At 43.1% G+C, this 71,816-nt stretch overlaps 3 protein-coding genes across 3 annotated transcripts in view; all 3 read right to left on the bottom strand.

Moving 5' to 3' along the window:
* VGLL1 (vestigial like family member 1) overlaps positions 1 to 19,313 on the bottom strand; it is an 83,305-nt gene extending 63,992 nt beyond the window's left edge. Inside the window, exons 1-3 of the mRNA XM_065900272.1 lie at positions 19,112 to 19,313; positions 7,103 to 7,578; positions 5,601 to 5,660 (exon numbers count right to left, since the gene is read on the bottom strand). Coding sequence (XP_065756344.1) covers positions 5,601 to 5,660; positions 7,103 to 7,578; positions 19,112 to 19,313 — 738 coding nt within the window. The remainder of the gene's footprint in view (positions 1 to 5,600; positions 5,661 to 7,102; positions 7,579 to 19,111) is intronic.
* Positions 19,314 to 44,869: 25,556 nt separating this feature from the next.
* HTATSF1 (HIV-1 Tat specific factor 1) lies at positions 44,870 to 60,140 on the bottom strand. The gene is made up of 9 exons (XM_065900271.1): positions 59,900 to 60,140; positions 58,033 to 58,213; positions 57,317 to 57,364; positions 56,697 to 56,851; positions 54,516 to 54,679; positions 53,061 to 53,160; positions 47,736 to 47,825; positions 46,648 to 46,785; positions 44,870 to 46,111 (listed from the first exon to the last, which is right to left on the bottom strand). The coding sequence occupies exons 1-9, from the start codon at positions 60,083 to 60,085 to the stop codon at positions 44,870 to 44,872; spliced, it is 2,304 nt and encodes a 767-aa protein (XP_065756343.1). The 5' UTR covers positions 60,086 to 60,140.
* A 5,257-nt stretch (positions 60,141 to 65,397) lies between these two features.
* Positions 65,398 to 69,929, bottom strand: BRS3 (bombesin receptor subtype 3). The gene is made up of 3 exons (XM_065901060.1): positions 69,355 to 69,929; positions 67,425 to 67,776; positions 65,398 to 65,964 (listed from the first exon to the last, which is right to left on the bottom strand). The coding sequence occupies exons 1-3, from the start codon at positions 69,786 to 69,788 to the stop codon at positions 65,551 to 65,553; spliced, it is 1,200 nt and encodes a 399-aa protein (XP_065757132.1). The 5' UTR covers positions 69,789 to 69,929; the 3' UTR covers positions 65,398 to 65,550.
* Between the last annotated feature and the right edge of the window lie 1,887 nt (positions 69,930 to 71,816).

Genomic DNA, 71,816 nt, shown 5'->3' with positions numbered 1-71,816 from the left:
CAAGCCTGCAAATCTACTTGCATCTGTGTCCTTATTCTGCTTCTTTTGTCTGCTTTCAGTGGCAGAAGGTCCCCTCCTCTTAGCAAATGTCAGTACTTCCACACGTCCCTTTCAAAACTTCTCATTGTGGGGAGGGGGAAGGGTAAGCTGTGACAAAGCGAGAGAGTGGCATGGACACATATACACTACCAAACGTAAAATAGATAGCTAGTGGGAAGCAGCCGCATAGCAGGGAGATCAGCTCAGAGCTTTGTGACCACCTAGAGGGGTGGGATAGGGAGGGTGGGTGGGAGGGAGGGAGACGCAAGAGGGAGGAGATATGGGAACATATGTATATGTGTGACTGATTCACTTTGTTGTGGAGCAGAAACTAACACACCATTGTAGAGCAATTATACTCCAATAAAGATGTAAAAAAATTTTTTAAAAACTTTTCAGTGACTTCAACCACGAATTTATCCTCATCCTCCTGTCATCCATCTCTTCATCTTTGTATAGGCTGTAATATTTGCCTTCTTTAAAAAAAAAAAGACCCACTCCACTCCACTAGTCTCCGTAGCTACCACCTTATTTCTGTTCACCCCCCTCAATGCTAAGCTCTCCGAGAAGCTACTGGCATTTACTGTCTCCACTTTCTCATCTCCCATTCCCTCTTCAACCCACCCAACCTCGCTTCCATCCACACGCTATAACGAAAACTGCCCTTAACTAGGTTATCAAAATCTTTGATGCCGCATCCAATAGAAATTTCCCTGGTCTTCTCTTATTTGATCTCTGGGAAACCTTTGCCACAGTTGATCATGCTCTCTGGAACTTTCTCCTCTCTAAGTTTCTGTAACACCTCACGCTCCTGGCTCTCCTCCCACCCAGGGACTGCTTCTTCTCAGTATCATCTTCTGGGTCCTTACATCCTCAACTTGTAAATATTGGCACACTCCAAGACTCTGCTCTCTGCCCTTCTCTCTTCTCTGCCTGGGTGATCATTCAATGGCTTTCAATGTCATTTTATACTGAACAATCTCAGAAGTTTATCCAGACTCCCCTCTTGAACTCCACACTTACATACACAACTGTTGAAGAGGGATATCCGCTTGCATGTCTTGTAGGCATCCAGACTGAACGTGGTCAGAGTTTTGTTCTCCTACAATCTTCCTTATTTCCATACATGTATCCACCCAGTTGCTCAAGCAGGAAACCGAAGAGCTAAACCCCCTCAAATAGATCTCAAATGCATTAACTTCATTTGGCCTCCACTGCTGCCATCTGTTCCAGGCTACCATCCTATGATTCTGGCCTCCTAACTGGTCTCTTTGTTCCCATCCCTTTCTCCAGTCAATCCTCTCCACAGCAGGCTTCTGCGCCCTTATTAAGTGCAAACTGGGGGCTTCCCTGGTGGCGCAGTGGTTAAAAATCCGCCTGCCAATGCAGGGGACACGGGTTCGAGCCCTGGTCCGGGAAGATCCCACATGCCTCGGACCAACTAGCCCGTGAGCCACAACTACTGAGCCTGTGCTCTAGAGCCCGTGAGCCACAACTACCGAGTCTGCGTGCCACAACTACTGAAGCCCGCGCGCCTAGAGCCCATGCTCCACAGCAAGAGAAGCCACCGCAATGAGAAACCCGCGCACCGCAAGGAAGAGTAGCACCCCCCCCCCCCGCCGCAACTAGAGAAAGCCAGAGCGCAGCAATGAAGACCCAGTGCAGCCAAAAATAAATAAATAAAATTTGTAAAAATACTTTAAATAAATGCAAATTGGCTCACACTTCAAACCTTTCCATGGCTCACTGAGTCACTTGGAAGAGAAAATCCAACCTCCCACCATGACCCAGAAGGCCCTGTGTCACCCGGCCCCAGTCGACCTCACTCACTTCCGGGCCTGGGCAGGGCAGCTGCCTCCATCTCCACTCCAGCTCTTCCTAAAGCTCACTCCATCCCTCACTCCATTCGGGTCCCTGCTTGCACATCACTTCCACACAGAAGCCTCCCTTGACCACTTTATCCAAAGCTGGCCTCCATCTTTCTCTATTTCAACACTTGGTATGCTTCCTTCATACTTACCATAACTTGCAAATATTTTGTTTTGTCTTCTTTATTGTTTTTTTGGTGGAGTCTACCTTCCCCACTAGACTATTAACTCTCTGGGGAGCAGGGGCAAAGACAGTTTTATACACTATTGGATTTATATATGTAAATAAAAGGGCACCGTGTCTGACAAATAGCAATGTCAATATTATTATTACCTGTAAAAACTGAAGAAATGTACAAGGAATCAGTGTCTATTTGTACAGATTAAAAAAATCAAATTCACTAAAAATTTCGGCACTGCAGTTTTGGGGAGTCCCCTCCAGAAAGGTCTCTCCAACTAACTACCCTTCCAGCAGATCGCTCTTCTCTCCACAAGGTCTCTGCCTCATGGGTGTGGGACACCTGCATGAGGGGACTAGGCCATATTGGAGGGTAAGGAGGGGACTCGGCCTTCCTTCCTTCCTTTGACAAATATTTATCTGGAGTCTCACAGAGGAAATCTTTCAGAACTACCAAAATCCTTCCTGAAAGGTCCATCCGGCTCACTTCAAAATCAGGTTAATATATGGGAATTCCCTGGTGGTCCAGTGGTTAGGACTCAGTGCTTTCACTGCCAGGGCCTGGGTTTAATCCCTGGTCGGGGAACTAAGATCCCACAAGCCGCGTGGGCAAAAACAAAAAACACCCCAAAAAACCAAGCCCCCCCCAAATCAGGTTAATATAAAATATATCAAGAATCAAACATATAAAGAGGCGACCAAGTCCCACGCCAAAGCTACCAACCAGGAAGTGATGGCACAGAATCTGGGCATTTCACGAGCTCCCCTTTGGTTCTCAGCATCAGGCAAGATGGGGAAACTGGCAGTGTGCTCTCTTAAGAGCATGGGCTTTGAAGGGGTTTCCTGGTCCTTTTATCCACCTAGGGAGTCACCCCACTTCCCCGTCCCCACGCCCTGCTGCCTCCTCTGCCCAAAGCCACAGCTGCAGCTTAGCCAATGGGGATGGGGGCTATTGGCATAGCCAGGTACCCATTCCCCACCTCCTGTCAACTACTCTCCGCATGGAAGGCTCATCCCCTTGGCCCTTTCTCAAGGTAATACTGCTCCTTTGCATGCTTTCCAAGTCTCCTGCGTCCACTTCGCTTATTCCAGGATGGTGTCCTGGCCACAGATGGACAGTGAACCCATATACAGTGAAACAACCGTACCAGTTGCTAATCTTCACTGTTGTACGCTTGATTTAAGTTGGAATTGTTTTGATGATTTATGTTTCGTGTAATTTTCGACGCTGATCATTGTAGGACACGGCAAGAGCAGAGAGAGAATACCTCTGCTGCCTGCTGCTGTGTGATCTTAAGGCGAGTAAGGCCTTTCACCTGTTTGAGACTCAGTCCCCTCATCTATAAAATGGGCACATTCATTCCTTCCTTCAGTCAGTCAATCCCTATTTACCGGCTACCTCTCGTATAAGGCACCTAGGATGTCCTCATACACGTATCACAAGGTCGTTGTGGGGACTGAGCGGGATGCAGTGTGTGGGATCTGGCTCACAGCCATCACCCACAGGTGGTGTTGCTGTTAATTTGGGCCTGTGAACAATGGAAATCATCAAGTTTTTAGTAATTCTAAGGCTTATAATTTTTAAATGTATAAACTCTTAACAAGTACTTAGGAGACTTGATAACCCTGATATCATTCATTAGGAGGCCAGCAGAGCTCATCCCCTCAGGCAGAGACTTCCAGGAAGGCTGACAAAGCCGTGCTACCTTAAATCTACCTCCTCACCTGGGCACCGCCAATTCCTCCCTGAGGGTGATTTGCGGCTTGCTTGTTTCTGTTTTACAAAATGGTGTCAAACAAAATTAATTTGTACTCTGTCGGCAGATAGATTTTTACCATTTCCTTTTTCGATGTTCTTTTACTGTTTCCAGCATCTGTGCACTCATTCATCTGACACATATGTACCGCCCTCTGTGCCAGGCACTGCCGCAGGTGCTAAGGATGGGGCGGTTCACCCCTCAAAGCTTCGGCCCTCAAAGCCCGGACATCCTAGGGAGGCCTATATATCGTGCTCACCCCCACTCCACACCAAACTGTAAAGTGCCTGAGATCTGGGGCCGTGGTGGCAGCTCTTCCCTTGATGCCTCTCAAACACACAGCACGAGAACAGCTGAAGGCACACAGGATGTCCTCCCAAAAGGCACTTATGTTGTGCCGGGCTCACTGGAGCTAATTTCCATTAGAATGTAAATTCTAAGCATTTACATATATTATTTCAATTAATCCTCACAGAAGCCTGATGAGGTGGGCATTATTTTAATCATCATTTTATAAATGAAGCCACTGAGGTATGGACAGGTGAAGAAACGTGGCTAAGTTCCTAAAGCTAGTAAGTAATGAAGCTGGATTCGACACCAGGTCATGAAAATCCTCATGTCAACCCCTGAGACTGTCCTCATTTGGCATCACTTTCAAATTGAGCGTGGGCCCAGACAGACTCCTAGCCTTTGGTATCAGGCGGCATTTTCTCTGACTGCAGAGTCCCGGGGTGGCCCTATGTTCTAGGCTGAAAACTGAGCATCCGGGAAAGAGCAGGGTAACCCTCATGAATTTGTTCATTTTCCCGCATCACCTTGGTTATCTCACTTAAATCCAGCTCAAAGAACTCAATAGAGCTGCTTTTATAGCCAAATTAGAAAATGGGCAAAACATTTTACAAGATACCAAGTGCACGGGCTCCTTGAGACCAAAATGAAACCTATTCTAGGGATGAAAATACTAAGTAGAAATGGGGGTCATTTCACTTGCTGGAGATCCTGGGTTTGTTTTTTTTTTTTTTTTTTTTTTTTTGAGTTACTGAAAAAACTTTATTCACAGAGCAAGTGTGAAAATGTCTTTTTATTGGTATTAAAAGGGAATTTTAAGGCTGTAATACCAGCTCTTTATTCCTTAAAGGGAAGCAGTTACTATAATGATGTACTTGGAGCCACACGGCTAGTTAGCACCTTCCCTCTTCACTGGGGAACCGTGAAGTCTATTATGTTCCCTCAGGAGGGCAGTTTTCCATGAGAAATTGCTACATTTGTAAAGAACATATTGACCATGATGAAAAGATTTTATCCACATCTACACGATGATGACAAAATTGGACATGACTAAAAGGTTTGGGCAGCCCAATTCTCAGGAACAAAAACTAGAAACAAATGTCATACCCATAAAAATGCCTTGATGTTGTCTGTCGAGCGTGGGAGATCCTGGTTTGTTTGTTTGTTTTTTTTTTTTGCGGTATGCGGGCCTCTCACTGCTGTGGCCTCTCCCGCTTCGGAGCACAGGCTCCAGACGCGTTGGAGCACAGGCTCCGGACGCGCAGGCTCAGCGGCCATGGCTCACCGGCCCAGCCGCTCCACGGCATGTGGGATCTTCCCGGACCGGGACACGAACCTGCGTCCCCTGCATCTGCAGGTGGACTCTCAACCACTGCGCCACCAGGGAAGCCCCGAGATCCTGGTTTTTATGCTACAAGCTTGTTCTCAGGATACAGAGACATGCTATCAAAGGCAGAAGCAGATACTTACTTTCAACTGCAAGGCTGGAACTGGCAGGTCCACCATCAGGGGGGAAATAGATTTTCTTACCTAGGAAAATAGAAAACATGATTGGGAATGAAATCGGGGACTGGGTTAGAAAGTGCCCAGAAGCCCCCCAGGGAACCCCAAATTGCCTCGTCCTCAATTTATAGACACCTGACATTTTATCAGTTGCTACAAAAACAGAGAAGCTTCTGTTTTGAAGGCCCTGTGGGTTTTGTTCCCATGTTACAGGCAATGTTTCTGATCAAGGGTCACTGACTTCCTTAACAGATCCTGGACCATTGGTCACCAATTAATCCGACAGATATCTGCATTAGTAGGAGAGTCTGAAGAGTCGGTAGCAGTCGAGACTTTAGCGCTCAACATTTGAGAATGTGTCTAGAACTTTCAGGAACTGGATAATGCCTGCATGGTGGCTTTGCTATGATTTGCCTGGCATATAGTAGATGCTCACTAAATCTTTGCTGAATTGGATTTGAACTGCACGGGCTTGTTATGTTTGGGAGGTGATGATTTGAGCCATCTGTGTTCTAACCATCTGTTGAGACAGGGCTCTGCTGTGTGTGTACACAAGCATATATACACAGTTGGCCTCATCTGTCCCTCTGAATCCAGCAGGAGCAGATTTTTGAAAAAGAGGACTAGGGTGGGAATTCTCATAGGTTTCCCAAGCATGACATTTTTATGATTTACTCTTTAGGTACATTCCTAATCAAACTGTGGGAATGATGGAGTGGCATTTTAATGGGAAATTGGTTTTCGACATTAGGATGGAGCACAGCACCTGACCTGGGTAGGGCTAGACTGAACAGGCCCTTTGTGTAATATACATACTTGGTTCGGAAGTAAAAGCAGCTTCTAGCAATTTCTTTCAGGCATGGAACACTAGAACCAGATACGTATGGACCAGGGAGCTGGAAAGAAAATTCATCTAGGGTACAGAAAGCCAGAGGATTAAATATCTGTCGGGTGAGTGAGTGAATGAAATGGTGAATGAGCCTTAAGGATGCTTTCGTTTGTGGAGGGGTGTGGGTCTGGGAGCAGAAGCCCCAGACAGTCAGGCACCGTGACGCTCTCTAGGCAGCAAGGGGGCTGCCTCCACAGTCACTTTGAATTTTAATGCGTGGAGCAGATGGATGGTATAGATGGCCCTTGTTCTTGCCTAGGGGTCTGGCATTATTGCAAGTTGCCAACCTGTTTGGAGGATAGAGTTTCGAGCCTGTGGGTATATCCCTGTGAATGCAGGACCCTAAGATTTTAGGCAGCAGCCCATTTTTCTAGGGTAAGTCCAAGTCAGCAGAGCAGGGTGAATACTGGGCCAAGTGCATCTGTCTGGCTATCTATGCAACCCTTTCGTCGTTGAACAGTGACTATCGACGCAGCCTAGTGAAGACAGATGGAACTGAAGCAAAACATTCTATCCCTCAGAAGCCCCGTAGCTGGAGTGGCAGCAAGTAGTCTTCACATCCCATCTCACGCCAACTCACTCTCAACCACAACCAATCAGAGGCAATCCTCCAAGTATCTGGAGGCGTTTCCTTACAGTGGGCTGAGCCGGAAGGCAGGTTGAAGAGCAATCCCATGCTTCCGGCCGTCTGGGCAGAGTTGCCATCCTCCCACGAGGCAGATTCCTGAGGATGGGTTAGGCATCTCTCTGGCTGGAGGAGACTTAGGAGGGGCTCATACTTCCCATCAGGCTGGGTCTCTGGAACCGAGTGCCCAGTGGAAAAGGCATGAGGGTAGCCAAGCTCTGGGAAGCTGGAGCTGGCGAGGGAGGAGAAATGCCTCAGCTCGCCAGGCTGAATGGAAGGGCTCCCGGTCAGGGACACTGGATACTGATCCATAGCCATGGGACCAGATCCACTCAAGCTGCAGCTGGCGGCACCATTTGCAAAAGATACTTCCGGCTGTGGCTTTGTCCACTGAGAAGAGAAACGCCACTGATTTGGAGGCATGCCACTATCTGGGAAGGAAAGATTTAGAAGACAGGTTTATGTATTGTTTTCAAAATGGAATTAGCTTAATTTATTTCTGGTTAATATATACTATTTTTTAATTGTAAAAAAAATCACTCTAAGCATAGTATCCAGAGACTGCCATTGTCTACCTTTAGGTGTACTTCTTTCTAAGATTTGTTTCTATTCATGTATGCACTGTTTTCACATCACATATTGTTTTCAAGGTTGCTTTTGCATTATTAAAATATCGCAAACATCCTCCCATAGCAAAGAATAGAGCCAACGCCAGCTTTTTAAATGGCTGCAGGTATCCCATCATACGGCAGTACATCCCTTGTCCAACTAGCCCCTCAAGGAAACTTTTCTAGAAGTAGAATTACTTGGTTAAAGGTGATTGGTGTTTGTTTGTTGCCGTTGTTTGGCTTTATTTTACAGCTGGTGCTTGGAACACACCGAATAGGAGGACTCCACAGAACTTTACAAAGGGTTTAATACTTGCTTGCATCACACAACTCTAGGGATTGAAACCCCACTTTCAAGAGAGGTCTGGGGCATGGGGATGTTAACAGACTGGACCAAGTTAGCCAGGCAGTTTAGCCAAGTAGGGATCTGAGCTGGAGGGATCAGTGATGGGTAGGGAAGTGGTGGCTTGAACCTCTTCCTGCGAAAGCGAAAGCTCAAGGTCAAGCAGCAACTCAAGTTTCTTCTTGCAAAGTTCTTGTGGACAAGCTAGTGGGGATGGAGTCTCCTTTGGTCTCAGAGACACTGTTCAAACTGCGCCTCTAACAGCTGCTGAATCAGAGTTCTCGAAGAGTCTCGGGCAGCCCGTGACGTGGACGGGTGTTTTCCCCATTCTCAACACCCACTCAGGAGGAGGGGCGGAGGGAGAGAGCGAACTCTGGCAGATGGCGCTTAAAGCCTGGAGGTTCTTATCTGTCCAAGATAATGCAGGGGGCGCGTGGGTGTGGCTGTCAGGCCCCCTCCCCCTCCTCCTGCACCTGTCCCAGTGCCCCTGAATGTTCGATTTGCCTGGATTTTGTCTGAGAGGTCAGCCCAGTGAGACTGGAGTGTCCCACCCACCACCGCAGCAAAACAAGCCCTAACCTACACGGCACAGATACTCTGCCCAACTTTTCCCATCGTTCACGAGAGATGGGCGATGGGTGGCTACTTTTAATGAAGCCAAGGGCAAGGAAACATATGAAGATTTGTTCCTGGGGATGGATGTTACTTTTGAAAACTGTTATCTGCGGGCTAGTAGCAATTCAGGGCACTGTGTCGCACAGACAGAGTGATTAAGCTGACTTAGGCTAATCACTGTGCTTCATATTGAATGAGGGTACAGAACGTGTCCTAAGTACAAATGAGAAAACAATGTGTAGCCTCTGATAACTGGGCAGTTTCCAACTGAACTGGCTTTACAGATCTCATACATAGGACCTAGGTTTTGAACGCTTGAAAAGTGGAAGGCAAGGCCCCAGCGTGTTTTGAGTATTTTAAAAGACTGCTTCCCTTCCAGAATTCTCTGAGTGAAACGTTAAGGGGAGTGGGTGGCGTGCCTTTGGCCAAGGTCACACTTGGTCACTGAGTGCACCAGAGCAGTTTGGCTGGGAGTGTGTGGCCCAATCCCGAATTCACAGCAACCCAACGGTGGGCGCCTTGGGAAAGCCCCTGGCCAGAGCAGGTTTGGGTGCGGTGTCCCGTGGAGCAGAGACCCTAGATTTTGGTGGGCCTCTTTCCCAGGCTGCTTGGGCCAACAGCTTCCAACAACCACGGCCATCTATCCTGGGGACCGCTGGAGTGGCTCCCGGTTGCCACCGCTAGAAGTGGCCCTGGTGACACTTCCTTACCCAAGATCCCCCTCTTAGTTACTTGGGAGATGAGAGGGAGCCCTAGGGAAGAGACTGCTGCCTTCTCAAACCCCAACCTACACTAATGAATGGAGAGCGGGCAAGGAGCTCTTTGGGGACACTTAGGGAAGGCTGGATTTTTCTCATTCTTTTTTTTTCCTTCAAGGTGATGCTAGGCAGTGTTTGTGAAATGTTAACCACCTCCTATCTTGTGATGTCTTGAAGTGGATGCGGCTTTAGTCTTTTTTTAAAAATTAAAGTAAAATTGGCTTACAATATTATTTTAGTTTCAGGTGTATTTTTAGAGATTATACTTCATACAAAGTTACTATAAAATATCGCCTATAGTCCCTGAGCTGTACATTACATCCTTGTAACTTATTTATTTTGTACCTAGTAGCTTGTACCTCTTAATCCCTTTCTCCTATTTTGCCCCTCCCCCTCCCTCCCAGGCTGGATTTTTCTTTCAGTAGGAATACAAAAGGCTTCCATCCCCTCTACTCCAACTCTGAACATGTAGCCCTAGCCTCTTAGTCCCATCCATGCCTCTAGCATTCCTGAGGCCTCTGGTCCTAAGACCAGGTCCTGTTCAGAGAGCGCAAGTCTCCATTTCCCACCCTGCCCTTTTAGGGTGAAAATAGCTAGCTATTCTCTGGCGTCCTAAGCAAACCCAGAGGCACCACCCATGCCACCCATAGACACTGCTGAGAACCCCAGAACCTTCTAGAAAGCACCTTCAGGCATCAGAGTTTGCTTCCACCCCAGAGGACCCTCCCTCCACTCTATCCTTGCATGGTGGTCCCGTCTCCCTGTTCCAGACTAGTTTCTGGACACACCAACTTCAATGTCACCCCCTCAGAGAGGCTCTCCCTCAGCTGCCAATGTCCAGGGTGTTAGCCTGCTACTCTCTGTGACTATGCCCTGCTTATTACCCTCCGTGGCATAAGCCTAACGTGATTCCATTCCCTCCTGCCCTCCTTCCCTATTGGTCCTCCCCACCAGCCGGTAAGCTCTAAGAGGACTGAGATCCCTTCTCTTCTGTTCACCATCACATACTCAGGAACTTGCACAGTGCCTGGCACAGAATGGGCCCTGACTAAACGTTACTGTAATGAGGGCACGCCCACGTGTGCCCTCACACGTGCACAGGCATGCTGGCACACACACACACACACACACACACACTCACAGTCCCCACTAAATCCTTCTCTGTGGACGAGAGCAGCACGCAGAGGGTCTAAGAGCACAGACTTTGAGGCCATACAGGCTGGGAGTCCAATCCCAGCTCTGCCACCTCCTACGTGTGTGACACCGAGCTTGTCCCCTCCCGTCTCGGAGCCTCTTGGGGCTGTTGTGAGATGGAAGGGGACAATCCATGTAAGGCGTTTGGCACGGTGCCCGGGACCTAGTAGGCACTCAAGAAGTGAGAGCTGTTGCTGTGGTTACTATTAGTATTATTTTGGTTTAGAAACGCAGTGTAGGCTCACATTCACGGGTTTCTCCCCTGGTCTGCAACACTCCACAGAATCAACCAGGAAAAAGCAAATTGGTAATGCATGAGGCCTGAGGAGCCTCCTTGCCCTCAGTCAGCACAGAAGGGAGGGCAGGAAAGGACAGAGCCAAGGCGTCTGGGAAGCAGTGGCAGCCGCAGCGCTTCAGGGCTGACGTGGAGGATGGAGTAGGTATTGGCTATGAGAGAGATTTCAGAAGCCTTGGCTTGGTGTGTACATTCCCAGAAATAATCCATCAGAGGTGGGCAGGAACAACTGTACCTCTAGAAGAGCTTTTGTTTACTGCGCACTTACTGTGGGCCAGGCTCTTTGTCTAGCATTCTGGATGCATCTCCCGTGAGCTTCACAGGAACCCAGATGAGAAAATAGTGGTTAAACGAACTCGCCTAAGGTCACACATAGCTAGCAGGTACTCAGCCAGCCACTAATCATGCTTATAATGACTAATATTTATTGAGCACTTCCTGTGTGCCAGACCCTTTGCTAGGGGCTGTCACGTGAATTATCTTACTGAATCTTCAGACCAACCTATTGGTTAATGCTCACCATGCCCATTTTCCTGTTAAGAAAACTGAGGCTCAGAGAGGCAAATGACTTGTCCAAGATTCCACAGCTAGTAAGGGGCAGCTGTTCACAACCAGATCATTTGATTCTAGATACTGAGCTCTTAGCCACTTTCAAATACTAGTATACTCTCTATGTTTAATCTCCTATTTTCAGTTGGGAAAGGGAACCTGGATAATCAGCAAAAGACTAGGTAACCCAGGCAGGAGGCCATGAAGGAGGGGGTGGGACTGAATAGCTGGCTGAATCTCAGCCTCAGACTTCATTCACTGGTTCTGTCTCCCATAATTGCAAGAATGCAGCGAGCCTGCGCTCTCACACACTCCCGTGGCTGGACGGGGGGCAGATGGGCGTAACACTTCTGGGAGCAATTTGTCAGTAGCTATCGAAACCCCAAAATTTGAGTGGACTCTGATGCAGTCATTCTACTTACAGCAATTTATTTTAAGAATATAAGCAATGATGCCTGCAAAAATTGAGCTACAAGGATATTCGATGTGATATTTACATATAGCCAAAGACTGGCAACAATCTAAATGTCTGAAAATTTTAATAGATTTGGTACATCTATAAAAAGGATAGTCTTGAGCCATAAAATGATGTTGTAGTAGAACATGTAATGGCAATAAAGATACATACGGCTTATCGTCGGTTAAAAAACCAAGTTACAAGCCATGATGTGCAAAATGATGTTAGGTTGTAAAACTTAGTATGTGCACATAGATGCACATGTGGTTTTGTGTCCTGAATGCTTCTGTGTTTTCTAAAGTTTCAAAACTTGACACATTATTTTTGTGATTAGAAAAATTTAGTTAAGTAAAAATTTATGAACGCACTTGACTCAGTGAACCTGTCACAGCTGTGAAATAATTGCCCGATTACCTTCCGCCCATCTTTTCCTCCTTCTTTGTCCCCTGTCTCCACCTTTAATATAAATGCTGTTTTATGATGAAGTTGAAGCCGAGATCCCTCTGAACACACACACATATCTTGCCCCACGAAGGTCCCAACTTTGACCTGCCCGATGTGCACACACTGACTCTCCCCTCTCTACCATCTTGGCTGGTGGCACTTGTCTCTGATTCATTCATCCCAGAAACAAAGAAGATATTCTTTGTATTAGCCGATGGCTGAAATAACACCAGAGGCAGAGACAGCTTATGGAGGACAGTCCTGTTCCAGGGCACCCAGTCCTATTCAGTCCCACCCCCTCCTTCATGGCCTCCTGCCTGGGTTACCTAGTCTTTTGCTGATTATCCAGGTTCCCTTTCCCAACTGAAAATAGGAGATTAAACATAGAGAGTGTACTAGTATTTGAAAGTAGCTAAGAGCTCAGTATCTAGAATCAAATGATCTGGTTGTGAACAGCTGCCCCTTACTAGCTGTGGAATCTTGGACAAGTCATTTGCCTCTCTGAGCCTCAGTTTTCTTAACAGGAAAATGGGCATGGTGAGCATTAACCAATAGGTTGGTCTGAAGATTCAGTAAGATAATTCACGTGACAGCCCCTAGCAAAGGGTCTGGCACACAGGAAGTGCTCAATAAATATTAGTCATTATGAACATGATTAGTGAGAGTCCTAATAGGCATTAACTCTCTGGCTGGGGTGTCGTCAGGGTCTACAAAGGCAACATAATGGAATAGTCAAGAGACTGATTCTGGAGTCTGACTGACCTGGGCTTCAATCTCTATCACTCACTGGGCTGTGTGACCCGTCCCATCACTTACCCTCTCTGGGCTGCAGTTTCCTCCTCTGTAAAGTGAGGCTATTAACACCCACTGTAAAGTGGTTTTCTGAAGTACAGCACGCATGTAGGAAAATGCACAAGTATGAATGTGCAGCCGGGGGAAAAATTTTTCACGAACTGGGTGATGAGTACCCAGATCAAGGAACAGAGTATGACGGTCACTCCAGAAGCCTTCCTCAGCCCCCTTTCCCATCACTAAACCCCTCCAAATGTAACCCCTCTCCTGTCTCCTAACACCACAGATTCTGTTTACACAGCTTTGACCCTTATCAATTGTAGTGGATTTAAAGGACTGAAGTGAATGCAGTTACAGCACAGCACCTGGCACCCAGTGTGGCTCCCTGTAAGTTAGTTCAGAGTCCTCTCCCTCATTGGGAAGGAAGACACGAAGTCATCAGGGTTCACAGGGGCCATAAACAACTAGCATGACTATACCTCATGTAGAAATTCACAGTAAAACAGAAACCCAAGACACGGAAGCAACCTAAATGTGCATCGACAGAGAAATGGATAAAGAAGATGAGATACACACACACACACACACAAATGGAATATAACTCAGCCATAAAAAAGAACGAAATAATGCCATTTGCAGCAACATGGATGGACCTAGAGATTATAATACTAAGTGAAGTAAGTCAGAGAAAGACAACTATCATATGCTATCACTTATATGTAGAATCTAAAAAATGATACAAATGAACTTGTTTACAAAACAGAAACAGACTCACAGACTTAGAAAACAAACTTATGGTTACCAGAGGGGAAAAGGGGGGAGGGATAAATTAGGAGTTTGGGATTAACAGATACACACTTCCATATATAAAACAGATAAAAAACAAGGTCCCACTGTATAGCACAGGGAACTCTATGAACTATATTCAATATCTTGTAAGAATCTATAAGGGAAAAGAATCTGAAAAAGAATAGATCCATATATATGTATAACTGAATCACTTTGCTATACACCTCAAACTGATACAACATTGTAAATCAACTATACTTCAATTTAAAAAAATTTTTTTAAATAAAAAAGAAAGGGAAGGAAGGAAGGAAGAAACCCAGCGTTTCTTCCCCACCCCGACTGGATTCTGGAGGGGGAAAGAGAAGGAGACTGGCTATAAAAGACCTCTGAGGGCTCAGGCTGTACGTATACCTTCTTCTCAGCAGCCCTTGAGCATGTTGCCAGGCCTAGGGCTGGGCTCGAGGCTGGGATAGGAAGAATACAGGGTGGTAGTGTACCAGAACTGTGACCCCAGAAATAGTAACTTCTGAAGCTTCTCGAGTTACCTACTCTAAAAGCCCCAACATCCTTCTAAAAGGGAGATAATTCAAAGATACTTTCAGCTTGTGTTTTCTTTTCTACAAGTAGGGCCAGTATAAATTATACCTAAGTAAATAAAAAAGTAACTTTGATTTGAGAAAAGCAGCCAGGAAGTTCAACGGCATTTCCTAGCCATACGGGCCTCAGTGTTTGGGCTTTGCGTATTTGGCCTGACAGAGCACCCTTAGAATGTGGGTGAGGCCGCCATGGGAGCCCATGAATGGAAGCCTGTTCTCCGTGTGGCTTAGCTGAGGCCTCAGTAGGGCCAGGCAACCTGGGACTGGCCTGAAGAGGCTGAGAGGATGCTAAGGGTCAGTAATGAATTTCCCACTATTTTCGAAGCTACGTGCATCTCATGTAACACTTCCAGTGAGAACAACTGCGGACCCGCCTTCTTTCAGGGGACCCTCCCCGGAGGCAGCAGAGCTTATGAGAAACTTGACTCCTAACTGCGATAAGAGAGGCCTTGAGGAAGACGGACTTTCTCCTTCATTTGTTCAACAGCTAGACGAACGAACATTGGCCTAGCCCCTACCACGCGCTGCGAGGGAGACACATTCTTCACAGTCCCGGGATCTGTGAGACTCTCACACGGAAAATGCAACAACCCAGAAGGTAGGTGGAGAAGAAAGCCGCCTCTCTGTTTGGCCTGGGAAGGCTGGCTTGGGCAAGATATAAGGCCATGTCCAAGTTCCCTTGGCGGGCAGGGGCTTCACAGAATACACAGCAAAGTCAGAAGGCATAAGAAACAGGGCAGCAGCCACCCAACAGAAGCACCTGGACAACTTGGGGGCTGACGGGAGGGGCCTGCTGCTTTGATCCTGATGTTTTGAAGGTGGGCCCTCGTACCCACTGTAGCCATTCAGAAACACGCGTCAAGCCTTCACACCACCACCGCAAAAGTAACTACCACCTACATGGCATTTACTATGTGCCCCTTGACATGCGTTATCTCATCGATTCCTTCTCTAGTTCAATAATACTCAGTTTTACAGATGAGGCAACGGAGGCCCAGAAAGATGAAGTGCTGTGCCCTGAGATCACATGGCTGATCAATGGTGAAGCAGGCCCCGCCTCAGGCTGCCTGGTTCTAAAGCCATACACCAAATGAATCTCTCTACAGTGACTCCATAATTGACAGAATCAACACCTTGTGATCCAAGTCACAACTTCAGGGGGCTTCCCTGGTGGCGCAGTGGTTAAGAATCCGCCTGCCAATACACGGGACACAGGTTCGAGCCCTGGTCCGGGAAGATCCCACATGCTGCGGAGCAACTAAGCCCGTGTGCTACAACTACTGAGCCTGTGCTCTGGAGCCTGCGAGCCACAACTACTGAGCCTGCGCTAAGAGTCCGTGAGCCACAACTACTGAGCCCATGTGCCACAACTACTGAAGCCCACGTACCTACAGCCCGTGCTCCACAACAAGAGAAGCCACCGCCATGAGAAACCCACGCACCGCAACGAAGACCTGATGCAGCCATAAATAAATAAATAATTTTTTTTAAAAAAAAAGAGCTCTACAAATCACGATTTCATTCATTCACGAAATATTTATTGAGCACCTTCCATGTGTCAGACATTAGGCTGGGTACTTGGAAAACATCAGTTAACAGGTTGAGTCCCTGCTGCCACAGAATTCAGAGTCTAGTGGGTAGGAAGAGCTAAGAAACACATAAATATATAATATGCCACATGGTGACAAATGCTAAGAGAAATAAAACAGGGTAAGACAGAGAGTGACAGGGTGGGGACTTCTATTTTTTAAATAGATTGTTCAGGGAAGGCCTGTCTGAAAAGATGACATTCCAATGGAGACTTGAATGAAGTAAGGGGAAGTCATGCCGTTATCTGGGGAAAGAGCATTTCAGGAAGAGGGGAGAGGAAGTGCAAATGGCCTGAGGCAGAACTGTACTTGTCAAGTTCTACAAAGAGAAAGGAGGCTACACTGGAGTGAGGGAGGTGGGAAGTGGCAAGATATGAGAGCAGAAAGATGACAGGGGCCCAGGCCAGGGAGGTCCTCATTAAAGACCTTGGATTTGATTCCAAGTGAGATGAGAAGCTAGTGGAGGATTTCAAACAGAAAAGTCATATGGTACGACTTTCAATTTAATGGTATAGACTGAAGTGGGGCAAGGGCAGCAGCAGGGAGACTGGTGAGGAGGCTGCTGCAAAATTCCGGGGGGGGCTTCCCTGGTGGCGCAGTGGTTGAGAGTCCGCCTGCCGATGCAGGGGACACGGGTTCGTGCCCCGGTCCGGGAAGATCCCACATGCCGCGGAGCGGCTGGGCCCGTGAGCCATGGCCGCTGAGCCTGCGCGTCCAGAGCCTGTGGTCCGCAACGGGAGAGGCCACAACAATGAGAGGCCCGCGTACCACAAAAAAAAAAAAAAAAATTCCGGGGCGGGGGTGTGGAGACGGCTTCGCAGACCGAGGGGACAGCAGTGGAGGTGAGGACACGTGGTCAGAGCTCGGATATATTTTGAAGGTAGAACTTACAGAATTGTTCGAAGGATTGGATGTGGGATATAAGATAAAGAGAGCAGTTAAATATGACTCCAATTAATTGGAAGGATGCAGCTGCCACTTATGGACGGAGCAGGGTGACGGGGAAACTAAGAGTTCAGCTTGGGACCTGTTTGGTTTGAGATTCCTATTAGCTCTGTGAAATGAAGGTATCAAGTAGACAGCTGTGTGGATAGGTCTGAAATCCAGTCTGGGCTAGAGATACGCATTTGGGATTGACCAGCACATAGACGGTATTTATATAGATGGTATTTAACACCAAGAGACTGGAAGAGATCCCCTAGGGAGTGAGTGTAGAGAGAGAAATTGTCTGAGATCGGAGTTCTGGGGCCCTCAAATGTTTAGGAGTTGAAGCGTTGAAGAGGAGAGGACATCCAGCAAAGGAGACAGGAGGGTAACCAGGAAGCCAGGAGGAAAAGCATGAGGGTGTGACGTTATGGAATCCAAGTGAAGGAGGTATTTACAAGAGAGAGCAATCGACTGCAGCAAACGTTGCTGATGATGGCTCAGCTAAGATGAGGACAGAGAAGGAACATTTGGCTTTGGAAAGTGGAGGTCCCCGGCTAGCCTGGATAAGAGTCGTTTCAAGGCGTGTTGAGGATGAAAAACAGAGTGGAGTGGATTCAAGAGAGCAGGAGAGGAGAGGAAGAGGACGGAGAGTCCACGGACACCAGTTGTAAGTCTTGCTGCAAAATGAAGCGAAGAGATGTGACAATAAGCCAAGAGTTGGTTTTATCTCAGGTTGAGTTTACAAGGCAAGCAGGATAGAAGAAGTGAGGGACTATGGATTGCTGGCGCTGACAAAGAAGGGATTGTAATGTATCCAAGCCAAAGTGTTCAGAACTAACCCAGAGTCAAATACCCAAAGTGAGCAGACTTGTCTAGGCATGAAGAGCCTGCGGTTTTGACCCTTCCCAGGAGCCAGTTAGATCCTGTGAATCCCACTTACCGCATGTCAATTCCCCAAACGACTCAAGAGCAGCCATTCCTGCCGCTGCTCTAAAGCGCTCAGCACACCGTTAGCACACCTCCCCGCTGTCCACCCAGCCCCTGGTGCCCAGTGTTTCCTTTAGGATCTGCTGCTGCTACACCCCCTTCCACATGTTTCCTGAAGTCCCAAGAGTCTCTGAGAAAATCACGTCCCCTGACTGGAAAAGTTATTTCTGGGAGAGAAGCAAATTCTGAAAAGCTATATCAGCTAATACACCCACTCCCTGCCCAGACTGAAAGAGTCTGGCCAGCCAGGGTGTTGGCGTCTGAAAGCAGAGGTCCCACTTGGAGGCATTCAGCACGTGAGCGCGGCACCTTTTGACACAGCTGTCTTGAAATGTGTTTTGAAAAGAAAGAATGCTTATTATTAAAAAAAAAAATTACCCAAGAGCTTGTGCAATAGACACCCCTGATGCTGTTAAGGGTGGGGAGAGGGATGCCGCCAGACAGTTCATTTGCCTCCCTCTGGCCCTGGCCCTGCTCCCCAGAGCACCCACTATTAATTGAGAGGAGGCTGGGTGTACACGCGGGGGACACGCATGCTCTTATCACAAGTCCTTTGGTGTTCCTGACCTGTCAGACAAAAGTAGTAGTAATAATAATAGTACAGGCAATGGTGCTAATAATAAACAGTTGTGGCGCTCTTGCTGTACACTGAGTAGTGAGTTCAGCACTTAACACAATTGAGGACGTAAGGGAATAGGTATATCAATTTGATTAAACAGTGTCCTTTTTGTTTTTTGGCCATGCCACACGGCTCGCGGGGATCTTAGTTCCCCAACCAGGGATGGAACCCATGCCCCCTGCAGTGGAAGCACAGAGTCGTTACCACTGGACCATCAGGGAATTCCCTAAACAGTGTCCATTTTCATGTGAAACTTCTGAGAAAAGGGTGTGGCTTCTCACTAGACAGTGTGACGTGCCTTCAGGAAATATACACACGTCTAAGAGCACTGAGGGCATCAGAACTGGTCTTTCCGTGATAGCCCGATAGGTAATTCCAGCCCCACTCTCCCGACATGCTCACCATTCCTCAGGATCACATCTCCGCTCTGGCTGGAAGGGCTGAGTCCCTGGGGGCTCTTGACATTGCCCAGAGCTCTGGAGAAGTGTTCGTCCACTACGCTGCTAATGTCCCCTTGGAAATAGGTGAAAAGGACACAGCGGGAATTCCATTCAGTCTTGATAGGGCTCTGCATCTGGACGGCGGTCTTCCTCACTTCTTCCATCGTGACACAGGGGAGAGCTGCGGAGCAAACGCAAAATGTCACTGGTACTGTTTTTCCAAGCGGCTTGGCTGTAGTTTGGAGAAGCAGCGTCCTTGAGGGCAAGCAGTTTGCTCCTAAGGTTCGGGCTCTCTCACTGGGGCCCTGGGTAGCTGCGCAACTGCTGAGTTCAGGAAACAAGACAGAGCTCTACCAAGTCCTGAAGCGACCCTCTCTTACAAATGAAAAAGATTGTCTGGGAGCATGATTAGAAGAGCATCAGGAAATGAAAAAGAAAGAGAGGGAGGGAGGGAGGGAGGAAGGAAGGAAGAAAGAAAGAAAGAAAGGAAGGAAGAAAGGAAGAAAGAAAGAAAGAAAAGAAAAGAAAAGAAAAGAAAGAGGGAGGGAGGGGAGGGAGGGGACACTGAGACCAAAGAGTGGAGTAACTTGCCTTCTGGGGAAGTGCCTGCCTCCCGCGAAAACCACGTGGAGATCCCCCTGAACAAGGGCACTGAGTACCCCAGTAGAGCTTGGCTAAGCGATCCAGTGGGTACTGACAATTTCAGGTTCCCTAATAAGCACTGCTTTCCACCTTGGCGACTTCCATGCAGGAGCATCAAACACATCAAATTCTCCCTCCCCTCTGAAGCCATAATCTGTGTTCGATGGGGTCCTGCACCCACCCCCACCCCATCTTAGAAACTAGCAATTACAGACAACACCAGTTCTGAGGCCTCCAGACAGATATACTCTGCCCAGAGTCATTTAGAAAATGTCAGAGCTTTAAGTCCAGGTCCAATTGACTCTGAATCCCATATATATTTTTTTTTTGGTCGCACCGCATGGCTTGCAGGATCTCAGTTCCCCAGTCAAGGATTGAACCCGGGCCACGACAGTGAAAGCCCGGAATCCTAACCACTAGGCCACCAGGGAACTCCCAGACAGATATACCCTGAAACAAATGCAGAGAACATTTTTCACACTAATATTTTGTGGCGACATTGGGGAAAAGCGCTCTGTTCACCACGCTTCCTCCGCGCCTAGAACGGTGCCTGATGTCTAGCTTAATACTGAACAAACGCGCAACAGCCGTTGGCTAAATGGCCTTGAACTTGGCCTCCATCATTGGATTCTGCCTGTGAGCTCCTTGAGGGCAGAGGCTGTCCTTTTGGTCACCTCTGGCCATCCAATCCGACTTGCCCTGATGCATATAATGCAAATAACTAGAGTTTAACAGCTCTTCTCCCTCCCTAGTCTCTGAGATCCTCGAGGATGGGGGCCATTTCTTATTCATTTCTTTATCTCTAGCACCTGACACTAAGTAAACAACGGGCTGAGTGATGAAATGCCATTTCGTGCAGTAAGAGCACAAAGCAAGGGAATCACACCAGTCACAGGTTAGAGGACCTGGGCTTGCCCTCGGCTGGGTGTGTGCCTTTGGGGGAAATCACAGAGCCTCTCTGGGCTTCAGATTCCTCTAGGGTAAAATGAAGAGGTTGGGGTGTATGAATTCTGCAGCCTGTTCTTTTATGGTCCTGCCAGAAGTGCTAACAGATTATGATGAAACATTACGAGGGAACCTGGCAGTGAGCAGAGGACCCTTACTTAAAAGTTCTCCTTTCGGAATCCCAGCCTCAGTCATGGCTGGATTCTCTTGTCTCCAGAAGCCTCTGATTGAGCACGTCGATCTGTTTCCCCCGGGTGACAACCATGCTAATAAGTAAGCATCACAGGTACTACCTGAAAAATGAATCCACTGTATCCTTATTTCAAAACACATGGGAGCAACCGCTTTGAAAAACTGGCGGTTTCTTCTAAAGTTAAACGTACACTTAACCATGTGACCCAGCAATCCCACTTCTAGGCACATGTAACCAAGAGAAATGAAAACAGATATCTGCACAGAGACTTCTACATGTTCTCACCGGCTTTATTTATAGTAGCCAAAAAGTGGAAACAACACAAGTGTCCGTCACCAGGAGAATAAATAAACTAGCTGGGACACTTTCATACAATGGAATGTTCGTCAGCCATAAAAAGGCACAGACTACCAATCCACCCAACAGCATGGATGAACCACTAAAGCATTAAGCTGAGTAAAAAGAGCCAGACGCAAAAGACCACATATTGTATGATTCCACTTACACGAAACAGGCACAAATAATCTACGGTGATAAAAGAACAACGGTCGCCTGCGGGGTGGGGCTTGGAAAGGGGTGAGAGGGAACTCGTAGGAGTGTTGGAAATGTCTTACAACCTGAAGAGGGTGAAGGTTACACGTGGATGTAGACATTTGTCAAAACTCATCAAATTGTGCACTTAAGATCCGTGCATTTCACTGAAGGCAAATTATTCCTCAGTGAAAAAGCATATATTATCGTCAGATACTTGGACTCATAGAAATAAAGCAAAGGTGTAATCCTTGGGCACGTTACGCGGTAAGTCAAAGACTTTCAAGAGGCAAACTTGTAAAAATAGAGAATAAAATGGTCGTTCCCGGGGATGGGGGGCAGGACCAATGTTGTTTAAGGAAACAAACATGCCATGAGTAGTGAATAAGTCCTAGAGCTCTACTGCACGGCGCAGTGAAAGTAGACAACAATATTGTATTATAGTTATCAAACTTTCTAGGAGACTGGAACTTAATTATTTCAACCACTAACAAGAAAGGATAACTACGCATCATGATAGAGGTGCTAATTGATAGCTCCGATGGCAATCATAAGACAACACATAAGTTTATCACATTAGCGTGTTGTACACCTTAAATCTACAGAATGTTATACGTCAAATATATTTCAAAAAATAGCAAATCAAATAAATAAGGCGACAGTGTTGTGAATGACGAAGTAACGATAAATGTGGACGCAGCCCTTCTTCTAAAGCGGCAGTTTACAGAAGACCTACTCTGTGTCGGAAGCTACAGATATACTTTCTCCAATCTTTACAACCTTCAAGGAGGTATTCTTGTCCCCATTTTATAGATGACCAAATTCAGGCTTCGAGAAGGGAAATCGAGGGCCCAGGCCACGCAGCTCGGTGGTGGCAAAGCTGGGGTTTGAACTCAGGTCTCCCTGACTTCAGTGTCTGGCCTTTTCTCCCCATCCCTTTCTAACTACCTGGTGGGGCTAACCGTCCGTTCCCCTCCACGGGACTCGCACCAGGACCCTAACCCAGCTCTCTGGCTCCCCGTCGGGCGTGCAGGCAGGCGGCCCGTGCGCTCTCGCACACATCTTCTGGAAGCCTGTACCGGCAAGGGCCGCTTGGCGCCTTTGTGGGTTTTGCCCTCTTACCCTCTCGTCAGTGGCCACTTCTCTAGCTCAGGCTTGACCCAGCCTGCCATCTCTCTTTGCTAAGTCTCCCTGAAGCCACGAAAAGAGCCGGCCAGACCCTTGGGACATCAGGGCGGTGAAGCACGCTCCCAGCCCCCGTGGTAAGAGACCACAGGCTAGCTCCATAGCGATAGAGCAGGTCAGAGCACCGTCTCAGCGCCCTCACCCGGGGGGCTCAGACCTTACACAACTGCTGATCCTGAATAAACCCCAATACCTGCCCGTGCCCCTCTCTTCTCCTCACCAAACACATGACACATACTCGAAAGGAAAGCCCTGGGTTACGTCTCTGGATCCAGCTGACAAGCAGTTCTCCGGACTGTACTCAGAGCTCAGGGGCGAGGATCTGTATTTGCGGGCGATTCAAATTCTGAGAACTGTTATCCGATTTAATTCTTTCATCCCCACACGAAGCCTCCTTGAGGGCTCTCTTCTTCATTCGGTAGTGAATTGGTGGGGTGGGTCTGACTTAGAAGGGGGGCCGCAAAGCTGGAACTAATGGGAGGTCAACGAGGCAGAAGAAAGGGTGGGACTTTTCCTAGCCAAGATGTTTCTGTATCGACGCCTGGCTTTGTAGCGAAAGTCTCTTGCTGACAAAACCCTCGGCCTTGTCCAAGCTTTGTCAGCTGTGCCGTTCGAACAGCAGAACTACAAAGGCCCGCTGTAACTTGCAGTTTCCCCAACGCACAAAATATCAAGACACCGAGTAGGCATCAAAATACTGCCCGGTCTTCTGCAAAAATATTTTAACATGGAATCCAAGAGGAACGGTTTGACCTGACTTCTACCAGGCTGCCTACCTTGACGTGCTTACCACCCTTCTGCGAAATGGTACCCAGCACCCCGGCGGTGGGATGGGGAGTCAAAGAGGTGATCACCTGGAACAAAAACCCCAACGGGACCGGACTGTATCTCACTGAACAGAGCATGAGATGCCCTCCACCGCCACCCCGCCCCCAGCCCCGATTCCTTCCTAGTTGAATTCCCATCCCTCCTGTCTCCCCCAAAGTCCCCACCTTCTCTTACCTTAATTCTCGACCATCGGCGGAGACACAGGAAGATGCTATGGCCGGGCAAACGTACCTTTTGATGGCCGGAGCCGCCTGGCCCGTTTTAGAGCAGCTCAGTGCTGGCCCGAGCAGGGCCTGGCGATCTTGTGCCCTCCCCTGGCTACTTTCTACCCTTCTAGCAGAGCCTAAACGAGGCATTTCCTGCTAGCTATCTATTAAGAATGCAGAAAATGTACTCCAACAAGTCAATCGGGTTGGGCACCTGCAGGAATGAGGAAAATAGGTAGTTCTTTTTTTTTATTTCTTTCTTTTTGCATTAAAAAAAAAGCACTTAGCGATATTGTCTCTTAAAGTGGGCGGCCAATTGTTTGCCCGGAAACCACACACAGAGTAGTAATGTCTGAAGCCTCAGTGGTGGGGCTGGGATCCAAGTGATGTGACTTTCAGTCTCTGGAACAGAGAGGAAGTTTGGCTCGTCTCTAGTTTCTTCCTCTCTCCCCTTGGGAAGAGAAGGGGAGCCCAGCCCCTTAGGATTCTGGACTTTCTCAGGCTTCCAGGGGCCCAGAGGGACTGAGGACTTCTCCAAACCGGCAAGAGATGGAGCAGTTCAGGACTCCAGCTGCAGGTTTGGAGCAAAGGAGTCCCAGCCCTCATCCAGAAAAATCTTCAATAGTACCTCAGTAAGTGGCACCATCATTCAGACCCCAAAGCCTGGAGCCGTCCTTTGCTTCTCCCATTCTCTGTTTCAATCATATTAATTTAACAGATATTTATTAAACACCTACTCTATACCAGGCATTATTCCGGGAGTTCTGTTCCATAGTAAACAAAACAGACCGAATCCCTGCTTTCCTGGAATAAATATACACACGTTCTATGTTTGTACGTTATGTGGACTTGTCAGATGGCAGTAAGTACAAGGAGAAATTAATCAGGAAAACGAAGCAGAGACAGGGAATAGGAAGTGTCTCATTTATCCAAGGCGGTCAGGAAAGAATTTTCTGATAAGGTGACGTTTGATCAGAACCCCGGGTGGGGGGGGGAACCATGTTGTTACCTGCTTTCCTGATATCTGAGGGAACATCTAATTCAAAAGGCAGGTTCACACCTGGCTTGTTCACAGTAGAACGAGGTGGCCAGTGCATCTGGAGAGGCGGAGGGAAGAGAGATGGGGCCACAGCACAGACAGCCTCTCCCGCCATGCTTAGGCTGTAGGCTTTTCCTCTAAGTGAGAAGGAAACCTGTTGATGATTTCCATCCTTTCTCGCCACCTCCACCTTGCTCACCCTCGTCCAAACCCCCATCACTTCTCCCCCGGACCACAGCCTCCTAACTGACTCAGTACTTCCACCCTTCGCCCTTTCTAATCCTTCACCCCAAGACAGCCAGAGTGATCGTTTGAGGACACGCATCAAATCCTGTCACTCCTTGTTGAAAATCTTCCAGTGGTGCTTGTTCCTGGCCCGTGACCCGCCCCCCTCCCCTTTGCTGTCTGTCCTCATCTCTTACCACCGTCCCCTTCGCTCCACTCCAGCTCCACTCACTCCTGACTGGTCCTTGAACAAGTTAAACACCCTGTCGTCTTCACACTGACCGTTTTCTCTCCCCGGGATGCTCACCCCCCTGACACTCTCCTGACTTGCCCTCCCCTTCATTTAAACCTGGGCTCAGTCACTTCTTCCGAGAAGCCTTCCTTCATCATCCTATCCACGTCAGCAGCGTCTCCCACTCTCTGTCCTCTTACCCCACGTCCTATTTCTTCACAGCACTTTTCATCTCTGGACGTCATATTGCATATTTATTTATTTACAGTTGGTTGCCCCTTCTAAAATCATGCCTGGTATATGGTAGGGGCTCAGTAAATATCTGTTGAGTGAATGAATGAGTAGTGGAGGGAGAGAAATTATTCAGGTATTGACACAAATAGACAACCACAATGGTAATGAACCAATATCTGGTGCAGGAGAGCCTGTGATGAGGAACCCTGACTCCATCAGCGAAGGTAGGGTTGTCTTCCTCGCGCAAATAATGCTCCAGCTGAGATCCAAGAGGCTGAGAAGGAGTTAACCACGTAACGAAGGGAGGCGTGACTGGTCCAAGCGGAGGAAACAGCCTGTGCAGCAGCCCTGTGGCGGGAGGGGCCTGGGAAATATGAGTCATAGGGAAAAGGAATGGAGACAGTGGGAGAGAGCGTGGTGCAAGGTGAGCTGGCAAGGTAAGCAGGGGGCCAGAGCAAGAAGGGCTTCGCAGGCCCTACTGAAGAATTTTGTCTCTTTCCTAAGCAGCAGCAGAAGAGGAAGCTATTTAAAGGTTTTTTGGAGATGCGTGTTGAGGAGAGTGGGGAAGGGGAGGGAGTGGGAAGTGATATAATCAGGTGTGCATTTGTTTTCTTTTTTATTTATATTTTATATATCCCACGGCTTGCACAATCTTAGTTCCTCAACCAGGGATCGAACCTGCACCCTCGGCAGTAGGAGCGCAGAATCCTAACGACTAGACTGCCGGGGAAATCCCCAGATATGCATTTTGAAAACCTCTCTCTGACCGCAGTATAGAGAAAGGATGAAGGAGCACATGGCCATGAATAGACCAGTTGGAGGGCTGCTCGCGTGGTCTAGGGGAAAGATGATGGTAGCTGCATCTGGGGGTTGAGGTGGAAGCAGAGAGAAGTGGATGGACTCAAGATGTAGTATTTAGAAAATAAACTCGACAGATTTGATACCGAATTGGATATAGGGAATGAGGGGTCTCAAGGATAACTCCTAGGTTTGTGGGTTGCATAACTTGATTGATTAGAGCACCTTTCTGAGCTATGAAACATCGCAGGTGTGTCTTCTTTACGAGAGGAAATAAAGATTTCTGTCTGAACATGTTGATTTTGAGGAATCTTTGAGCTATCTAAGAAGGGATGATAGTAGTCAGTAGGGAGAGAGGTCTCAGTTGGAGCTATAAACTTGGAAGCCGATGTTATGTAGACGGTCATGTTATGTAGACGGTCTAACTCACCCAGGGAGAGTAGAGAGTGAGACATAAAAAAGAACTAAACCACTCTAAAAATACGGGGGGAAGAAAAAGAACAAAGACCTGCTCGTGTAACGGCGACATTTACCGGCCAGGTGGAAGCAATGAGCCGGCAGACATTACTGAGAAAGAATGGCAAAGGAGGGAGGATAAACATCAGGACCCTACAGCCCAAAGGAGAACACGTTTCAAGATGGTGGAACCCATCACCTGGGGCAAATGCTGCTGAGAAGTGGGAGAATCTGATGCCTGAAAAATTTCTGTTGGATTTAGTAGAATGCAAGTCATAATTGACTTTAGTGAGAGATGTTTGCTGGACTGATGAGGCCAGAGGCAGACTCCAGCGGGCTGGGAGAAGAGGAAAGTACGGACAATGTGAGAAGGACTTTGCAAGAGTTTGGAGGTGAAAGAGAGTGGAAAGATTGAGCAGAATCTGGGAGTGAGGGTATGAGTGGTTGACTGACTTCGTTGTTCATTTTTCTTGAAGGGATAGATTTCGACATGATTAAAGGCCAATGGAAAGGATCCAGTTCAGAGCATGAGACTGAATGTACTACAAAAAGAAGGTATCAATAATATAAAACACTGGAGAAAGCAAGAGGAGAGGATGGGATCAAAGTCCAGGTAGAAAGATGGGCTTTAAATACAAGGAGAGACTGTTTTGTCGTAAGAGGAGGAAAGGGGCATAGGATGGTCCCAGACAGACAAAATTTATAACCTTGGTACTATGGTAGATATTTATCTACTTATTTTCAGTGGGAGGAGAATTGGACTAGGAGGCAAGAGATCCTGACTGTTGTATAGGATCTTCCCCTAAATAGATTCACAGCCTTGGGGAAGTTCTCATTTCTTTGCCCATTTTTAAAGGAAGAGTGCTCTATTAGATGATCTCTAGGATTTTTTTTTTTTAGGATTTCTTACAGCTGTGCTTATTCTAAGTAAATCAAGAGAATGTGAAATTCAAAATGGTAGAAAATTAACAACCTGAAATGTTTACTTTTTATTGTTTTCAAATGCAGTGCTCACTTCCAGTTCAAGGTGATGGACCTAGGCAATGTATTTAATCTCATCTTCCCTCCCAAATCCCACTAAAATGCCCAAAGAAATATACAGATAAGAAGAAAAAAAATCCAGAGCAGTGCTAGAAAGCCCGAAAAGGTATCACCTTCAGACCAGATAAATATAATGGCTAATAAGTTATTCAGCACTTCCGGTGGGCCAGCTACTGCCTAAACAATTTACATGTATTAAACCACTTAAATAACTCTACAAGGTAGGCGCTATTATTATCCAATTTAAAAAACGAGTAAACAGAGCCACAGAGAGGTTAAGAGCTTGTCCAACCCAGGCAGTCCGACTCTAGAGTCTGTACGCTAAACCACCGTTCTGTGACCTTTCAGAAACAATAGGATATTTCTAGAAATTATACTGTGGAACCCACATCCTGCTAACACAGAAATAGGAGAAGGATATTTGAGAAATAATTATGAATCCTCCAAATAGAGCCCCAGAAAAACTCAGAATTCGCAGGGGCTAGGAGCTAGAGTGAGTCATGGAACTGAAAGTAGAGAAGTTAAAGGTCTGCCAAAGCAGCTGGGCCATTCTCCAACTCTGCGCACAGTGTCTTGCTGTAGTGTTCAGCCCTGGCCATAGCCAGTGAGAGCAGCTTTCTAAATAAAGCCCTCCTGTGCGCAGAAAGGGAGCCCAGCATCGACTCTGTGGTTGGAGAGAGAGGTGGGGTGTGTCCAGGTAATTTGGGGACCACCATAAGGATATGGAAACAAAGGACATGTTGGTACGGCAGTTAAATCCTCTAAACCACGATACACCCAATAAGACACTTTCCCCACCTCTGACTGCCACCTGTTCCCCATCCATGCTTCATAAACGGGAACCCTCCTGTTGGTACATCCTAACCATTCACCCACACAGCTCTGTCACATTCCGAGAGAAAACCTGTCAGGTGAATAGTGATTCACAACTGCTGAGGACTCCAACCAGGTTACCAAAATGTAGCCAAGTCCTTCATATGAATGGCTTGTCACCAGACATTTCAGGAAAATCAACAGCACAATGGAGAAACACTAGGATGAACAAGAAAACAACTGACTTCTGAGGGAAAAGTTAGTGTGGAAAATGTTTTTAAAATTCTACCTTATATCTTGAGGGATGTCTAAGAGAATATTGCATCCCTAGAACAAAATTAGTCTGCTAAGAAGAAGTAGTCAGAGAATAAGACAGAGTTACAAATGGGAAACAATTGCTGAAATAAAACAGGTCAATCGCAACGGGCATAACTTGAAAATGGTCTTAGTGGCTTGGAAGCCAAGTCATGGAAGATCAGTAGGACAGACTATGGACAACAAATGAGTATTTCATATTTTTATAGGTTTCAAATCAGTAGGAAACAGGTGGATGAATCATTTGATGGTATCAAGACAATTGGCTATTCGTTTGGAAATGAATTAACTTAGAGGCATATCTTAAAGCTCAGTTATCCCCTTTCTCTCCTGCTTCAACTTCTCAATCTCTACTGGATCATTTCCATCATTATCCCAACCACCTCCATTTCCATTCCTTTCTTCCCCTTCGCAGCAACACTTCTTGAACTTGTGGTCCATGGTTGGTCATCATCTCTACATCTTACCTTTCCTTTCCCACTTAAACTCAGTCCGGGAGGGTGTCCATTCTCACCACTCCAACGTATCTGCTCTTGTCAAGGTCACCAATCACCTCAGCGTTGCTAAATCCAATGACATCTCTCTGTCCTTGTCTTACTCAACCTCTTAGAGGTGCTTAGCAGGGTTGATCACTTTCTTCAAACATCCTCCCCTGGGCCTCCGTGGCACCGCTCTCTCCTGTTTTTCTCTGGCTTTGCTGCCTCTTTCTTCCCAATCTCCTTTGCTCAATTTCTCAACCTTGGGTTACCTCAGGGATTGATTAGTTCTGGCCTCTCTCCTCTGATGCTATAATCTCTCATTTGATGATCCCGGCCTCAGAGTCATAAATATCTTCCATGTAACGATGACTCACAAAGTTACATCTCCAGCCCAGCCCTCTCCCTTAATAGGCACCACAAACATCATATGTTGAAAACCGAGCTCTGAATTCCCCTCACTCCAATTGTTTCTCATGTTTTATGCAAAAGTAAATACCATAAGAGTTAAAGATAGAAACATAAAACTTAAACTATTAAAGTACAAAAAAGAATATATAGAAACATATATATGGGAAATATATTACAATAAGTGCCACAAAGCTCAGGAGACATAAAGGGAAAGATTTCCCAATTGACACACCAAAAACTTCTGCGTGACTAAAATCAACGTGAAGTTCGAAGACCAAGGGCAGACTGAGATAAACTACTTGCAGTACTTATCACAAATGACTACTATCTATAATAGAAAAAGAACTTCTACAAATCTTTAAGAAAAGTCAAGCAAGTCAATAGAAAACTTGACAAAGGATATGAAGAAGCAAATCCAAGAGGAAGAGATGTCAAGTGATGAACAGAAGCTTCTCTTCCTTAGTTATTAGGGAAGTACAAATTAAAATGAAGTACCATTTTCAACTATCAGATTGGCAAACACTTTAAAGGTCAATAACACTTAGTATTAACAAAAATATGGGAAACTGCACAGTTTCACACACCGTTGTAGTGAGTGGTGTTGTGAGTTCAACATTTCTATAGGGCAATTTGGCAGAATCAATCAAAGTTTAAAATATATACATGATTTATAATGCAGCACCACTACTTTATGAAATCTATTTTAAAGAAATACTAGAAGACATTCAAAAATCAACTTGGGGACTTCCCTGGTGGTCCAGTGGGTAAGACTCCATGCTCCCAATGCAGGGGGGCACAGGTTTGATCCCTGGTTGGGGAACTAGATCCCGCATGCATGCCACAACTAAGAGTCTGCATGTGGCAACTAAAAGATCCCACGTGCCGCAACGAAGATCCTGAGTGCTGCAACTAAGACCTGTCACAGCCTAAATAAATATTTAATAAATAAATTAATTAAAAAACAAAAGGGTGAATTTTATTTCAAAAGATCAACGTGCATTTAACAAAAACAACGTTCTGATTTATAATGAGATAACTACAAGTCAACTGTGAAGTTTCAACATGGACACTATTCATCTGTGCAAACCTCCAGAGAGACTGATAACGCTGTTGGCCTTTGCTTAATTTAAAAACAAAACTAAACTAAACCAGACTAAAGAATGTCAATCTATAGAGAGGTACAGTAAAAAATTCTCTTTTTATTGGATGGGTAGAGCCTGCAGCTATTAAATAAGCAAAGGTATTCTCAGGGGGAGGGGGGCCAGGGGATATTTATCTAAAGTATTTATTAAAATTTTATTATAGTTTATGGTAGGAAATGAAACACACTCGCGTCCCTCCTCCTTTGCTCCTTTATTAACGAATTAGGATTCCCATAATCTAAATTCACAGTCCAATAATAGCCAAGTATTATCCAAATCTTCTCCTATCATATTTATTTAGTAAAACTAACACATCCATTAAGACTGCATTATCTAAAATCAGTGTTTCCTTTGCAATGCTCCCCAGCAAAGCGGATGTGTTCATTACGGTTAACAATCAACGTCGATCACCACGTGATCAATTTAGCTTCAGCTGATACCACCATGAGAAGCGCCCTCCCTCTCCTGTTATTGGCATGCCCGACACTTGGGCATCTCTGCAGCTCACACACTCTTCCTATGAAGATTTTCCTGACTACCCCCTGCCGTATGTTGACAGGATCAGTGCTTCTTTATGGCCCCACTGCTTCCAGGCCAGCCTTCTTTCAAGACCGGCAGCACCAGCAGAACCTGGGAAGCTTGTTAGAAATTCAGAATCTCAGGCTCTACCCCAGACCTGCTGAATCACAATCTCTGGGGGTGAGGCCCAGCGTTTTAACTAGTTTTTCAGGTTTCTCACGCTAAAGTTTAAGAAGCACTAACCTAAGTGTACTTGGCCAGAGCCTCGTCAGTCTCTGGGTACAAATAAAGTCACATTTACATCACTGCCCAAATGACACTAGCTCCCTCAATCACCCACGTTTGCAGGACTCCCAAATCCTTTCCAGGTCTGCTCCCTTCTCCCCATAGTATTTCTGGGAGTGTGTCCACACATGCTCCAGAGTTGATCAGGGCAGCTGCTCACCTCTGATATGCCTGGTCTCCACTGCTGTTCAGTAGGCAACTTGTAAGCCCATAGTTCTGCATAAGCCACTTAAAAGCTAGTCCAGTCCCTCAAGTGAGCAAACTGTGTTTTGGCCTCGAGGTGTGGGTAACTGCTGGTCACAATGGAAGGCTAAACATGTTATTATCTGCCCTACAATTTGCATTGATCAATTGAATTGCCCAGCCAAAGGCAACTTGTTTGCATCTCTCCAATTGAAATAGCTTACTCAAGGGTTTGGACCTGTAATTATCCTCTCCTCTCTTGTACATCCATTTCTCTGCAGCATCCCATCAGCATACAAGTGATATGTGTGTGTGTGTGTGTGTGTGTGTGTGTGTGTGTGTGTGTATACACCCACTTTTAAAAAAATACTTCTAGTTCTGGTCTGGCACGTAAGAAGCTTGGAAGTCACCACTGCATCCTAACAATAAGTAAAAAGCTAAACAAACTAAAAAATCAAAAACTCTTCTTAGATTCATAAGAAAAGTGAGGTCACAGGGCAAACCGCTGCTCCCAAATTGAAGAGACTGACTGAATTACAATTTACTAGAGCAGAAACCCCTGAGTGAAGTGGTGCTGGGGCAGGAAAACCTGAACTGTAATCGACAAATTGCTGGAGGCTCAGTATAGACAAGTCTGAGAGATAAAATACTCCAGGGGGACCTAGTCATCAGTGAGTGTCCACATTTTATGAGCTTTACCTCCAGGAGCTCGACCAGGTTCTCACAATAAATATCCGAGAAAAATCCCCTCGTGCTTCCAACAGGCGGAGGGGGAAAGGAACCATTTTGAAATACACCAGAGCACCCTGTTTTTCTTAACAAGGTCTACCCTCAAGAGAGACTAGTTAACCAGAGCCTAACCTACTGGGGTTTTTAGCGGAGCCTAACTGACCTGAGGGAAGGGAAATACTCAACTCCAGCCCCCTCTAGCCATCCTGTCCCACCTAAGGGGGAAGAAAAAGCTGGGAAACACTTGTGAGGTTCACAGTCCAGAGGCATAGGCTCACTGAAAGACTGAGACCTAATCATAGGACTGTAGAATGCCTCCCCTCCCCCAACACCTTACCAGCATACCACTAAAGTCCTATTTATCAGAGTTCCTTTCACCTCATACATCATGTCCAGATTTCAAGAAAAAATTTCAGGGCATACTAAAAGACAAAACACACAATTTCTGGTGTTTTTTTAAAATGATCCTCCCAATAGAGAAAAAAATATTTAATAAATTTCAACACACATTCATAATAAAAACTTCAGAAAACTCAGAATGGAAAAGAACTACCTTAATTTGATAAAGGGCATCTGTAAAACACTGACATAATAATTAATAATACATCAAAACTCACAATTTGAAGAAACAGAGCAACCATTGGAACCAGATACAGCAGGGATGTTGGAATTATCAGACCAGGAATTTAAAACAGCTATGACTAAGTTGCTAAGGGCTCTAAATGGGTAAAGTAGACAGTGTGCGGATAGATGGAAATTCTAAGAAAGAACCACAAAGAAATGCTAGGAAAAAAAAGAGAGAAATGCTAGAGATCGAAAGCACTGTAACAGAAATGAAGAATGCCTTTAGTGGGCTTATTAATAGACTGAACACAGCTGAGGAAAGAACCTCTGAGCTTGAGGACATCTCAGTAGAAACCTCTAAAGCTGAAAAGCAAACAGAAAAATAAGACAGGGGAAAAACCCAACAATATCCAAGGACTGTGGGACAACTACAAAAGGTGTAATACACACGTAATGGGAATATCAGAAGAAGAAAGGAATTATTTGAAGCAATGATGACTGAGAATGTCCCCAAATTAATGTCAGACACCAACCCACAGATCCAGAAAGCTCAGACAACACCAAGCAGAAAAAACGCTAACAAAACTACACTTAGGTATATCAGTTGCACACGACAAAAAATCTAAGATAAAGAAAAAATTCTGAGAGAAGCCGGAGGGAAAAAACACCTTACCTACGAGTAGGAGCAAAGATAAGAATGATATCTGATTTCTCAGAAACCATGCAAACAAGAAGAGAGTGGAGTGAAATATTTCGTGCTGAGAATAAAAGTCTACCAATCTACAATTCTGTAGCCTGTGAAATTATCCTTCAAAAGTGAAAGACAAATAAAGACCTTCTTAGACAAACAAAAATATGAAGGAATTGCTGCCAGTAGACCTGCCTTATAAGAAATGTTAAAAGAAGTTCTTTATTTTATTTTTTGTAAACTATTTAAATTTATTTATTTATTTTTGGCTGCGTTGGGTCTTCGTTACTGTGTGCAGGCTTTCTCTACTTGTGGCGAGCAGGGGCTACTCTTCTTTGCAGTGCAAGGGCTTCTCATTGCAGTGGCTTCTCTTGTTGTGGAGCACGGGCTCTAGGCGTGCAGGCTTCAGTAGTTGTGGCACATGGGCTTATTTGCTCCGCAGCATGTGGGATCTTCCCAGACCAGGGCTTGAACCTGTGTCCCCTGCATTGGCAGGCAGATTCTTAACCACTGTGCCACCAGGGAAGCCCTTAAAAGTTCTTTAGAGAAAAGGAAGATGGTATAGGTCAGAAACTCAGATGTTGGGACTTCCCTGGTGGTCCAGTGGTTAAGAATCCCTGCTTCCACTGCAGGAGGCACAGGTTCGATCCCTGGTCGGGGAACTAAGATTCCCACGTGCCGTGTGATGAAGCTAAAAAAGAAAAATAAAAAAGGAAACTCAGATGTACATAAAGAAAAGGAGAGGGAATAAGTGAAGGTTAAAACACAATGAAACAAAACAGAAAACCCTTCCTTTAACCTCACATTCTCCTCCAGAATCTGCCCCATTCTCTGCTCTCCTTCACAGCAAAAGTCTTCAAAATAGTTGCCTATGGTTGCTGTCTCCACATTCTCGCTTCCCATTCTCTTCTTAAGCCCCTCCACTTGAATTTACTCTCCAGCACTCTGCTGAAATGGCTCTACACAAAGATCACCAGCCACCTTTAACTTGCCAAATGCAATGATCAGTTCTCTGCCCTCTTTTTCACCTCATCACAGCTGATCACTCATTCCTTCCTGAAATACCTTCTTCTCCTGGCATCCAGAAACCCACACCCTCCCCGCCTTTTCCTCCTGTATCACTGAGCACTCATTCTCAGTGTCTTTTTCTGATCCCTCCTCCCCTGTCTCAGCTGCAAATGCTCATGTGTCTCAGGGCTGGGTCTGGTCCTCTCCTTTCATCTCTTCACTGTCTCTCCTGAAGGCTCCTCATCCAGTCCCCTAGCTTGAAATATTATCCCTATGCGATGTCACTAAGTTGAAATCTCCAGCTCCTATGTCATCCCTCAGGTTTAGAATCATACATCAACTGTCCCATTTGCCCTCTCTCCATGGATGTCATACGAATATCTCTAGCTTAACATGGCCTCCTCTCCTCCTCAAACCTGTTCCTTCTCCCATCTTTCTTTCTACAGTTAATGGCACTACCAATCACTCAGTTGCTCGGGACAAAATTCTAGAAAGTCATACTTTTTTTTTTTTTTTAACAGTCTTAATCATTTGTTTACAAAGACATGAAGTTGTTTCTATTTGGAAAAATAGACTAAGTGACACAACTGGAGAAAAAATAGACTAAGTGACACAATTGGAGAATACACTTATAAATAACAAAGCAGATTAAGAAGGAATAGGCACATAGTAAAATAACTTCAATATAGTTAATGTGAACTAGAGAAATTTCCCATTTTAAGTAGCATTGAACCTACCAGCCTCACCACCACTATCATTACTACTAAAAAACAAGAACGCATTTGACTAGAAGGAGAATTGGTTTTTAAATAAGCTTACAGGAAAAAAAAATACGCTTACAGAATAAATTTTGTCAGTATTCTGCCGGGTATTCAGAATCTAAATCATTCGCCAAAGAAGCTATTCTAAAATCTTAAACTTTCTAGTCAAATGAGAAAAGAAAAGTAAAAGCAGGAGCAAACCTCACTTTTTTGTTGTTCATCCCTTGAACTATTAATAATTGCATGAAAAGTTATTGCAGATTATTAGGCATATAAGTCCATGATATTTCCCACTCTGTCCGTTTATTTGAAGCCCGTTACAAGACATGTAGATTCTCAGAGGAAACTTTGTTTACTTCCCATGATTATCAGTCTTCAGGTGAATCACCTAAAATCAGAATGTTTTGCTGTGCCCCTTCCGAATCACTTAATCCCTACCAAATTCCAGTTAACGAAAATGATGGCTCTTGGAGACCGTTAGGAATAATTATCCCTTCTACAATCTATGATTTGATCATGGATAATTATGTGATGTAACAATAGGATAATTAGACTTCTTTCTCTCTCTGCATTTGTGTGTGGCATAGTCATGCCACATTTGCTAAACATATTTTCAAATGACCTATTAGATGCTGAAGGTTGTATTTTAGTCTCCTTCCTTAATACTGGAAAAAATTAATTCAATAAAAACTTTCATACCAAATTAGTTCAATGGTCTAGACACTGCTGGGAGATAAGTTAGCAAACCTGACATGGAAATCATTATGGATCACACAGTCCTGGAGAAGAGAAAGACATTCCTCAAAAACCACACAAATAAATACATATTTACAAACTAGGATAAAAGTGATGAAAGAAAAAGCATAGTCTTCTGTGAGTGAGTACAATAGGATTTCAGATGTTTTCCCTGAAACAGCCGCCTGTGAGCTGAGATTCTTTTATTGTTATAAAATATACGTAACTTCACATTTATCATTTTAACCACAATTCAGTGGCATTAAATACATTCACCATGCTGTGTAACCATGGGCACTATCTATATCCGAAAGTTTTCATCTTCCCCAACAAAACTCTGTACCTATTAAGCAATCATTCTTCCTCCCTCCCTCCCAGCCCCTGGCAGCCTCTATTCTATTCTCTGTCTCTATGGATTTGCCCCCTCCAGATACTGCATAAAACTGGAATTGTACAATATTTGTCCTTCTGTATCTGGCTTATTTCACTAGAAAGTCATTCTTGATTCTTCTCTTGCCCTCAATCCCCACATCCACTCAATCAGCAAATGCTATCACCTCTCCCAGCAAATTATATCCAGAATCAATGCAGTCGTTTCTCACCATCTCTACTGCTATTCGCCTAATCGGAACCACCATTACCTCTCACCTGGCCCAGTGCAACAGTCTCTCGGGGCTGCCCTTTTCCTCCATTGTTTGTCCTCCTGTCAGCAGTCAGCGTGATCTTTCTGAAGCAGAAATCACATCACGTCACTCCTTTGCTTAACAGCTCCAAAGGCTTTCTTTTGTATAGCCTGTTTCTGACAGTGTGTTTTTCTGTGTTGGAAATTACTTAATAAGTAATAGGGGACTGATGTTGGGATAACACAGAAGTTGTGCCGGTTAACATGCCATTTTTCTGCATCTGCCGATGCAGGGGACACGGGTTCGTGCCCCGGTCCGGGAAGATCCCGCATGCCGCGGAGCGGCTGGGCCCGTGAGCCATGGCCGCTGAGCCTGCGCGTCCGGAGCCTGTGCTCCGCAACGGGAGAGGCCGCAACAGTGAGAGGCCCGCGTACCGCACACACACACACAAAAAGGCCTGAGCAATATACGAAGACCCTAAGCAAAAAGCAGGAAATCTGCAGAGACTTTCCTTTAGTACTAGTGTGGCTGCTTTAGTGCTTTCAGTCGCGGCTGTGGTCTTTTCTGTGGTAAGCTATCTGTCCAAGCTGTGAGTACAGACGAAGAGGAAGATGTTGCAGAGGCATTTCTCCCATGGTAAAATGATGAAAAATAAAAAGGCTATGTCCTGAATCATTTATTTAATTTCACAGAGGATGGTCTTTATTAGAAGTGAATGCCCTCAAGGACTCACATCTTGGAGGAGGAAGCTGACCCAGGGTTTAATACTGTGAAGGATTAACTGGTGGGGATACAGGACACAAATGCCATAGAGACATGACTCCACTGTTACTACCGTTGGAATTGCTGTTGCTTTCTGAATGCTCCGGTTACCATGTTCCTTGGGTTTTGAGTGGTTTTCCCTAACCCTACATTTTCCCATAAAGCCCTATTATTTTTAGCACACATTTTTGCAGAATGTGAAGTTTTTCAGAGGCATCGTTATCATAGAAACGTCTGTACTTATAAAATCCAAACTTCTTACCACACCCTCAGTCTCCATGTTATATCTACCTGCAAAATGTCCTGAATCCAATCACTTCTCACCTCTTCCACAGCTACCACCCTAGTCCAGACCACCATCTTGGCTTGCCCAGACTACTGAAATAGGCTCCTTTCTTCTCTCTTCCTTCTAGTCCGTTCTCTACACAGCAGTAGAGATCCCTAAAAGGATCCCTTTAAAATATAAATCAGATTGCACCAACACTCCGTTTAAAAGTCAACTCTCTTGGGGGGGAGGGATAAATTGGGAGTATGGGATAAACAGATTCACACCACCGTATAGAAAAATAGATAAACAACAAGGATTTACTGTATAGCACAGGGAACTATATTCAATATCTTGTAATAACCTATAATGGAAAAGAACCAAAAAATGAATATAGATCTTTACATATATATGTATAACAGAATCACTTTGTTCTACACCTGAAACTAATACAATATTGTAAATCAACTATACCTCAATTAAAACCAAGTCCAAAAAAAGTTTAAAAAAAAAATCAACTCTCTAACTGCTTCCTATTATATTCCAAATAAAAGCCATTCCCTTTCCATGGCTCTCAAACCATGCCTCAGAGTCTTTTTGTTTGCTGCTCCCTCTTTCTGGAGCTATCTTTCCCCAGTTCTTCACTTGGCAGGTTCTTTCTCATCATTCAGGTACTGGCTTAAATGTTATCTCCTCAGTGATCTTCCCTCCTTACCACCCTAAAGAATTTTCTCCCCCAACTAAATCGGCTCTAGCACATCATCTTGATTCGATTTGTTCCCAGCATCTACCATCTGAATTTATCTTTCAAAAATATATGCATTGTCTATCTCCCCTCCAATTTCCCCATGTTCATTCCTGTATTCCCAGAGCTAAAACAATGTTTGGGTCATAGTTCGTATTCACTGAATGAACAGATTAACTAGTACTTCTGAAAGTTTTATAAGCGAATTCCTGATTGCGTGGGACTCGGACATAAAAAGTTCTAAGATTTGCAGGCCTGTTCTTGTATTCCATGGATATTCTTGAACTCTCCCATTCATTCATTTGAAGAGGTTCATTTACTTCACCATTGTCCCTGTCATCATTCTGGGAGATTTCAATATCTAAGTGGAACTGGAAATGAAGCTCAGTATCTTGGTATTAATAGACAGTGAGTTTGTAACAGAGATATTGGTATATATTGATATGAAATAGAGAGTCTTCTCACCAACTGGCCCAAATCCCTACTCTCTTGCAGTGATACTGGCCTTCGCGTTTGAATCTGGCTCTTGTTTTTTCATTTTCATCAAAGATGGAGCTACTTCTACCGGTTAGTGATGATGTGTGTAGTCAGATTGGAAGAGACCTAAACTAGTTTGTAAAGACACAACATTTTGGTAACATTTCCGGCTGTCTGCGGAGCAGGCAGAGAGAATAAAATGACAGGAAAGAAGAGATCAGGAGGTCAGAGAATGAAATCGTTGCAGGAATCAAATAAATGGATTTTCCAACGCAAATATTCCACTATTCATTCAGGAAAGACATTTTCTATCCAGGAAGATTTCCAGAAATGAGGATTCCATAAGCTTCCCACTGAGAGGTCCTGTCAGAAAGCTTAACCTATCTTACCAAGGCCTTTTGCTATGATTCAAATCCAGTTCTGCATGAAGATGAAGAAAAAGAATGTAATAAACTGTAAAATGAAATTTTTTACGTTCCCCACTAGAGATTAACTCTATCTGTGAGCCTTGTGTTTTCAAACTCTTATCTCATTGGTTTTATATTACAGATAAGTGTTGCTACTCCCCTTCTCTTGCCCTACTTGTTCTTCACATTTTTCTGAAAATGTGGAGATTCTCACAGAATACAACATTCATGATGATGATTCCCACCCACCCCTGAAAAAATATCTGATTGCCTACTTTGTGCCAGTCATTGTTCTAGGCACTGGAGAGACAGCAGAGCCCAGGAGAAAGCCACGGCTATGACGGAGCTTGCAAGGCAGCTGTGGGGAGAAGGGAAGGTGCGGAAGGCAAGTAAATAAATAAGAATCTGTTGCTGAGAAAAGGATTCAACAGTAGTAGCATCAAGGGGGAGAAGAGGGTGGTTTACTGACGGTCAGGGTTTCTAAGCAGGTGATACTTAAGCAGTCTAAAGGATGAGAGAGATCCAGATTGGCCGGGGAGAGAGCATCCCAGGCTGAGGCATGTGCAAAGGTCCTGGGATAGGAATGAGAACCCAAGGCGACGGTAGTGTGATTGTGATGAGTCTGGAGAGGCAGCAGGGCAGGATCACTCAGAGCTTTGTGCTCAGGCCGCAGTAAGGAGTCTGAACTTTATTCTAAGTGTGACTGGAGCATTTCAATAGAGAGCCATCAGGGCACTGTGGGCAGTAAATGTGGTAGAAGTGGACATGGGGAGAAGCGTTCAAATGTTGGGTGTATTTGGAGTTAGAGCCAACATGGCTTGGATGTGGGAGGTGGAGAGAGAAACCAAAGACGATTCCTAGATGTGGGGTTTGGACAGTTGGGTTGCTGAGGTGGGAGGACTGGGGGAAGAACAGGGTCTTTCATTCCAATATTGAAATCAACAAGAATGATGACGAGGTGGTGGTAAAGCCCATGAACCTCTTCAAATGAATGAATGGGAGTGTGCAAGTGTATCCATAGAATACATTCATTCATCCAACAAATATTTATTTGAGCCCCTATTAAGTACCAGGCATGGTGCTAGGCTCTAGAAATGGTATTGCTGGATCACTGCCACATTTGTTTTCTTTTGGCTGTCTTATCGCAACATAGATGACAGCTGCCATTTGAGGAGGGTTCATGCCTAATGCTGTCTTTATTCTCACTGCCCCTTCTGCCCGACTTCATCTAGTATATTAATAGATACACACTGGCCCAATCTATACTTGCTAATGGACTGAATCAAATTAAATAAATGCTATAGTGAATGTAAATACACCAAACCAATAGTCTAACACTACTTGTATCTTAATATGGTAAGCAGTATATTCGTAGTAAAAAGCATTGAAATGATACATAAAATTTTATTACCCTAATCTATAATTTCCTAAGAATCGCCTGAAAACCGAAGCTTATCTTGTTCATTTAAAAGATAGTTTTGGGAATTCCCTGGTGGTCCAGAGGTTGGGACTCCGTGCTTTCACTGCCAAGGGCCTGGGTTCAATCCCTGGTCGGGGAGCTAAGATCCCACATGCCGCGGGGCGCGCCACGGCCAAAAAAAAAAAAGAATTTTTTTTAAAGTAAAAGATAGTTTTAAAATAAAAACAAGAGCACAAGATACCACATTTTCAAACTTTAGACATAGTTGAGTCTAGACATTTTTACATTAAGATGTTGCAGGTTTATCATTATTATTATCAAAGTCCCAATTTCTATGAAAAAGCTGGAAATGGCAAATCGAAAAACGCTTTATTCTTAAGAGCTTTGCTCTTCTAACATTATTGCTATTTCAGCAGAAACATTACAAAGGGGTGCAAAAAGTAGAATGCTGGCAGCAGAAAAGCCACCTTTGTGCTGCTGCTGTCTGAGCTTTTAAATTTTTAAAAATTTTATTATTTATTTTTCATTTAAAAAAATTTTTTTTTTTTTTTTTTTTTTGCGGTATGTGGGCCTCTCACTGCTGTGGCCTCTCCCGTTGCGGAGCACAGGTTCTGGACGCCCAGGCTCAGAGGCCATGGCTTACGGGTGCAGCTGCTCCGCGACATGTGGGATCTTCCTGGACCGGGGCACGAACCCGCGTCCCCTGCATCGGCAGGCAGACTCTAAACCACTGCGCTACCAGGGAAGCCCAAAAAATTTTTTAAAAAATGTATAAAAGATTTTATTGTTCGAGCTTTCTTTATCTAGCCTGGGACCACTGGTGCATCTTCATCACACAGCCCAGAACTGCTAGATAACTAAACTATAAACACAAGCCAATCTAAAGATGCTATTTGAGCATACTGTATCTAACAACAGTATCCTCTTGGTTCCAAATGAAAATTGAAACAAGTCTGTAGGACAGATCTGAACACCTAAAAATAAACTTTAAACTGTTATTTTTCTCAAGCAATCGATTCCTGCGATGATGGGTGTCCAAGAATTTAGGCTATTTGCAATAGCAATTAGTGATTTTAGAAAGGGATAATTTTAACATTTTTTCTCACATCAGGTTGTATTTCACTTAGAGAGATATGAACAAAGCCAGTCAGGTAAATGAAGTGTGGTAAGAAGCAAAAATAATTTGAGCAAACAGATTTTTTTTACACTAATTTTATTTATTAGGATATATCACAAGATTATTTATAGTGCTTCATAACTTGTGCTTTTAAAAAAGAGGGATTTGAAATTAATCTCTGGATTACTGCGTTAAGCGGTTTTAAGAAAGAACAACTTGAAGAGCAGCTTCTTGTTTTTATAAGTTGCTCATTTTTCTGAAGCATTTATGAAGACTTTAAATGAATAGAAGTGACTGTCTAAAAAAAAAGGCATGCAGTTTGTAAATCTGAGACTCAATAAGGAAAAAATAATGTGTAAGAATATTGACAAATATTCACAAAGGGCACATTTATAAGCCTTCCGCTGTTGCCCAAGCCATGGCATTGCTCAAACTAATTAAGAGCACTTTTTTTTTTTTTTTTTTTGGCCTCACCTTTCGGCTTGCAGGATCTCAATTCCTGGACCAGGGATTGAACCTGGGCCTCAGCAGTGAAAGCACCAAATACTAACCACTAGACCACCAGGGAACTCCCAAGAGCACTTCTTGGCATTATTTGAGAAAGGTATATTCAGGAAACTAGCTAACTCCCACCTTTTCTCCAAGCCTCAGAATCAGCAAATAATTTACATCAGAAGATTCCACTCTAAAAAGGAAGAGGTAGTGGCTTCCAGATTGGCCAGATTTGACAACGCAGGGCTCGAGAAGGAGCCCAGAGTTACTTGAGAAGGAAGAGATCCTTGGAACAAATTACTCCGATTTTGCTGTCGGGTTTCTTTTGTAGAAAGTAGTAATGATTTCAAAGATTTCATTAATATTGTCAAGACCAGTAATATTCTTACCTTCTAACATGAAGTTTCAGGTATGTTCCTATACAAGGTACTTGTAGACTCAGAGGGCAGAGCATTCAAGCCTTTGAAAGGCATCTCTGAAGCAACTTCTGGTTCATACACTCAGGGTTGAATACATTATTTGAAATTTATATATAGTCTTAAGGGGCATCACTCCTTAGAAACTGTCGGGTAATTGTTGAGCATTGCCGTGCTTACAGTCCACCCGTACATTTCAACTTTCTTTTGATAACAAGATGTATTGTTGCTCCACAATAAATTCCATTTTCAGGACCGATAAAACCTGATTGCTTAGAAAACAGGTGTTTCATGACTCTTAACGTCTGCTCATCAATATCACCTTGTAAATTATTTACCATTTTACAGCTGTTTGTGACTTTTGCTCCAGGGTGTTTATATGAAAAGAGCATGAGTACTTGATATCAACCAAACTAATGAGCAGGGGAAAAGAAGTTAGAATGAAAACGGCCTCCTTCTAACAGGCTTGGAGCTAATTTATGTTGTAGTTATGTGTTCCAACCACTGTGTATGGAAGATAAAGCATTCTTACCCTTTCGTTTAGAAAACCAATTTGCCAACAAATTACAATAAATTGTAGTAAAACACAATAAATACAGTGTTTAAATGCTTCTGGCTTATCTTCAAAGGGAACACTATTTTGGTTTGCAGTTTTTCTATGTTTAACCTTCTTCACCTCTTTTACTGATTTATCCTTGGTGAAAAGCCTAAAGATTTCTAATAGATCCCAGACATCAACTAAAACATTCTCAGAAAGCTGTCCTGAAGTATAAGAACTCTTTTCTGTCTATAGAGGGTAATGATTACACTGACAGACGGTATAATGAGAAAGCACCAATGCAGTTTATTTTAATTCTTCTAATTTATGAGAATAACTTCTTAATGCTACATCAGAAGTCAATTCACCAATACTGAATTTGGAAAGCACAGTCAAGAAAGACCCAAATTTTTATTGGGACTATACAACTTAGCATATACTAGATACCATGATTCTAGAACAAAATCAAAAGCAAAAATCTGAAATATGCATGACAAAAGTTCTTAAACTCCAGGGGATCCATGAACCACCCCAAACTGTATACAAAAGATTGTGTAGTGCATGCATAGATTCTTCCGGGTAAAGGTCCTGTAACTTTAATCAGCTTCTAGAGGGGCCCAAACAGTACACGGTAGAATTCTGATTTCCTCTGTATTTTCAATAATGGAAGCTGTGGACCTTGGGAAGTTTACTTTTGCACGTTTAAGACTCAATTTTCATGGCAAGAGGGTAGAAAAGAAAAATAAAAGTAACTTGCGAGGACTGGGCAGGGAAAAACTCCGAAGTGTTCTTTACTTCATAAGTTTTAGTAACATGTTCTGGTTTAGAGAGGGGAAATGGGGACATCAGTGGTAACATCATAAGCTGAAGCAAGGAGACTCCTACAGGGATTTTTCAGGTCCTCAGAAAAACCAAACTTTAGTATGAATAAAGCAATAGCAAGAATGAAAAATGCAATTTAACTCAGGTCTAATTTTCTGTTTCTGCATATTAACAACTTATTTTTAATTTCTGAATATCACAAACTTCAATCAGAATACTTTAAAAAATATTATTCTGCATGCACTTAACAAATATGACAAAAGACAAGAATCCAGTTGACTTGTTCACATATATTTAAAATCGGCCAGTACAGGTAATCACGAACACTTCACTGCATTGATCTGAGGGCATCCTACCTCTATGCACACGTTCATGTAACACTACTAGTAATTACCCTGGAGCAGAGGCAAAACGGAGATGGAGGAATCACCCTACAAAGCAAGTTTAAGGGATTAAACGTCATCATCGTCTTCATCGTCGTCATCACTACTGAGGACAAAGCTGCTGCCTGTGGACAGGGGCCCTTCCTCCTTAACATTCCCTGAATCACCCACAGTCCCTCTCTCATCGGAATCTTCAAACAAATTGTCACTGGCATCGTCATCAAACAACTTCTCATTGGAATCATCATCTTCGAACATCTTTTCATCTGTGTCTTCATCTTCCTTTACATCTGCATCTTCCTCATCTTCTTTTCCATCTGAATCTTCAAACACCTTTTCATCTGCATCGTCTTCTCTGTCCTTTTCAAGCACATCTTCTAGCCCCTTTTCTTCTGCAACTTCTTTGTCCTCTTTTTCATCCGACTCATCGTCAAATACTTTTTCATACACATCTTCCTCTTCTTCCTTCTCATCTGACTCTTCATCAAACTCCTTCTCAGAGCCTTCTTCATCAAACATTTTCCCAGAGCTGTCATCTTCAAATTCTGATTTTTCAGAGTTATTTTCTTCTACCTCTTTCTCAAGAATGTTTTCATTAAGTTCCTTCTCAGAGCCCTCTTCCTCAAAACCTTTCTCAAGGCCGTTTTCTTCTAACTCTTTTTCGGAGTCGTCTTCAAACTGCTTTTCCGAGCACTCTTCAGACCCTTGTTCTGAGCTGCCATCTTCAGCCGCCTTCTGGGGGCTGGCCTCCTCCTCAGGCTCCTGCTCAAGGCTGTTCTCATCAGGATCTGTTTTGAGTCTCTTCTTTTTGGGCTCTCTTTTTGCACCATTCTCTTTCGACTCTTTTTTAGGACTACCCTCTTCATGCTCTTTCTCGGGGCTGCGTTCTCCGGACTCTCTGTCGGGGAAGTCTTCTTCACGTGCTCTTTTGGGACAGCCTTCCTCAAACTCTCTTTTGAGGCAGCTCTCTTCAGATTCTTTTTGGGGACAGGCTTTTTCAGCCTCTTTTTCAGGGCCACTTTCTTTAGCATCTTTTTCAGAAGGAGCTTCTTCAACTTCTCCCCCATCTTCTGTTTTTTCAAACTTCTTTTCATCTATAGGTTCTTCAAATGCCATTTCAGTTGCGGCTTCTTGAACATTCGTTTGAGATGTGCAAGGTTGCTCTGAAAAATGCCTAACTCTAGAAGGCCCCACCCTTTCTGGAGCCCAGACGGAATCTGAACGCTGAAGGCCTCTGTTGGCTTCGGGAGTGTTGAGGAAAACCTCCCATCCTCTCAGCCTTTCCTCCCTTTCTCTCGTGGTCTCCTCCACCTGTGTACACATGGAAAGTGCCGTTAAAATATGTTTTAGGCCAAAAGAAGTAACAGCATCTCTGAACATTTCTAATATCGCCGAAAGTACTCTGATTTTATAAGGTATCACTTTTAGGCAATTAAAGCAATTCCCTATCTTCAGTTTCCAACACTTTACATCTTGATTTACTAGAGCTGACCTTAAGATCATTTAAATGAACGCCTAATACCACAGCACTGCAGAAATGTCTCATCAATTAAAAAGTTAATAATTGAACTGTCTGTACTTTACAAGACAGAAAGGAAGAGAAGCGCTTTAATTTGTTCTTGTCTTATTGCTATCCTGAGCAAGCCTCAAGACTTATAAACTGATTTCAGACTTATAAACTGAAAGACTGAAACATTTTTCTTTCCGTACTCTGAATATAAAGGATTATTTAAAAGAAGTACTGTTAAACAGATTAAACAGAACTTAAAACTTATGTGAAAAACTGCTAGATCAGTATTTGTTGGTAATGAAACAACTCATGTGCCCTTGACAGTTGCAGAACTCACCTGATAATCTGTAGTCCCATCCCACACTTGGGCAGTGATTTGACGGCCACCAAACCACCTTCCATTGAGGGTCTGAATACAATAATCAGCTTCCTCCGGATCCCTAAAGGACACAGAGGCCACTCCATCAGGGTGTCTCTAGAAAGACAAGGAAGAAAAAGAAGGAATGAATGAGAACATTTAAAGTAAAACACATACATCTGACAAAGTAAGGAAGTAGGGTTCCTTCTGGTCATTTGAGCTAAAGATTTTACGTATGAAGTCTTTCTTTTTTTTTTTTTTTGAAGTCTTTCTTCCTTTTTACTGCAGCCAGTACCACACAAGCTAGCTGCTTCTTCAGCTTAACATTGTCTAGCAAAAACCAAGCATGATATCCTTGGAAATGTTCCTGCTGATAACACTGTGTAATGAGATGCAGAACGGTATGGCTGTTAAGAATGTGGACTCTGAAGTTGAATAGCCCTGGGATTAAATCCTGGCTCTGCCCCTTACCAGGTGAATGGCCTTGGGCAAGGTGCTCAATCTCGAAACATCCTCATCTGTAAAATGGCTAACTAAATAAAATGGGTGAAATAGCACCTACCTACCTCAGAGGATTTGGAGGACTTAAGTGAGATAACATGCAAAGTAGCTGTAGTATGCAATCGATAAATGGTGACTCTTTTAATTATTATGTGTTGATTCTGGATGTAAAAAAAAGGTGAACATACAGGAGAGTATTTTTCTTGATTTTTCTTCTCCAAGTATGGAAGAAGAAATAATTCAGAAAGAGGGGGAGATGTGGCCAAATAGGGAACCATAAGGTCTCATACATGTCTCTTATATTTTTTTTTCACATGATCATAAACTCTAGAGTGATGATAAAGGAAAATAACCAAGGGATATCACGTCTATCAAAGCCTTCGCTTGTAATCCACGTTCATCTAATTATGCTATCTAATACTGCTTACAGATGACTACCACTAGACAGCAGACCTACTACATAAAAACATTTATGTAAAATTTGGAGGCATACTGATATTTGGTAGTAACTTATTAAAATGGAAGAAAATTGCTTTAGAAATCATTTGTCCAAGCCATGAACTTACATCAAAGAGGAGGAGCCTCCTAACTTGTCCAAACTTCGAACATTCCACCCGAAGGTCTTCTCTGATCTCGTTCAGCACCAGTGGATCATCCTGCAAAAACACACTTGATTAAAATGGGCTTGCCCCCTTCTTTAAGTATAAACCCTGAGAATCAAATTTCTTACTTTGACGAACCAATAAAGGTTTTGCTTAAGGTTAGTTGTTTGTCTGCAGTCTACAAAATTAAAAAAAATCAAAGTTAAAAATGAAGCTAGACTACCACAGCTGCTGCTACTACTACAGGTCTGCCCTGCTTTAAGATGGGGAATGGGCAAGTATGGTACACAGCACTAGGGGTGTGCAGTGGCAAAGGAGAGGGAAGGGCAGTGTCGCTGGAAATCACAAATAACAGCAGCTGAAGCAGGTGAAGTCCTGTGGCACATATTAAGTCAGAGACTGCTAATTCCTATGTTCTGCACCGGCATCACGGTGACTGTACCGATGAGGAAACCTTATTTTGTGTTTTGCATAGATTCCTATTTATAGAAATGTTATAACGGGGAGACATATATCCCTTTCATTGACTAAGTGTTTTAAGATTATTCTTTGTGCTTCCACGATTCTATTTTAACTCACAGCGTAAACCTCCCCCATAAGGGTTCCTGTTCATCTTGCCTCCAAGTCCCAATGCATGAAAAAGGCTCATAAAAAAGTTACATCATCAACTTGAATTTCAACTACATACAAATATAAACGAGGATATCCTACCTACAAATTTCTAATGAAGCAGACTTACACTTTTTAGGAAACATATGAATTTGTCTATCTCACAGGTTTGTATGTTCCTCACCAACTAAAGAGAACAGCAAAACATGACAAGTGGCTTCTCCTTCCTGAAGTTTTGTCAAAAGGCAAAAATAAACAATGGTAGGCAGTTACTGAAATCAAATTTAAAATAAAAGCTATCAAATCCTATAAATCTGAAGCTTCTAAGAGCACAGCTGGCAGGACCCTGGATTTCTCCCACTTCTAAGATCTAACTGTGGAGAATGTGCCGATTTGCTTTATAGAAAATTCTCAGGCCTGAGAGGAATGGGGATGGGGCGGAAACTCCATGTGCTCCGGCGGTAAAGTCATATGGTGGCTTTTACGGGGGTATACGTGTGGGGGTAGCTCCTATCAGACTGTGAGCTTTCCGCAGGCAGGAATCTCCTTTGACTGAATTTTGAATACCTTACAGAACACAGTGCAGTCTTTCACGCAATGAACAGTCAATAAAAGCTTTTTCAGAGTTTGATAAACTGTTCCTAATAACTCCATTTTATCTACCAAGGGAAATCAGGGTTATATTAAAAACAAACAATAACTGTTTCAAAATATTTAACAAATTTAAGCATGATTCCACTGTAGGGGGAGGGGTGAATTACCATTTTTATTTCTTTATCAAAGTGTCAGTGCCTTTCCTACAAGAATATCAAATTTCAGCCAAGGACTTCCCAGACCTCTGTTTTCATGTTTACCAGCTTGAGAAACAAACATATCTTCACTGTTATATAGCATCATGAGGCTTAAAGATAATAACCCTCTCCCCTGGGAAAATATCTTTAACCTAGCTAAGCATGAAAACTTTCTGAAGACAACACTTTGCAAGCAACAGACCTGAGACTAAACTCAGACTGAAACGCTGAAACTTTCCGCAGTCAACACTTATAATGTTTTTCCAGGGTGGTGTTTTGTTTTCCCAGAAATAAACCGTATTTCTCATTCTTTTCCAAGCTAAACCTACACTGTCCAAGATAATAGCCACTAACCACACATGGCTACCGAGCACTTGAAATGTGGCTAGTCCAAATTGAGGTGTGCTGCAGGTGTGAAATAAACACTAGATTTTGAAAATTTAGTACCAAAGGGGGAAAAAACTTCAATGTAACATAGCTTATTAACATTTTTATGTTACATGTCGAAATTATAATACTGTGGATATATTGGGTTAGATAAAATTCACCATTAAAATTAATTTACCCCATTTCATGCTGTTTTTGTATTGTGGCTGCTAGAAAAATTTAAATTACACATGTGGCTCACATTATACCTCTATTGGACAGCGCTAGTATACACAATGAGAAACCTACCTTCGCATCTGAGCTTTGGTTCTTCACCTCTTGGTATTCAAATTTGCCAGGCATGAATTTTTTAAACAAGGCTTCGAATTAAATACTGAAAACCCCTTAAAGTTACATTTAAAATATTAGCCTTCACTGTTCACCCTGATACCAAAGGGTACTTCTAGGTATTTTGGTTCTAACACTAGTCAATTGTCTGGAATAAACATATACAGGTATACCTCAGAGATACTGCATGTTCGGTTCCAGACCAGCGCAATAAAGCAAATATTACAATAAAGCAAGTCACGAAATTTTTTGGTTTTCCTGCTATGTTTACACTATACTGTAGTCTATTAAGTGTGCGATAGCATTGTATTTAAAAAAGACATGCCTTAATTAAGAAATACTTTGCTAAAAAATGCTAACCATCATCTGAGCCTTCAGCGAGTTGTCACAGTAATAAAGATCACTGATCACAAATCACCATAACAAATATAATTAATAATAATGAAAATGTTTAAACTACTGGGACAATTACCAGAAAAGCGACACAGAGAAATGAAGTGAGCAAATGCTATTGGAAAAATGGCACTGACAGACTTGCTCCATGCAGGGTTGCTACAAAAACTTCAATTTGTAAAAAATAAAAAAAAGCAGTGTCTGCAAAGCACAATTAAGCGAAGCACAGTGAAACAAGGTGCGCCTGTATTCCACCCCACAAAATCTGATTTCTTTCTGACACCCCGGTTACCTGACAATTCAGTTTTTGTCTTCTACTACAAACCTCAATGCTGATCTGTTCTTTAGATTCATATGGAATCTCTGGACAAATCGAACACTCCCCAAAAACGTCCAATGAAAGCAGTTTTCCAGTTGAACACCTCTATCCAGAGTTATATAATGTCTACACCAGCGTTGCCCAACAGAACTTCCTGTGTTCACAGAAGTGAATACTCCATTATCCAATATGGTAGCTACTAGCCACACGTGGCTAATACACCTGAGGAATTAAATTTTCATTTTATTTCACTTCAGTTAATTTAAATTTAACCACATGTGGCTAGAGTCTAGCATACTGGACAGTCTGCTAACAGTGATGCACTTTTACATTCAGGCCCATGAGACACTGAGCAAAAAATCAAGACTTCTGACAGGCTCTCATCAAACTCGTCAGACCACACAAGACCAGTCAGATGGGCAAACAAGGACAGCATCAAGGGTTTCTCTGCCCGTGAACTCTGAAGCCCACCTCTGTGCTCCCAGCCCCTGTGGTGCAGCCGTCTGAAAACTTTCCTTCATTTGCAAAGATGCTAAAGAGAAAATGTTTTCTTCCTTGAGTGGATGAAAACACTCTGCCTTGTGAGTAAAAAGGGTTTCATTCAATCATTCTCTCACTTTTTCTTCCTATAAATACCGAGGGCCTACTATGTGCCAATCATGATTCTAAGCACCAGGCATATAATAGCAAACCAGGTAGACAAGAGACCCAGCTTTCATGGAGCTCACATTCTAACGGAGAAGATCCAGTTATTTCAGATAATAATAAATGCTATGAATAAAATAAAACAGGGTTAATATAAAGGTTCTATAACTCCAAAGTTTATATTAAACCAATAAAGGTTTTTTTACTTTAAGCTATCAAGAATTTACAAGCATGAAACTTTTATCTTTAAAAATATCCACTGGAGGAAATTCGTGGGAAGTCAAGGAAGAATAAGTGCGGCTTTTTGGAGGAAAGAATATTTGTTAAGCTAGGAAAAATTCAGTGTGCCCAGGGTGATAGCTAGACTTAAATTAGGGTCTCAACGAGCGAAGGCAGGAGGCGGAAACACGTAAAGGCAATTGCACGATACACTTCAACTTGCACAGGGCCCGGGTACTTCATGAATTAAGTTTGCATTTCTATTCATGTCCAAGTGTTAGGGGTATGGAATGTTGTGAATCAAGGATCTCAAGTCAGAAAGTAATAGGTCACCTAATCAAAAAACCAATTATCTACCAGGGAAATAAAATGTAGGTGAATCACAGGAAATTCTGGAGTTGTACCCAGTAGACTAGACACCATGATCCATCTATGCATGCCTTTCAAAGTCCCACCTGGCAGGGATAGCATTTCAAAAAGCATCTAGTGTGCATGTATATGTGTGTATTTTTTAAACACGTTTCATTATCACTGCAAGTCTAAAGCAGCTCTGCCGTATTTCAAGATGCTTCAGGATTCTAGTCAGAAGAGACACCAAACAGTATAAATAGTCCACAGGTATCTTCCCAATGACCTCAAAAGACACAGACTCCACAGGTGCATGGTAAACCCTATCACATCACTATCTGCAGAGATGGAGTTCAACAGACAATTCTGGTGCCCTCTGTAAGGGGGTAAAACGACACTGTCGCTCTAAATCTGCTTAACTGCACAAAAGGAACAAGAGTGGGCCTTGGGCGCAACTAGATCATTTGTAAACCATCTGAAATTTTACATTATGAACATTTTTTTCTTATGTGTAATTTGTTATCATTAATTTCAGAAGTCAGGCGGAGAATAAAGAATTCTTCTTCCATGAACGATCCTATCGGTCTAGGCCAAAACACAGAGATAAGGACAAGAGGCAGAACGTAACACAAGGTACCCTGATGGCAATTAATATTCCTTAAACCTCTCTAGTAGCTCTTCCTCCTTTATTCACTTTTATTTGCTGTTCCTAGAATCTTACATGGACACCAATTATTACAAAGTCCTCTTAATAGCCACTAAAGAGTTTTGTAAAGATTAGGTCCTAAAAAAACAACCTTCGCTACTCAAATGTCAGGGGCTGTATTTCATTCACCTAAGGTTTTTTAAGGATCAAACTTTTAGCACTAAAGTGAAGTTTTCAATTCCAAGTGTGAAACTGGTCCTCCCCACCAAAATCAGCCTGCAATGTTGAACTGCACTCAAAATCCACAAGCGACTCCCATAAATCTTTTAAAGTTTATATTTTTAATCATTTCCCATACCAAGTAGCTGCTGTTTGGGGCCACGGTACAGGTATTAGACAAGTTTACCTGCGATACGATTAAAAGAACGCTGGGTTAAACCTGGGAAAATCTGAAACCTTCAGTTGATTCTTGGTATCATCTTCCGATCCTGAAGACTAGATGAACGTGCAGGATGTGACATGAGAAAGATGGGGTGAGGCAAACTTTGGGCTCCCTTGAAAGAAAGCATATCTATGTTTCTATCAGTAAGAACACTGCTTCCTACCTCAAAATCTATAGGATGAAACATATTTCTGATGATGACAACTCGCTCGTGGCGCAGTCGGGACGGGCCAGCTCTTTTCTCAGGTCTCCAATCCAACTGCCTAATGCGACAAAACAGGAACAAGAAGCTGTGAATTTTGTTTCAGACTTGTCAGAGCGAAAAAAAAAAAAGAGCAGTTAAATAATCCTTTATTGAGCACTTAAATAGTGATAATTATCTGATTCTAAAACAACAATGTGTATTTTAGTCACAGCTCCGTTACAACTTTCTGAATCAAAATAATGGGCAGGTGAAAGATGGACCCAGTATCTGAAATCCCCAGAATATATATATATTTTTCAGAACTGCTGGCTGGTTACAAACATTCCAATGAGACTTCTGAAAAATTGCTAATTATTTAGTATCTATGACTATCTAGGAAGAGACACTGAGGCCAAGAAAATGTTCAAATTGTATTGGTTTTTAGGTATTTTACGATTATAAAGAACAAACTGCATTGAAATATGTAAAACTACTCACTCTTTGTTACTATCTTAAAATCTTACCGATTTGTTTATAAAAATTTTAGGTATCTATTTTAACGATTCCTGTAAAAACTATAGACATCAGAACTCAATGCTTCTTTGATCATTTTATCATTAGTTTAAGCATAGTGTTAGAAGTGTTATTAGAATTCACTCTGATAAAAGTACTTATCATTTTGACTCCTTTCTTAAAACCAGCATATTTCAAAAGACATTAAATAAAGGGAATAATAGAAACTTGATGACTTGTATATACTACACACAACCACACAGTACATGATAAAATGATAAAACCTATCATTTCTAATTTCTAACTCCTACTAACAAACCTGTATGTAAAAATTTAGCTCCTGGTGTAGCTGATTCTAGCCACATGAAAAATGAACTAATGGCTCCAGCATATAAACCTAAACCATCTTACTTAATCTGATGCTCAACATTTTCTGTAGAGATGGCTTTCTTATTTCATTTAAGCCCATGTTATATTAAAAATGAATACCTCAGAAAACAAAAAACACCACCACTGTCAAATCATCCTATTACGCAGATTACTGAGGGTTTCCGATGAGCTAATGAAATTTTTTTTAAATTTTTATTTTATATTGGAGGATAGTTGATTTACAGTGTTGTGTTAGTTTCAGGTGTATAGCAAATAAAATTCTTTAAAAATAATCTGTAGGCATACTTGATGGAACAAAACTAGGTGGTTATCGGGAGGGTGGGAGGGAGACGCAAGAGGGAGGGGATATGGGGATATATGTATACGTATAGCTGATTCACTTTGTTATACTGCAGAAACTAACACACCATTGTAAAGAAATTATACTCCAATAAAGACGTTAAGAAAAAAAAACTAGGTGGTTATTACCAAAAGTATACTCTAGGATATTTATACAAAATCTTTCAAAATGGAAAAAAAAACAACACAAACTTTTGTTGCATAGACAGCTTTTTCTTGTAGTCTTTGCACTTCTTTTTCTTCTTTGAGGCATCATATTCCCCTTTCAGTTGAAACTTTGCCACCTCCACATGTAATTTGTAGCCTCTAATTTCATCGTCATCCAAAAGTTTTAATGCAAGATCCACAGATTCTCTCTTTGTAAAGGGAAAGCAAGTTACAGTCAGTCAGTTACACACTGAAATGAAACTTCAGCAGGAGTGTTTTAGATGAATGATGACTATACATAAAATAAAGATTTAAATGTAACTACCTACGTGGGAAAAAAGAACTACAGAACACGTATCGGAAAGTGTGTACTTAAGACATAGCTGTCCGCAACCAGTTATGTGAACCTAGGCAAGTTATTCAAGCTCCCTGAGCCCCAATTTCTTCATCTGTAAAATGGGAATGGAAATGCCTTCTTTGCAGGGTTCTTGACAAATTTAAATGAAACAAGGCACATAAAGGATAGTGACTGGCATACAGTAGGTACTCAATAAGTTCTGCCATTACTGGAATAGTATTTTTGCCTCCTGGAATCTCAATTTCTCCTCTATACAATGAGGTAAATGGACCTGTGTGATTTCCAAGGTGCATTCCAGTTTTAAAATTCTAAAAGTTTCCTACTTAAAAGACTAGATGACTCAAGAAACTGGGAATAGCATAGTCAGCCTTTAATCTTTTCTGTTCACCAATTAAAATGTAGGTCTGTGATATACTGGGAACAAGATGCTTATCTGATAGCTTGAACATTACACACACTTGTGGATTCTGGGTCCTATACAAAGGGGGCAATTGTCAGCTCTACACAGATTCAAAGATCTGAGGACCTGAGGAGAACTCAAAAGGACAACTGAACTCAGCCACGCAATCAAATATGGATCCTGGAACAATTAACTATATTCTTCTGGAACTCAATTTACTGGTTTGGCAATCTTGCATTTTTATGGGTTATAAATTTGACATATCAAGTTTGTCAAAACCCCATTTTTCTCTTCAAAATTTTACAACCCAATCAACCCCCCTAAGAATCTGTTCACAGATTTTTAGTAATCCTTGAAGAACTTATAAAGCATTCAATCTCCTTACATTTGAAAATTACATAAATATCTTCCTATAATGGTCGTACTCACGTGTGATCTCATCATGTTCAAGAACCAGGTCAAAAACCTATCTCCCCCGAAGCTTGTCAACTTAATTTTACCCGCCCTCTGATTACACTGAAATGTTGTACACTTGCAACACACTTGTGATGTTGGTACTGTTGTTTCATCACTTTGATTTTGCTTTGTAATTATTTTCAGGTTCCATGACACATGTACACGCCATCATTGTGCCCACTTCTTTTGTACCGTGCAGCAATGCATAACACATGCTCCTAAGGGGACAGGTGTTCCAAAAATGATGGCTGCCTTTGGCACTGAGCTTCCCTCCATGCCATTTATGGTATCATGAATAAATAAAGTTCTGCAAATGTCTGTTAATACCACTCTCTCTTCTCTCTCATTCAAAATATATTTCGAAGCAGTAAGCATAAGTTATCACCTTTATGGTCTAATTCAGGGTCAGAAAACTTTTGTAAAGGGCTAGTGAGTAAATATTTTAGGCTGTGTGGGCCCTGTGGTCTGTGCTGCAACCACTCAACTCTGCTGCTGAAATGTGAAAGGAGGTACAGACAAATGCGTAAATGAATCAATGTGGCCCGGTTACAATAAAACTTCATTTACAAAGACAGGCAGTAGGCTGAAGTTTGCCAAACCCCGGTCTAATTCATTCCAATGGGCAAATAAAATGTTACTGGCTTTCTTTTCTCTGTGGATTTTTAGAATGTGTTCTGCATTGATTATATGCATACACTCCTAAAGAGATCTTTGCAGCAAGAATTTTTTTAAGCCAAGAGAAGTACCTCGGTCATATGACTTACATAATACCTTGACCTGATAACATATTTTCTTACAAGAGCAAGTGAATAACCTTACCAATGGGATACACACAAGCACAACATGAAACAAGTTTTCTTCACATCCTGTTTTGAATAGCTCTCACTCTTGGTTATCGTCTATACAAAATTATAGCCCTGGTTCCTGAGTTAAAAATGGAGATAGGAAAATGAAAAAAAAAAAAAAAAAAAGAAACGGAGATAGGAGAAACTTACTTGACCACATAACTAACCTTCAAATAACAGCAAAGTCCATCTCCTTTAAGATTTCCTTGATTATCTCTGTAAAGCTTGACCTTAAATTCTTCTGTTTGAGGATCTCTCATAATAATGCCAAACTTGGACATGAGCTGTATAAATTCATCCACTGTAATATCTGGAGGCAAACCTGTGACGTTAGGGGGAAAAAAATTATAAAGGCATCTAAAACAAAGGTGAGCATTACTTAGGGATTCTACCAATCCGAAATCCATAACTTGGATGAGTGCAATTTTGATTTTCTAAAAGTATGTAAAAATCTCACATCTATAGACGTGAGGAAATGTCATGTTTTAATGTATTCAAATATACATTAAAATCATGCTTTGCTTAGGCCTTTTATCAATGAATCTGAAGGGGCAAACAGCTGTGAGTTACCTAAAGCAGATAGGATGGCACACAAAGTTACATACACTTAATTTTTCTCAGTTTCATAAAAAAACAACATATTCCTCACTCACGTAAATGGCTGAACAAATAATGACACAACGATACAAAATAGAATTTAGAGAAACTGAAAACTAAAAATCACTTTGTGAAAAATCTCAAAATCAAATATTTTCTACTCTAAATGTGGTTTAAAAGGTATACATACCAGAAACATACACATTTGTGTTTCTGCCTTCTTCAACATGAAACCATCCTAAAAATCAAAATCGAATAAATAAATAAAACACATGCCAGAAAAGGTAAGAGTCCCATTATGAAATCCTGACAGTGTGGCAGTTTCTCAAAACTTCTAGAAACTTTTTCTCACCCTTAGAACAAGACAGATTAAATCAAATCACTGTCCAGCTTTCAAAGTATTTGGATCTTTGGACAAGTAATTTGTTTCAGAGCCCAGTCTGAAAAAAGATGGCTAGTTTATCTTGGTTCTTTATGAGTCTGATACTACCTTTAAAAAACCTCACCCTTGCACTGACTTTAGGCCTTGGCGTAAGCTGCTTCTGACTCCAATCTACTGTGTTAGACCTGGCCAAGCTGAAGCAAAATTGACTTCTTGAGTTTAATTAAACTCAAAAAGTACAAAAAAAGAAAATCACCTTACAAACAGAACTTTAGATAATCTCCTAATGACAGCTCTATTTTGCAAAGGAAGAAACTGAGAACTGAACTGAATTGAAAGAGCCCACTGGATGCCCACAGGTTAGTGAGAGAGCCAACATATGAACCCAAATAATAATATTTAAAAAACCCATCTTATGATTCTGTCAAAGCTATTTTATAATTCTCCAAAAAGTAACTATATATACACACACACACTCATATTTTTAATTTTTACACTCCTGTTTGAAAGCTAAATCCACTTGCCTGATTCACCCTTTCTCTTTTCTCCCCTCTTTTTGGTATCACTGGGTTCGGGGGATTTTCTTTGCGGAGGTTCCTCTGCAGTCCTAGCACTGACATCTTGGACATTCGCAGTAGAACTAGACGCACCATCGTTAGAAAAGCCATAACTGGCCTGATATGTAGCAATAAAATCTTCAGTGATCTAAACAAGAAATTCAGCACACATACATAAATTCAAAAATGATTTCCTCACGCAAAAAGTTTACAGTGTTAAATAACAGCATGTTCAGTTATACAACTTAACATACAAGTGTTTCTGTGTAAATGCAAGAGCAGTCACCTTATATAGAAAACTGCACACAAAATAATAAAAAATTAAGACACGGGTACTTGGATTATCAGCACAAAAGTCTGAGATACTACTAGAGGCATTTTAAGTTGGCACCTTTTCTAGTTGTTTCATTTGTAAATTACTATCTCGGCAGCCTACTTGACTAAGGCTACAAATAAATATAACAAAGGAAGTATCAGATAACAATAAACAGAATAAAAACCAACAGTCAACTAACAATCTAACAACAGGATCAAATTTTCTTTTACTATATGGAGGAACAAAAGTATATGTACTCTAAATATTTAAATACCTGTAGGCAGAGAACACAAAGAGAAGAACTCTGATTTGGTGTGTAAAGAATGGGGCTAACAATTATAAAAGTAAATGCTATTTTAACACCGTCACTAATTAAATCACATTATCATTTAATGTCAGAACAAATCAAGAACAAATCCCAACTCACATCTATCCTCCTGGCTCTTAGGGAAAAAACACAATTGCACAACAAAAGAAATATAGTTATATCTTCATACCAATCAATGAAAGGCACACACTGGAATGAGGAAAATTTAAAACTTGAAGTTTGAAGAGGTATGGGCTTCCATAACATAAAAAGATAGAGCCACAAATTAATCCATTATCAGACGATTGTTAAAGTACTCCGAAGGCTAAAGAAACCAAATATACACTCTAGCTGGCACCACCAGCAGCCAAGTGAAATAGTAAGTTTAACAATTCAGAGGGATTGGAACATACACACAAATACAAAGTGGGAAAGAAAAAAGGTGAAATAAATAATTAAAAAATCACACTCAAATTACACAATGGAGACACAGTTTGTATTACTGGCTTGCAAGTCTATTAGTGTGTGATAAGTATCCTTTTTTTCCACCCATACCGTGAGACTTTGATTAACAGGGTACTTTGACCAAAAAGTTTCGAGCCAAGCTTAACATCAGTCATTTTACTTTCAAGCTAAAATAGAATACCTCACAATTTCCAAGTACTCTAAATAAATATGCTCAGATCTTTTCCATCCATATTCTGTGCACCTCTTGTCATATTCCCGTGGTAATATGGTTCAAACATACGTGTCTAGGGACAAAATTTAGTGGGAAAGTAAAAAGAGGTGCAAAGTTCAATCAGTAAAGAATTATCAATTTTTCAAATCAAGAAGCTGAATTGTGCACATAGCACATCAGCTAAACATCTGAATTCCTAGGATAAGTAAGATTGAGACTACGTGAGATTAACATCGACTGAATTTGCTCTTGGTGTTTTTCCTCTTTGCAATAAAAAGCAGTCACCAACTGTAACCTTCATAGATAAAATTTATTAGGCATGGAAAAGGCTTAATAATTAAATTACACTGAAGCCATCTCCCTAAAGATTTCCGTTCCTTTACACGTCGGTTCTGCTACAGACACAACAAAAAGAAACGTCACTATCCAGAGGGGCTCTAACCCAGGACCTCAGCAAAGAAAACGTGAAAGGCGCGCCCCGCGAGGCTGGCCAGGCGGGCCCGCTGCGCATTGGCGGCCGTGCGACTTCTACCTTGGGGAACCAAGCCTTCTTGTCCAGGTCCCACTCGTATGGGGTGTCAGTCGGCTGCTGCTGGAAAGAATCGTTTCCTCCACCGGGACCCTTCTCGGTGTCGCCGTCCTCAGTGGCTCCGTACAATTTCTGCATTCGCAACTGCTCATCAAACTCGTCGTTCTCATCCAAGTTGTTGCCGCTCATGTTGCCGACTTAGCCCAGGTGCAGTGTCCGGGAGAGCGAAGAGGCCGAAGTGACGCTGGAGGGGAACAGAGAAAGGGAGGCTGGCCGTGCTCAGCCCGCGCCCCCCCCCGCCCGCCTCCCCGCGGCGCCCCAGCAGCCCCCGGGAAGTCAGGGCCGCTCGCCAGCCGCACCGCCCCCCGCCCACCGCGCGCAGGCGCCGCTGCTCCCGGCCCAGCCGCCCACCTAGCTCGCCCCGCTGGATCTTGACACCGCCGCTCGATCCACAACGCGGCGGGAGCGGGCACAAGGTGCTCTGTGCTCCCCGGCGGCCGATTCTAAGACGACGGCGGGTCCCGCCACAACGTCTGGAAACCGCTTGACAACGGAGGCCCGCTCACGCTGACGCAGTCGCCATTGTTGACGCAGTCGCCATTGTTGACGCGTCGCGACGTCGCGGGTCCCGCAGACGCGCCCCCAGTGGCGTCAACAGGCGCCGACGCGGGCAGGCGGCGTGGGGCTCGGGGGGCGGGGTTCGGGGGGCGGGGCTCGGGGTCAGCTCTGCTGCCGGGCGGTGATGCCCAGCTGGGACTTCCTGGCGAGGCGCCTCGGGGCCGTTTGACTCCGCTGGGTCCCCGGTGGGCCGGGAGGGGCCGGGACGAGGCGGTAGCCCGAAGGCGTGGGAAGGTTCCCCCTCGGCCGGCGCCGGAGTAGGCGTCGGGGCGGCCGCCATCTTGGGGGAGTGGACAGGGCGGGCGGGACAGGTTTCAGTGCGAGAGAAAGGCGCCCCTCCTTCGCCCGGAGGCTCCTCCTCCGCGTAGGAAACGAGTCTTTGGCTTGTTTCGTTACGATTTCACTAGGAGAGGCGCTGGCTCTGGTTACCCCGAGTTCCTAGTACAGGGTCTGGTGTCTAGTGCGTGTGTGGTGAGTGAATGAATGAATGAACGAACGATGGGTGGAAGGACCAACCTTATTTCCAAGCCTCTGCTCCCTCCTTTATCTCTCCGGTACCTTCCTCAGGCTGGAGATGTCTCTGGAAAGGAAGGGCAGCAGTTGCCTGCCCCTTGTACTCCATGATTCAGACGTGCTCAAGCTCCAAACCTAAAACTTTTAACATCCAGTGTGCACACCACCTTTACTGCCCCACTAACGTCGTTTTTTGCTCTCTTAGAAAAAAACATGCACGCAGTAGGACTTGCGTGCATTTTTATAATATAGATAACATGAGTTTTATTAGGCTCATTTAAGCATTGCTAAATATTTCTTCCAGGATTCAAAAATAGTGTACAGCTGTTTTCAGCAATGTGTTTATTGGGCTCCCATTTCATTCCTGAGTGAGTTCACAGCATAGGTGATAATATGCTACGCAGCCCTGCTGCACGTAACACTGAGTGCCTGCTCTCTCCACAGGCCCCTCTTAGCAGGTGGCCAAAAAGGTTACTTCCCATATGACCCAGTCATGGGCTACCCAGAGGCCTGTGAGGTGACCTGGTAGGGTAGCCCCGCATTCTAGACTGAATTTGATTCACTGAGCCAATAAGCCTCTCCCAGAAAGAGGGTTGAGTATGGAACAGACAGGGACATGGTCAGAGTAACCCAGAAGCAGGGAGGCCCACACAGGGAAGGTCGTAAGCAGAACAGAGGCCTTGTGTGGAGAAGTTCTTCAGGGGTGAGAGGAGAAGCTGAGGCAGTGACAGAGGGTCATTGAGTCACTGTAATAGTGGAGCGGTGGAGTTGGGACCTAAGCATCCTTGTACCTACAATGGCATTCTACTTGGCCACTGGCCCTGACAGTTTTGCTTTTTTTATTTTAATTTAATTTAATTTAATTTTTTTGGCCGTGCCGCACGGCATGCAGGCTCTTACTTCCCCGACCAGGAATCAAACCCGTGCCCCCTGCAGTGGAAGTGTGGAGTCCTTAACTACTGGACCGCCAGGGAATTCCCAGTTTTTTTCTTTTTTTTTTAAGCAATATTTTTGTCTCTATTAAGCCTGGTTCCTGTTCTTATTTCCTTGTGGATTCCTAGAATGAAATCCCTAGGAACTGAGGTAATCTGGAAGTATCTCTTTATAACCTGTTCTTTTTTTATATATAAATTTATTTTATTTATTTATCTTTGGCTGCGTTGGGTCTTCGTTGCTGTGAGCAGGCTTTCTCTAGTTGCGTCAAGCGGGGGCTACTCTTCGTTGCGGTGCGCGGGCTTCTCGTTGCGGTGGCTTCTCTTGTTGCAGAGCACGGGCTCTAGGGGCACCAGCTTCAGTAGTTGTGGCGCACAGGCTTAGTTGCTCTGCAGCATGTGGGATCTTCCGGGATCAGGGCTCGAACCCGTGTCCCCTGCATTGCCAGGTGGATTCCTAACCACTGCGCCACCAGGGAAGTCCCTGTAACCTGTTTTTATTTCCAAAAATTTTTGCAAGAAACACTCAAGTTAACAAGCAAAAAGGGGGGTCCTTTGTTATTATAAGGATGGGGGTAGCTCCTGAAACTCCAGGAATGGAATATGGATGGGCTGCGCAAGGGGCTGCTGGACCCAGGAAGACAAAACCCAGACAGCCGGCTTCTCCCTGATCATCATCTTCGTTCTTCTCTGTGAGGGGTGATCTGTGCTGTACTCCTGGCCTAATAGGCCACCGACTTCTTGGTGGATAAAAATTCATTAACCTACAAAAGCAGAGACTGCCTGGACAGAGAAGTCATCTACCTGGCCTAGGAAGTCTTTCTGGAAAATTACTGAACTATACCAAAGTAGATTTTTTTTAATGGCCCATTCAGGCTCACTCTGTTAGGGAATTTTCCTGTCCCCACTTCCTGTAATCTCAAGACTTAGTGGAAATAAAAGTAACTCCTTTTGACAAAAAAAATGGATGGATCCCTGACTTAAGATGGTAATAACTGCAGAAATTCTTTAAACCCAAATTTGCTGTTGTCAGTAGGTATACCAGTATTAAATGTTTTGTAATACTATCAACTTCAATGACAAAGACTTACCTAAGTTTGTGACTTTGTTTTCCTGCTTTGTAGCATATTATATTATTATGGTCCATTATTCTAAGTCTTGGGTCAAGGCAGGCCCTGAGCAAAATTGAGAAGTATACAAAATTTGTTTTTCATGTGTTCCCCCATGCCCCCATTTAGGACCCTCTCCAAAGAAGTGAAATGTAGTAACATTTCTGCACACAATAGTCAGTGTGAGAAAAATTGTGGATATTGGGGCCTACTTGTAAGTTTAGCTCTGACAAGGATAATCTGTGAAAAAAAAGACCACCCACTCCAGAAAAAAATCAAAGCAAAGCCATGAATTTTAATCCCAATTCCCTAATTCTGGATGGGAGGCTGATGTCCTATAAAGCCATTCAGGATTCAGGAATTTATTTTATATCAGATCCCTAAGTCACCTAGGGATTACTGAGAATGAAGAAAATCAAACTTCTTGGAGCTCTAGTTTGGTCAACTGCTAAAAAGCTCACTTAGGGGCTTCCCTGGTGGCACAGTGGTTGGGAGTCCGCCTGCCGATGCAGGGGACGCGGGTTCGTGCCCGGGTCCGGGAGGATCCCACATGCTGCAGAGCGGCTGGGCCCGTGGGCCGTGGCCGCTGGGCCTGCGCGTCCGGAGCCTATGCTCCGCAGCGGGAGAGGCCACAGTGGTGACAGGCCCGCGAACAGCAAAAAAGAAAAAAAAAAAGATCGCTTAGCTTTTGTAATCTGGTACTTTTATCAAGTTATTTCTAAAATGTTATGCTTAGGAGAATAAGGATGTAATTTTTACCCAGAGTAAGGAAAATAGTAAAATATTTTGGAGTTTGGCACTTGAAAATACATTTTGGGGTTAAAATAGGTTCTCAGTGATATTCTGTCAGAAGTATTGTTTTTAGAATATAAAGTTACACAGTCATTTAAAACTTTATTTCATATTTATTTTTCTCCCCTTGTTACAACATCCAACCCAAAGCAATACTAATACAATTCTAACACCCCCCCACTTTAAGTAAGCCAATTTTACTTAAATGTAAAGTCTAGTGTTAATATATATCCCCTTTTCAAGCCACATCTTTAAGCAAAAGTTCACAATTACACAAGCCATTTAAAGAAAGCTCAAAACTACCAAAAGCACACCCCAAAATCAAGTTTTTGAAAATTCAAATTTAACTATCAATAGTGCCAAACATATGCTTTAATTTGCCCCCGAGAAAACATTTTCTGAAACCATAAATCTAAATCTGACACGTCTATTGACAACAGTTGTTTGAAGTAATATTTATTAGCAAGCTTATAGTGTTAGCAAGTAGGAGCAGAGGATAGAAAATCCTCTGATTTCCAAGCCAGAGATTAATTAGGTCATACTCTTACAGGATTTAGGCACACATCAGGTTTAAGGTAGTCAAGCAGGAAGATGATCTGATAATAACTGCACACCCAGGTGTTAGGGATCTCATGTGGTACTTCTGCATTTTTTAGAAAGAGGGCACTGCTTACCAGAAAGAAATGAATTTCCTTCAAGGAAGAATTTCAGACACTGGCAGGCTCACAGGTTTTTTGACAGGGGTCCTTCTTTGGAGCCCTCAGATGACACCAGAAACATGTCCACTTATTCTGCCTATGAAGGAGGCAAGTTCTTCACAATATGTGTGAAAGATAACTTTGCCCAATTATCAATCAATGGGAGTTGTAACTCCAGAACTACCTTAAGTCAGTAAGTGCTGACCTAGTAAGGCAAACACCTTGCTCCCGATCCTTACTTGGTACTTTATGCTCACTGACCCCAAGACGTTGTCATTGCATAGCTTTAGTTCTAATGGAATAGAGATTAATGGAAAAGGGCAGTCAAAAACAGACCCTGGGAAGGGTTTTTTTAGGACTTTGTTTTTTAAGAAAACTGCAGAAGAGATGTTTTACCTCTCTTTGAGCCCCTTTTCATATGCAAAGTATAATCTGTAGATTTACACCACATAATAAACACAGTCTTATGCAAATCACAGGAGTATATGTGAAATTATAAGCATCAGAGATGTGATGGAAACATATTAGATTTTTTTTTAGGGAAGTTCTTTATTCATAGGCCTAATTTTCTTTTAACATCTTTATTGGGGTATAATTGCTTTACAATGGTGTGTTAGTTTCTGCTTTATAACAAAGTGAATCTGTTATACGTATACATATGTCCCCATGTCTCTTCCCTCTTGCGTCTAACATATTAGATTTTTAAGTGTCATCTTGTTTATTTCACTTCACCTCCTATTCAACCTCTCATAGGACCCACTGACATACGCAGTTATGTCTTCCTATGCCTAGTGGGGCTCCATTTTATTTAGAAAGCCCAATAATGTTCGTTAATGCTTGTAGATTGAAGAAAACCATGGTTTGTCTGATCCTTCCCTCCTAAGATTTCAGCACAATTCTCAAGCAACAAAAATCCTGACACCATACACCTACACACAGCTCAGAGTCGAATACACACGCTGGGAGGAGAAATACTATTTTTAATTGAAAAGCTAGACTCTGTCATCTTCCTTCTTCACAGTACAGCCAGCAAACACGGACACACTAATTTCAGACACCTGAGTGCTTGCAGCACCCGGGACCCTTCCCATCACGGCCAGGTTGTCAAGAGGGGTATCGGCAGCAGGAGGGTCAGGCAGCTCTGCCTTGCAACAGAATAACTGAGCTTTAAAATGCTGCTGGAACGTCTTGCTCAGCCAGTAAAGAGCAAAGGGGTTTACACAAGAATTGCTGAAAGCCAGAACCCGAGAGAAAATGGTGACAAGGAAGTGAATGGCAGAGGGGTCCACGTAGGTTTGAGAAGTGAATGAGCGGTAGAGGTACAGGAGGTGATTCGGCAACCAGCAGAGAGCAAACAGAGCCACCAGCACCAGCACCGTTTTGGCAATTCGCTTTCGGGATTCAATCTATAGGGGGAAGAAAAATGGCAAAAACAACAACCAAGAAAACAAAACAAAACAAAAACCCAAACAAAACAAAACAACAACAAAAAACAACCGAAAACCCAATCAAAAACATTTAGCTGGCAGAGATTTAAAAAAGCCATTCTCTAGATTTACATAGAAATTTACAGTTGACAGGCTGGTGTCCCTTTGAACGTGCAGGTAAAGGAAGTCAGCCGGTGGCTAGAGAATACAGCAAGTTAATTGACATGGTAACCCGTGATCTTGGTCTCTGATTAGCTCTAATTCAGAGACTCCCATCCCTGGTTTTGAGATACTCTAGGGTGTCTCTAATTATCTCAAGCAGTGTTGTGGAATTATCGAAAATTTAATTTAATTAAGAAATAGATGCTATACAAACCTGCTTTCACTGCACCAGCAGAGGCTGACTAGGTTAGAATAGTCTTCTGGGGATTATGAAAGTTGCTAAATTGGTACCAAAAATTGTTGTTAATGTATAGGAATTCTAACTATATAGTCAAAGGAATAAAAATCTATGTGCCACCCTTCATGTATGAAAATAATCCTACCTGCTCCTCTTAATAAGAGAAATGAACCAGATTAAGTGAAGACATTGCCTGTAGTCACAGATAGAGCAAAGATAACTGGTCACATGGGCATTAAAATGCAACTTTAGCCTCCTGACCACCACTGTTGAAGCAACTGAATGTACTAGCTCAAAAAAAAAAAAAAAAAAAAAGCGCTGAGCTCTGCACATACTGGTTAAGAGGTAAATGGAATCATCTCCTCCCACCCAAGAAAGATAGAAATCCTGTCGGGTTTTTTTTAATCAAATGGAACGATGTTTTGCCAATATTCTTTTTATTCTGTTCATATTTATGAGAGGAGAGCACACCTGGGTCTTGCAATGGTCTTAATCAAGCTTCTGTGAATCACTGTGTTCTCTTGCCATTGGCGCTGCATCCCTCGAGACAACCCCTCTGCCCAGTCTGCTGATCTGTGTGTAAGTGGTTTGCATTGAATGATGTTATGGCTTCTTGCCAGTTCTACCATCCTGTGTTTTTCTAAACAAAAGATGCTTCACTTTATAGTCTCACCTTGTGTGATGTTTCTCACTATCCTGTGGGGTGATTTTTGAGCCCAAACTTGAGCTGCTCCCTTTCTAATAATAGTGGTCCTATCACTTATTGAATGTTTACTATGCAGCAGGAACTATGCTAAGCGTTTCATATATATCATCCAGACCTCATTTTCATTTTATACATGAGGAAAGTGAGGCTCAGAGATGTTAAGTAACTTACTCAAGATTGCTCAGCTGGTATGGAATTAAATCTTGGGTCTGACAGACTCCACAGCCCATGACCATAACAAAAATACGATACTGCTAAAGTATTTATTGCTCAGGGGTGCAAAAGGAGGCATTTCCCTTCTAAATTCATGTGTGAGTCCTGATTAATACATACCTGCTTGCGGGCATGGCTTTGTTCCTCAGTAGGTATGTTCAAGGTGCTTTTGTAAAGAGTCCTAGCAATCAAAGAGTAATAGACAGAGATAATCGAAAGTGGAATAATGTAGAACACTAAGAAGCACAGCAGAGAATGTATCTCTTGCAGGAGCCTCTCAGAAACAGGATAAGAGGCACACGATTCAAAGGTCGTATTTTTGTGGGGATCTCGAAAAGTATATACATTTGAAAATATAGCCTCTGGTAGAGCAATGATCATAGACACGATCCAGATGCAGCCAGCTTTGGCACAGGTCTTCAGGATGGCATTGGGGGGCTGACGCTCCAAGGGCTTCACAACTGCCTTGTATCTAGAAACACATAATCATAGCAAAGGGAAAAATCAATATCAAAATTATAGAATCTTAAAGTTAGAAGTGATCTCCGTGGTCATCCAGTTCTACCTTCTTATACCATATGTATATAACCAAGTCAACATTAACCAACTGGAATTGGTTATGATTTCAAATATGCACAATACATCCCAGTATTTTATATTGATGCTAATCACTTTTTCCTTTATTCACTGGTATGAGATATTCCAGATTTGCAATTTTTATAATTTTCTTGTAGACCTTCTACTTAGGGCAAATAAATATTTTTTGGCATGATTTTGTGTGTGATGGAGAGTAATTCATTACCTGTGCATTACCTTGTGTTCTAAAAGACTTCTGTTTTATGTAAGTGACTGATGTTAAACCTAATTCTCCTTTCCTTGTGAGAGAGCAGTCATCAACCTTCCTAGAAAAGAATTCCATGAGTTTATGCAGGAAAGAGGAGAGGGTTAATTTCTTCCCTGTTCATAAGTGCTAATTTCGTGCCCAAGCCGATCCAATCTGTAGGTAGATTTAGGGCAAGGCAAGGGTGAAATCGGAAACCCTGTACCCATGAAAAGATGCCTCCTTATTCTGACAAATCCACCTTAAAATCTATAGCCTTTAAGTAAATCTGCCCTCAAACAGAATATAAAACCAGTCAAAGCGAAATTCCATAAAAGACACAGGGAAAGCTTTTCCTCCTCTCAGATTCCAGAATCCGAAGAAGCTTTTCCTTCTGGTACTGCCAGGCATTGATTACTTACAGGCTTCTTGCAGGCTTTTTACAGCACCACTTTTAACATTTGGAGCCTCAATTTTTCTTCATGCTTTCACAGTTATCATTATACAATAGGCACAGAAAGACCCAGTACGTAGACTGAAAATATCCTAACAGAGCCCAAACACCCTGGCTGCCAGAGGTTCTCACACGCTCCATCCATAGAGCTCTAAAAGTCAGCCGGGATTAATTTATGTCTGGAAATGAGAATGTCATTGAACGCCTATAGAAATAAACAAATACAATTAAGTGATGACATTACACTGAGTTACCAGGAAGCTGAGAGCCTCACCGTTTTTCTGCCATTAATTAATTTGATGCATTTCAAATAAATTAGATGCATGTATCTTTTTACCATTCTTCCAGTAGACAGTAATGTGTATGTGGTCAATTTCACACCTATGTTGATGTTTTAATGTTGACAATATTGCACCACTAGGCTGCACTAATGTATAAAGAAAGGATTGTTTTTCTTTTACACCTGGAATAATTTGCCTTAATAAACCGAGGGGGAAAACACCGTTCAGTATTCTTTCAAACAAACAATTACACTTCAAAGAAATTAAATGATCCCTGAAGCACACAATTTCAATCTCTCGTCCGATGCTAACACAGGAATTTTAACATTCTTACACCGACTTTTATTTAAAATGCCCCCCGATTTTTCAATCTTACATCCAGGTTACAGAGTGTGAGAAAAGCAGAATAGTAGCCAGTGAATGCTCCGTACAAGCTTTCCTTTCTTTTCGCCTAATTTCACATCCTGGCAAACATAACTGAGAAAAGAAACCCACCTGTCAGCACTGAGAATTGTTAACGTGAACACTGATACACCAACAGAAGTGAGCCGGATGAAAGAGAGCACCTTACATCCAATTCTTCCGAACAGCCATCCTTCTGCAAGGTAGTGGGTTGCATCGACTGGCACACAAGTTAGCAGAAGTAAAAGATCTCCAAAAGCCAGGCTGGTGATGAAAATATTGGGAACTGTTTGCATGGATTTGGTCTTGAAAAAGACTTTGATGAGAATAGCATTTCCAAGTATGCCCACTGAAATGATCACAGCATAAGTGATATAGATGGCACACAATGCTTCTATTCCTGGAGAGTTGTCACCGGTCCTTCCTTTATTTGTGGTATCATTAGGAACGACAGGGCTTGATGATTCTGTTTCATTTGTGGTTGAAATTAAAGTCTGATTAGGTGACTGAGGCTGCCTTTGAGACATTTCTTCTGAAGCCTATGCCTTTAATATTTCTTCTGCTCAGTTCAAATGTAGTTGATTGTCACGTCCAATGCCTACGTCTAGTAACGAGATGGTAGAGCAACAGAGCAGAATGGAAAGCAAATCCAAGACACCCGGATACTCCTTTCCTTCGGTTGTTCTTTGTCTCCCAGCATGCTTGGCTAAATGCTTACCGATCTGGCACTGGAGTGTGGGAGGTGGAGGACTTTTACCGGCGTTTCCATGACAGAAGGAGGGGGGTTTGGGAAATGCTCTGCAGTTGCTTGTTCTTCCCTGTTAGGGAATCTTACGGACTACCTAGATGTTATTAAACAATACTTATTGTTTATTAGAATCACTCTGTTTCCATGTCTAACCACGAAGATCTGTATAGATTTTGTCAATTTTCATCCATTTCTCTGCAATCAGAAGGTGGTCTAGTGCACTCTCTTTTACAGGGTAAATAAGTATGTGTGTCCCCTGAAGCACAAACTTGAATCCACTCCTCTAGATTTAATATCAGAGAGGTGCTGAGGCAACAAATCATTCCCATTTTGATAGGGCTGATGTCACTTCCAAGGAGGAATAATTCAGGTGACCTGGGCTTATCGCCCAGCTCTGACACATGGTAATTCCCAACCCTGCGTATTACCAGGGCTCTGCTCCACAGTATCAAAGCAACCTTTAAGAGATGCAAAATCCAGGCAAATCACCAGTTGCTTTGTCTCTAAATGTCCTAATAAAACACCCTTTTACCGTTTGACCGTCTGTCTTAATGCTATATATTTTTGTAAATGCCATTTAGGGTTTCTCCCTTTAGAAGTGGTTAAAAGGAACCTGCCTTGTTCCAAAACAAAATAATGCAGAACCCAGCTCCAGGTCCTGACGCAAAAGGACTTGTAAGAATGAAAATCATTCTTTTCAAGTGAGGGAATGCCACAGGCTACTCCAGAGGTGATGGGCATGGAGATAATGTTTACATCAACCGAAGGAAGCAGAAAATTAAGGCAATTCCCTTAGTACCAGCAAGAAATGCCCCTTGACACAGAAAATGTAAGTATGTGATTTCTGTGTGTATATGCAGGGTGGGAGGCCAGCAGTCTAAAGGCATTGGATAATATTACCTGCTAAGGAATATTCTTAGCATTTGAAATGATCAATTTCATTTAGCATTTGAAATGATCAAATTCAAAGGATAATCTCTCAGCTAGGAGAAACTTTTTGTAGTAAGGTGCTTATAAGTATATCCAGATCAGAATTAGTCTGGGAAGTGGCATGAAAGACAGCAAAGTATTTGGCTGGCCAATGAACAGGAGGCGCAAAGATAGCTTTTTCTACTGACGATAATAGGCGCAATAAATTCTACAGGGGGAGTGAATTGGATGAATTGAATCAATTATCTGGTTAATTTGAACAACCTAAACCACACCTATCCTCCACTCCTTATGAAATTATCTCCAGGTCTTGAATTACCCAGTGAAATAACTGTTTTTGATGGGAAAGAGGAAGGGGAATGCTTGGATAAACCCAAACCCCTTAGCTTTGAAGTATATACCCTTACGTAATTTCGCACACTGGGCTGCCTCTTTAAGATCGGCTCTACAGAAAACGGCTCTCTATACCGTTCACATCTTGTTCTCACAAAGCTAGTGATAAAATCTCTCTGGGATTCCTGTGTAACATTTAGCGAAGAGCAAGCAGTATCCCCCAATTCACACCTCTGGCGGATGGCCACACAGCATTGTTTAGTAAGAAACAAACCCTGGCGGGCGATTTTTAAAATGACCTGAACTCAGAAGATCTCAGGCACGCCTGCCTCAGGCTGCAACCCCACGTGTGCTTTCCCTCCTTCCTCTGCCCTCTGGTCAAGAGAGGTCAGGAGAGAGCAGTGATGTCCCGGGTGCTGTTGGTGTTTGGGGATCTCTAGAATTCCAGAATCCCAGCAGATCAAAGATGGAAGTGAACTTAAAGATGATGAAATCAAATCCTCAATTTTTTCAGAGGCAAAAATGAGGTTCAGAGGGGGACAGT

This window comes from Phocoena phocoena, chromosome X (assembly GCF_963924675.1).
Source record: "Phocoena phocoena chromosome X, mPhoPho1.1, whole genome shotgun sequence".
Lineage (NCBI taxonomy): Eukaryota > Metazoa > Chordata > Mammalia > Artiodactyla > Phocoenidae > Phocoena > Phocoena phocoena.
This window is presented reverse-complemented; position numbering and strand designations above follow the sequence as displayed.

Excerpts from the sequence above, each read along its gene's own strand:
- HTATSF1 (XM_065900271.1), bottom strand. The coding sequence starts at position 60,085 with ATGAGCGGCAACAACTTGGATGAGAACGACGAGTTTGATGAGCAGTTG. Across the intron at positions 54,680-56,696 it reads GACTTTGCTGTTATTTGAAG|AGAGAATCTGTGGATCTTGC; the intron begins GTTAGTTATGTG and ends CCCTTTACAAAG. Across the intron at positions 46,112-46,647 it reads ATGGGACTACAGATTATCAG|GTGGAGGAGACCACGAGAGA; the intron begins GTGAGTTCTGCA and ends ATGTGTACACAG.
- BRS3 (XM_065901060.1), bottom strand. The coding sequence starts at position 69,788 with ATGTCTCAAAGGCAGCCTCAGTCACCTAATCAGACTTTAATTTCAACC. Across the intron at positions 67,777-69,354 it reads ACAATTCTCAGTGCTGACAG|ATACAAGGCAGTTGTGAAGC; the intron begins GTGGGTTTCTTT and ends ATGTGTTTCTAG. Across the intron at positions 65,965-67,424 it reads AAAGCCATGCCCGCAAGCAG|ATTGAATCCCGAAAGCGAAT; the intron begins GTATGTATTAAT and ends TTCCCCCTATAG.